At 30.8% G+C, this 70,520-nt stretch overlaps 9 protein-coding genes across 11 annotated transcripts; 6 read left to right on the plus strand and 3 right to left on the minus strand.

The window, feature by feature from the left end:
• Positions 1-1,067: 1,067 nt before the first annotated feature.
• Positions 1,068-5,653, plus strand: LOC103498130 (zinc finger protein CONSTANS-LIKE 6). The gene is made up of 3 exons (XM_008460628.3): positions 1,068-2,264; positions 4,251-4,523; positions 5,277-5,653. The coding sequence occupies exons 1-3, from the start codon at positions 1,581-1,583 to the stop codon at positions 5,298-5,300; spliced, it is 981 nt and encodes a 326-aa protein (XP_008458850.1). The 5' UTR covers positions 1,068-1,580; the 3' UTR covers positions 5,301-5,653.
• An 8,780-nt stretch (positions 5,654-14,433) lies between these two features.
• LOC103498131 (BAG family molecular chaperone regulator 2-like) lies at positions 14,434-16,025 on the minus strand. Its single transcript, XM_008460629.2, has 2 exons — positions 15,605-16,025; positions 14,434-14,954 (listed from the first exon to the last, which is right to left on the minus strand). The coding sequence occupies exons 1-2, from the start codon at positions 15,897-15,899 to the stop codon at positions 14,749-14,751; spliced, it is 501 nt and encodes a 166-aa protein (XP_008458851.1). The 5' UTR covers positions 15,900-16,025; the 3' UTR covers positions 14,434-14,748.
• A 13,024-nt stretch (positions 16,026-29,049) lies between these two features.
• LOC103498132 (uncharacterized membrane protein At3g27390-like) lies at positions 29,050-33,397 on the plus strand. Its single transcript, XM_008460630.3, has 10 exons — positions 29,050-29,583; positions 30,456-30,564; positions 30,646-30,841; positions 30,942-31,078; positions 31,375-31,663; positions 32,024-32,130; positions 32,212-32,335; positions 32,427-32,622; positions 32,701-32,944; positions 33,037-33,397. Exons 1-10 carry the CDS (start codon positions 29,427-29,429, stop codon positions 33,293-33,295), a joined length of 1,818 nt encoding a protein of 605 aa, XP_008458852.1. The 5' UTR covers positions 29,050-29,426; the 3' UTR covers positions 33,296-33,397.
• A 1,069-nt stretch (positions 33,398-34,466) lies between these two features.
• Positions 34,467-35,305, plus strand: LOC103498134 (early nodulin-like protein 1). The gene is made up of 2 exons (XM_008460631.3): positions 34,467-34,842; positions 34,925-35,305. Exons 1-2 carry the CDS (start codon positions 34,668-34,670, stop codon positions 35,230-35,232), a joined length of 483 nt encoding a protein of 160 aa, XP_008458853.1. The 5' UTR covers positions 34,467-34,667; the 3' UTR covers positions 35,233-35,305.
• A 1,755-nt stretch (positions 35,306-37,060) lies between these two features.
• LOC103498135 (cystinosin homolog) lies at positions 37,061-40,562 on the plus strand. The gene is made up of 8 exons (XM_008460632.3): positions 37,061-37,573; positions 37,684-37,816; positions 38,299-38,388; positions 38,492-38,616; positions 39,198-39,240; positions 39,565-39,682; positions 39,769-39,818; positions 40,036-40,562. The coding sequence occupies exons 1-8, from the start codon at positions 37,455-37,457 to the stop codon at positions 40,180-40,182; spliced, it is 825 nt and encodes a 274-aa protein (XP_008458854.1). The 5' UTR covers positions 37,061-37,454; the 3' UTR covers positions 40,183-40,562.
• A 2,049-nt stretch (positions 40,563-42,611) lies between these two features.
• On the plus strand, positions 42,612-45,261 carry LOC103498136 (uncharacterized). 2 transcript variants are annotated; one of them, XM_008460633.3, is made up of 5 exons: positions 42,612-43,203; positions 43,305-43,419; positions 43,501-43,582; positions 43,691-43,742; positions 45,068-45,261. In XM_008460633.3, the coding sequence occupies exons 1-5, from the start codon at positions 42,859-42,861 to the stop codon at positions 45,128-45,130; spliced, it is 657 nt and encodes a 218-aa protein (XP_008458855.1). In that variant the 5' UTR covers positions 42,612-42,858; the 3' UTR covers positions 45,131-45,261. The 2 variants fall into 2 exon arrangements, with proteins under 2 accessions (XP_008458855.1, XP_008458857.1); XM_008460635.3 differs by having other exon boundaries at positions 42,663-43,203; positions 45,072-45,261.
• Positions 45,262-46,533: 1,272 nt separating this feature from the next.
• On the plus strand, positions 46,534-47,333 carry LOC103498137 (uncharacterized). The gene has a single exon (XM_008460636.3). It carries the CDS (start codon positions 46,534-46,536, stop codon positions 47,098-47,100), a length of 567 nt encoding a protein of 188 aa, XP_008458858.1. The 3' UTR covers positions 47,101-47,333.
• A 26-nt stretch (positions 47,334-47,359) lies between these two features.
• On the minus strand, positions 47,360-50,390 carry LOC103498138 (protein WVD2-like 7). Of its 2 annotated transcripts, none has more exons than XM_008460638.3 (8): positions 50,049-50,390; positions 49,369-49,905; positions 48,656-49,222; positions 48,512-48,570; positions 48,300-48,375; positions 48,132-48,197; positions 47,945-48,046; positions 47,360-47,818 (listed from the first exon to the last, which is right to left on the minus strand). In XM_008460638.3, exons 1-8 carry the CDS (start codon positions 50,118-50,120, stop codon positions 47,609-47,611), a joined length of 1,689 nt encoding a protein of 562 aa, XP_008458860.1. In that variant the 5' UTR covers positions 50,121-50,390; the 3' UTR covers positions 47,360-47,608. The 2 variants fall into 2 exon arrangements, with proteins under 2 accessions (XP_008458860.1, XP_008458859.1); XM_008460637.3 differs by having other exon boundaries at positions 49,369-49,938; positions 50,049-50,387.
• Positions 50,391-63,610: 13,220 nt separating this feature from the next.
• LOC127150814 (small polypeptide DEVIL 11) lies at positions 63,611-64,210 on the minus strand. The gene has a single exon (XM_051089476.1). It carries the CDS (start codon positions 64,048-64,050, stop codon positions 63,748-63,750), a length of 303 nt encoding a protein of 100 aa, XP_050945433.1. The 5' UTR covers positions 64,051-64,210; the 3' UTR covers positions 63,611-63,747.
• Positions 64,211-70,520: the final 6,310 nt, after the last annotated feature.

The raw sequence follows: 70,520 nt of genomic DNA on the forward strand, positions 1-70,520 counted from the left end.
TGTATTTGACATAATCTTAGAAATTTACAAGTTAAAAATCTAAAATTAATGTATTTATGTATGTTTTTTCATAAATAATTTGAAAAATGAAAAATGTTAAAATTAAAGGATTATCCATTACATCTTACATAATTTTATGAATTCAAATTAAGAATCGGAGGATAAAAATTAGAAACCGTAACACTTAGACTGCAATGAATTCAAGTTCATTTACACAAATCAAATTTTCTTTGTCGAAATCTCTAGTAGTTTTTTGTATTTGTACTATTTTTAGAGAGTATATCATTTTAGAATAAATTTGTTGTTATTTTTATGTACAGATAATAAAAGTAAAAATAAGTAACCTAATAAGTTAAAAAGAACGTGTATTTTTGAATTGATTTTTTAAGTATTTAGAAAGGAAATGAAAAGTAGAAACAACGTAAATCCAATTGAAATTTATGGGTAAGTCATAAGTTTAAGATTGAATATATATATATATATATATATATATATATATATATATATATATGGTTGGAAAAGTAGATATATAATTGAAATTACAAAAGAGGGAGATTATGTACAAAAATGTTTTGGAAATAGATAGAATATATATAGAATTATTATTGAAATAGTGATGAACTATTTATGGTATTTATTGAAAATGAATGAGAAATTTGAAGAGAGAGGGAAAAGCCGTAATGTATGGAAGTGAGGTGAGAGCAACCATCTTGTGAACGATATTATTACTCCAAAAAGAGGCAGAAAATATTGATCGTCTTCAGAGGAAATGACAAAAACACCCCCACATTCTATCCACAGGGAAATCTGGATAACAACACAAAATCCACTCTCTAACCCAATCTTTTAGATCCACGTGTCAAATAGACCAAACACGTCACATCCATCTTTTAATATCAGATAGCTGACTCAATGGGGTTTCTCTTTCACTTTTTGCCCCAACTGGGTCCCCCACCCCCTCACTGCCCCCTTGGCTTCACTTTTTCTCTTTTTCCTTTCTACTATATCTTTATTTTTACTTTTCAATTTTCATAATTATATTAATTTATCCTCTTTTCTCTTCTCTTCTCTTCTCTTCTCTTCTCTTCTCTTCTCTTAACTTTCTTCTAACTCTTCAATTTTCTTAACCTAACTTAATTTGATCAAAATTATTGATACATTCATTCTTAAAATGTGTAGATTTCTTCAACCAAGTAAATGTAAAAAGATGGACTCTTTCATTTTTTGCTTTTTGGTTTCTATTTTTTAATTCTTGAAAAATAGGTGTATTTATTAGTAATCAATTGACCTTCTTTGTTTTTAAAACTTGAAATTTGTTTTTTTTTTTTTTTAAATTAGGGAGAAAAATGATTAAAAGAAAAATTTAAAAAAACAAAAACATATTAATTTTTTTTTATACAATATAAATTTCACAACAAGTTTTCATAAGAAAATATAGATACAATTAATTATAGCGGAAGATTTATATAAATATAAACCCTAAACTTTACACGTATAAATTGAAATATTTTCTCTTTTATTTTTTCCTCCATTTTCATAGAGTAAAATTTGTCAATGTGTTGTTTGAAGAAGGAAAAGAAATGTGCAACAACGATTCCTTAATCAAACACCCGATTCGTAAATCCCGAACCAAAACAAGACGACCCAAATTCCTCAGTCTCCGATTACAGTTAACTTCCCCCAAATTACCACCGATGATCCACCACCCACCACCGCCACCGCCACCCCCTCCGCCTCAGAAACAGCTAACTCTGTTTCCCCTGCATCCAGAGAATCTACAAGTAGAAGACAGAGAAGACGACGTCGCCTTCATCTTCGAAAACGACGATGTCGTAAGTAGCAGCTGCTGCAGCTTACAAAGTTTTCTCCCAAGTTACCAAAACGAGATGTCATCGGAGGAAGAGTCTCGGAATTTGGCGGAGGAGGCAGAGCTTGTACGGACGGCGATGAGGAACAGAGAAAGGCCGGAAACAGGGGTGGAGGAGAAATGGGTTTGCTATTCGGAAGTGGTGGAGAAGAAGGAGGAGGAAGTGACGAGTACGGCGGCGGATGAGTGGGTTAAGAAGATTAAGACGATGAAGAAGAAGAAGAAAAAGAAGATTAAGATGGAGATGATTGGGAAACAGTTATGGTTGAAGCTTGATTATGAAGGGATATTGAATGCTTGGCCTGATAAAGCTCCTTTGTTCATCAATGGAGAATCACCTCAGACCGTTCCTGATCTTCATGATGATCCATATCTCTGCTCTGATTCTCTTCTTAGTGTAAGATCTCTTCTCTTCTTTTCCCATTTATTAGGTTAATGTTTGATAATGTATGCAGAAAAAGATTTGGAGTCTTATAGATTTAGATTTAGTTTAGAACAGTGTTGAGTGTATTTCCTACTATCTATTCAATCTATTAATCATTCTAAATTAGTTTAATGTTTAGTTTTAGACTTTTAAAACCCACTTTCATTGAGTTCTTTTTTAATAATTTATTTCAAACTCACCTCTAAACATACTTTTAGCAAGATCTAGTGAAGAATTTTTAGGTGAAAACACCTTTCTGCCTTTGAAAGAATGATTTTGAAATTATTAAAATCTTTTTGAAATATGTTTTTCTTTTATTATTGAAAACCAATTTTAATAATATGAGTGATTAAAGCAATAAAAGTTAGTCTTAAAATTTTCAGAATCACTATTAATATATCAGTATTTCTCCTTCAATAAAAGCATTTTTTATCGTTTCACATTGTCATTAGATGCTAGAATTATATTCATAATCATCCCAAACAAGTTCATAATTAGTTTAATGTTAAGTTTTACAAAAACACAAATGAACTAATTTATTTTAATTATTTCAAACGAACTTCTAAGCATACCCTTAAATAACTAACACAAAGTTATGTGTTTACTTGATTAAATAAGCAATTTTAGGAGTGTGGCGTATAAGAATAAGTTCTTTTTTTCGAAAAGCTCAAGTATAAAACATTTTTTGAAAATTTGATAAGTATTTAAATCTCACTTTCTTATGATTTCATTTCGATAGTTTCAAGTTCATCCTAACTGTCGCACATTTGAATTTTGTAAATCAAATAAATGAACACCAAAAAGCACATGAGAAAGAGAAAGAGAAAGAGAAAGAGAAAGAAAAAGGTTAGAAATATTATATAGTATAAGCTATAAGCTTTTTGTGTTGTAATCATAGTTTTGGTATTTAGAGGGGGAAGTGAATTCAGTATTTTGGCCTAAGAGGTGCAGTCCAATTCTATAAATACCAAAACTTGTGGGGGACAAAAAGGATATACTACAAATGTAAAAGGGGTAGATCCAAAAGTAGAAAATAATTTTTCATTCATATACATATCTTTCTCAATTTCTTGATTTTAAAGCTTATTTGATACTTTTTTATTTTATTTCAATATCTTTCATAACATATCCTTCTCTCTCTCTCTCTCTCTCTCTCTCTCTCTCTATCTATATATATGTTTTGTTTTATGGCTACATTGTTTTTGTTACTATTTTTATTTATAATTATTTCTTAAAAATAATACGGAAACAAAGTGTAACGAAATTATTAAATCAATCTTTTTTAACACTTGAAAATTTAAACTTATAATACTATACAAATAGATTTTCGAATCTACATCCAATTTCTTCGAGTAATTCTTTTCTTCTTTCATTTCTTTCTAGAGAGTAGTATCGGTCTCAACTACTCATGCACTCTCTTACATTCTTATCTTTCTTTTCTTTCTTTTTCTTTTTTCAGTTCATCAGATATCCTCCTGATTTCAAGTTTGATTTTTCTCTCTTTACTTTCAATTGTTCTATTTTAGTTCATCTACTTTAAATAAAACCAAAATTTCATCTTTCATGTTAGTCTATTGTTGATTTTCTTCTTCTTCTTCTTCTTCTTCTTCTTTTTTTTTTAAAAATTGCTTTATAAATATATTCACATATTCTATATTCTTTTCACAAAAGTTATTATTACTATTATTTAAATAAATTTATGTAAGAATTAAGTTTAAGGACTAAATGCAAGATTTATAGAAAGTCAAGTCAGAGACTAAAGTTAGAGAATTGAAAATATGAGAATGGAAATTAAATGAGGACTTTTTTTTCTTTTGTTAATGGATCAAAAGATCAAATCAATCCTTTATATGGTATGTATAAGTACAAGTTATTATTATTGATGGACGTACAAGTATATATAGGAATGAATATACATGTGATATTGAATTGTAGATTATATTTGTGTTTTGTGTACAGAGAAATGTGATGGATGGAATAGGAAGTGAAGGGCATAACAGTAGTAACAATAATTATAATAATAATAGTAGTAGTAGTAATGTATGGAAAGTCCCAGAAATTGGAATATTGAAGAAAGAAGGATTAATGTTAGAAGGAAAAGAAGGATGGAAAATGGGACAAAGAGAGGCAAGTGTTTTGAGATATAAAGAAAAAAGGCAAAGCCGTCTTTTCTCCAAACGTATTCGCTATGAAGTCAGAAAACTCAATGCCGAAAAGCGTCCTAGAATGAAGGTATTACATAACTCCACCCCCTCTCATTTCATTACTATTTTTATTTTACTCTTTCTATTTTACTTATCCTTTTTCTTCATTTCATTGTTTCATCCAATATATGTTTGTGTTTACATGTTGAAGCCTTGGTAATGTTAGCTTATCCCCGTAGTATGTTATTCATTTTTTAGTTGAGAATGCTTTCTACTAAGTATATTTAAACTAATTCCATGGGAATTCATTTTTCTAATTTTGTTATATACACTCTCTTTTTCTCAGGTTTTTCCTCTTTTCTTTTTTTTTTTTTTTTTAATTGTATTTTGCATATTTTTCTTTTACCTACATGATAGTTTATGAGTTCATACTAGTATTAGTAGATATAATATAATGTAAAAGAATTTGTAAATGAAATACAACTTAGATTCAACTCTCAAAATCTGTCTATATTGTTTGTATAAGTCTACCATTCATTCCTACATTTTGTTATATATGCAATTCTTTGTAAAGTTGTTCAATTAGGAAGTGTTTGTATGAGCTCTATTGAGATGAGTTTGTATTGTAACGTAATCCAAAACTCATTTTTAAATCGAATTTTTTGGATTTGATTTGTCATTTTTTCAATCAATCTTATTATTATTCATTGTTTTCACGCTTTACGATCTCATTTCTGTTTCAATTTCTTACCTTTGAGTAATTTAGATTACATTTCTAACTTTCCAAGTATACTTCTCAGTTGTTAAATTTAACAAATGACTTTGTTGTCCCCTTTTGCAGGGTCGTTTTGTGAAAAGAAGTTGAGAATGTGAAGAAACACTCCATTTTGGACAGAAGGGCATTCCAGGAAATGCAGCAACGTAGTGTTCTCTTTTCTTCTTTTTAAATAATTTTATTGTTTCTTCTTTTTTCTCTACTTTTATAGATAATGTTGTACTAATAAAATATGATAAATGTTAAATAAAAAACATTGGTTTAGGGAGAAAAAAAAAGGAAAAAAAAAAAGTTCATGCTTGTCCATTAACAAGTAATGAAATGAGTGGTGTGTCAATCATCACATTATGTGGTTTCCAATTCCATTAACATTGATAATTAGACATCAACTGATATATTATTGATGTCATAAAAATATTAATTATAAAATCTTATGTTGTTTACACTTTTTTTTTTTGTTTAAGGAAGTCTGTTGAATTGAACTTGAGTGTACGTAGAAAGATTATTTGTTGGGTATAGACGTTATTTTTGGATGACCTTTAGGTCCAATAAATTGAATTTGGTGTCGATTGACTTTTGTGTCAAGTTATTCAATAATATTATTTTTAGACTCAATCAAACATGTGACCAAATACCAAATTAGTTTATTTGATGGAAAAATTGGATGAAATTATTAGGGTTTATCTTCTTTTGATTTGACATACCAATAGTAGAATGTACCTACTTCATATTTCATATGTGTAGATTGATATACCAAATTTAGAAAGGAAAATTTATGTCAAACAATAATCTTGTTGATATATAAAGTATACCATTCAAATTGATATATCCTTAGGGGTTGTTTGAGTAATTGAGTGGAGTTTGATAAATATATAAAATACGATAAACAATACTAAGTATTACATTTGTATATTAATTAGTAGTTTATCTGCACTCAGATTGTGGTGTATCGTTAGTATATTTGAATTCATTCAAAAAAACTAAAAAAAAAAAAAAAGAAATTCATTTCAAATATATGAGTGATGTATTAGTAGTATACTGACAGCATTTCTAGATCAATTTCAAGTATAATATAACATTGATAAATTAAATTCATTTTAAATTAAATTTCATGTATAAAATTTATGTATTAATAGTATATCCATGAAAATGAAAATTCATCTAAAGTATAATATAACATCGATGTATCATTAATAAATCAATCCTTCTTAAAACTACATTTATTTCATAAATAATTGTTGGTTCAAAATTCAATTTCAATCATGAAACCAGAGTATCATATTTTGACGTACATTTGGAATGATAAAAAATTTAGGCATATAAAACATGTTTAGGGCTTAAAATGGAATGGAATATTGGCGTATAATAGTCCACTTCCTAGTGTGGGGTAATGTTTAATTTTAGTTAGAGATTTGGATTAGGATTTAAAATAATTCACATGTCTTTAATACTTTTTAACCCTAGAGGGAGTATTTGTGTAACGCCCCAACAGATCGTTTTTTTCATTCTATCGTCTTAGGAGTAATTAGGTAAATTTCGAATTTGTTTATGGAATTTGATTATTTTGACCTTATAATTAATTAAGGTTTAGAGTTATTTATTTTGGTTGGATTTTAATTATTTTTATTTGGAAATAAATTGGTGAAGTTATTTGTTAAAGATTAAGGTTGGTTGGTTAAGGAGAGAGAGGTGAGGATTTAATTAGGGAAAAGAAAGAAAGAATTATTTTTAAAAGGAGAGAAAAGGGTGGGATTTGATGAGATTTGGAGGAGGAGAGAGAAGGTGGAGTTATTAGGGGTTTAAATGAACCTTGGGACCCGTGTACCAAAAGTAAATTTATTTGGAAAAGAAAAAGGAGAGAGAAACCTAAATAAATTTGTTTAGAAACCCTAGCCGCCGCCGATTTCAGCTTCGCCGCGCCGCCGCCCTTGCCGCCGAAGTCCAACCAGTTCATACGGGAGCCCAGCCGTAATCCCGAGCCGGTTCCTCGTCCGTCCCGCGCCGCCGCAACGAGTCGGGAGTTGTGAAGCCGCGCAGCCCAGCAGCCGAACTCCCCCGTCCGCAAGTCGTCGCCTTCGCGGATCGGAAGCCGCCGTGTCTCGCAAGCCGTACTCCTCGTCTGCAAGCCGTCGCCCTCACAGATCGGAAGCCGCCGCGTCTCGCCAGCCGAAACCCCATCTGCAAGCCGTCGCCGAGCACCGCTAAAGCCCAGCCGTCGAAGCCGCGGTGTTAGCCGGATCGCCCCGCAAACCCGTCGCGTCGCCCGAGTCAGGAAACCCGCGCCTCGTTCATGCGTAAACCCGACCCGGTCGAGCATCCGCCCCGCGACCCGAGCGACCCGCGTCCGCACGCGCACAACACTCGCGCCCAAGCCGAGCCGCGCCCGCGTCGTAGCCGACCGCTCCTCTCCGCGTCGCGCCTCTCTACGCCATGTCCGAGCCGATCCCAGTCTTCAAGCCGAACCGGTTCCTGCTTCTCTAGCCGAGCCGACCCGCCTGTCCTTGAGCCGTCAGTCTACTCCGGTCCCTTTACACCTATTTTGGTAAGCCAAATGGGTTTCCTTGCATACCTAGCCGAGACTGGAATTTCAACCTAAATAATTTAATTTGGACTAAATTAAATTATTTCTTTTAAGGAACACCTTGGACCAATTGACTTGAAGCGTTGGATTCCTCAGCAAGGCACAAGCGCTACAACCTCGACCTAGGGTAAGCCATCTCAACTGCACTTTGGGTCTTGGGTCGTTTGATGGCTTAATTATGAATTTTGGCGTTATTAAACATTTAGGACCTCGCTGCTTGGAAAGCACACTTGTCTTGCGGTTAGGATTCGTCGAGCAAACCTCTAGGTAAGAGATTTCTACTACTAGTTCTGTGATTAGAACCATGAGACCGCATACACCTCCAGTTATGCATGTTAAGAACTAGACTGTATAACACATGTAATTAATGAGAGCATGATGTGACTGACGATGTGGTTACATGATGGCATGATATTGTGATGACGTGGTTTGTTATGACTGTATGATGGTTATTGAGGTGAGATGTGAGATGATGATTAGACTGTTATGATTACATGACGATGTTATGTGTATGTATGCCATGATTAGGGTACCTGTTAGCTTAGCCTATTGGACTCGTACCTGCATGGGTGTCCTTCGGGATCACCACCTATTTAGGATTGCGCAGTCCGACGGGACGCCAGTCTAGCATGGATATAGATATGATTCGAGTGATTCGACGGGATCCTCGCAGCCCGATTGTCTTAGTGCTTCCCCCGGGTTCACTACAGACTAGAATGTCTTAGGTGCTCCCCGGGACACCGAAGACTAGATTTTCGTTCTTACGGGAGCGCATGTTGCACGTGTTCAGGAACGTGCCAGAGATTGGGTACCATTTTCAGGACTCTAATAGAAAGCTGACACCTAGTAGGACTAGTAGTGGGTCCCTTATTGAGTATTTTATACTCACTCTCTCAATGTCATGTTTTTTAGGTAGAGGCCGAGGTAGGGGCAAAGGCAAGCTGGCGAGCGACCAGAAGTGACCGTGGCGAGCCATAGGGATTTCTGCTTCCGCTTACACCCCGTTTTAGACATTTAGTACTTGAGTTTTATTTTCTTCCTTATTTACTATTTCATTTCTTTAAAAGTAGATAGGGCCCGAGTAGGATTTTAAATTTTTATTTATATTTTGCACATTACTCTGATTTGATTTTATAAATAAAATTCTGAGGTTTTATTTGTTTTCACTAAACTTTATGACTTAAATCATGCTATTTACATCTAGTAATGACTTCGGCTCAATATAAGGAGTTGGATCGTTACAATTTGTTTCAAGGGTTGGGAAATTAGAGTCGACTAATTTTAGGACACCACCTGTGGCGATATTCGCTAACCAATCACTAGTTATCACCTTTGTTGACTCCACCAACAAACTTCCCACAACCAACTTTGGCTAACCAACCTTTCATCCCCATCGATCAACCTTGAAAATTTTTAATTGAAACATTTTTAATATATATACAACAAATCAAAGAAACTTATATATACAAATACCTTTTCCTAAGTCAATTCAAATACACTTCTAATGTAATGTTAATTATATTTTTTAAAAAAATACAATTTTTAATTCTTCCTTTTCTTTAAAACATAGTTTGAACTATGCTTTCCAAAAGTTATGAACGATAAAAAACAATAGTGCAAGACAATAGACATCACTTATTTACTTTAAGGACCAATATAATTAGGATTATAATAATTAGGAATCCAAACACTAATTATCAAATACATACTATAATAACACATAGTTTATTAATATTCATAGACTATAATAGTGTATTCTGTGTTTCAAAGACCAAATATGTATATTTTGGAATATATTTGTATTTTTCAATAAAGTAATTGGTGAATTTGTAATTAATTCAATTTAGTTTTATGATTAATTTACTAATATGGGTTAAAGTAGGAGTTTTGGAGGTATAGATGAAAGGTTGATGGATGTGAATAAAGTTTTATAAGAAGCAGTTTAGAAATAGGAAAAAGGAGGGTGAGAGTATGAGGTTTATTTGATGGTATGGTGAGAAGTATTGAAGAGAGGCGTACACGCGTAGGTCTCTCCAAATTAATCTCACCATTAACTTTGCTTTTTAAATTTCCTTTCCCTTTGTTGCTTTAATTTTATACATCTTTCCTTTTTATAACATTTTATACTTCCAATCTCCTTTTCACTTTTATATATATTTTATATTTTTATATATGCTTTGTACTATGCTAAAATTGAATTTAGAAATCATCCATTCTTTAATTAATTCAAAGTCGTTTCAAGATTTTATGCGTCTGTTTGATTAGGTCTTGACTACCTAAAGGATAGAACCCGAATTTAATTACATCAATCAATAAAAGAGAAGGTCGAAAGTATCATTTTCGGTCGCTATACTACTACAAAATTCACTTTACTTAATACTAACTATTTTTACATACTTGATGTTTTTACTAAAAAAAACGTCAAATATTGACTATTTTAAAAGAAAAACGTCAAGTATAGTCTAAAAAACGCGGAGTTTTCATGAAAATTTTCAAACTATTTTGTGTTAGCTTTTACTTGACGTTTTTTTTCGCATCAAGTATAAGGGAGATTTTACTTGACGTTTTATTCGTGTCAAGTATAACGGGCATTTACTTTACGCAAAAAAAAAAAACATCAAGTATAGTTTGAAGAAATGTGCGCGGATTGTAGACAAACCCTAGAAAAATGAAGCGCTTCTTTACGCCTCTCTTTCAAAAATGAAATGCCGCTCGATATCCTTCAAGCCTCTCCTTCGAAAACGTAATGTCATTCACCATGCTCCGTTCGAAATCGTCGTTGGGGAAGAATTTCATTTGTACTTCGTTTAAAATCACCTCCTGGAAACGAAACGAGCTTTGTTTGAACTTTGTTTGAAACTGCTCCTGACTCGTTAAAAAACGATGCTTCTTGACCATTGTGCGCTGCGCTCCGTTCTTCGTGCTTCCTTGTTCACGACCACCGTGCTTCCTTGTACCACCATCGTGCTTTCTTGTTCAAGTTGTCCTTAATGATTCTGACCGCTGTCCTGCAGTGCTATATATGCTTTGGTTTGTTTCGCGTTAGCTCATCAATTGGAAAAAAAAAAGGAGTGCGCCGGCAAGAGACGTGGAACTCGTGGCATCGATTCAGCCACTCGACGGTATGGTCGTTGTGAAGTTGTTGCTTACTATTCAGTTGATCACCAGGTTCGTTTATTATTCATAAGGCTCCTTCAATTTTGCCATTGGTTTCTTATACGTTTTTTGACCGAGAAATTCTAGACTTTGTTGTTATCGGTTCATATGATTTTGCTTCTAAACAAGGATATACATTTGTTATCTGACCAAAAATGATTATATATAATTGTTACTTATATTGCCACGATATTGATTGTTATTAGAATGCAAAAATTAGCTCAGGTAAAAAAAAAAAAAGATTGAAAAAGTGAACCATGAAAGAAAATTCCATTAAGTAAATAGCATCTCCATAATTCATACTACAATAGTAGGGCAGAGGTCAATTAGCATCCCTGTATTTAATCTAGTATTATAGGTAGAAGTTGAGCACAAGGAGGAGGAAGAATCTAAGGAAGGATCTGAACAAGAATCTGAGGATGAATTTGATGATCATGGAGATAAACTTAGAGTTTGTATTCAGTGACATTTTTTATACATAAATCTAATTTTCTGCATGTCTTGTTGTTTTCCATTTGAGTTGAGCGAGACTAAGTCTAATTTATTTTGTTGTCAAATTCTACCAGAGGAAAAGGCACTGAAGGTATTATTGAGATTGAAAATTCTAACTTGGTCAAGTCAAAAACCTTGAAAGGTAGTGATATTGATGTAAGTTAATATTCATTCTTAAATACGGTTTTACAATTTGAACATTGATATACAATTGATATGTAATTTCACTTCACGTTGCAGTTGGGAAAACAACTGAACTTTAAAGGTGTGAAAGGTTGTTATAAGTTCTATTTTGTTTGTTTTAACGGATATTTAACATTTATTTAATTTTTGGATAATTGTTCTAGAAACAAATATGCCATTATATAGATTTAGGGATGATTTTCTCACCGTTTACGAACTTGTATTTATTCTTTTTGTCAGGGAAGAGATAGAGAAACAAAAGACTCATGAGCGATTCATGGGGCTTCAAGAACAAGGAAAATGCACTTCGATAGTAAGTTGCATGAGTTACCTAATTTTAAACGTTATAAATAGTATATAATATGACAATTTTGATTTTTAACAAAGTGTCTACTCGACTTTTTATGTTTTATAAATTGATACTCACAGCTTGAATTGGATGAAGTACGAGTGGTGTGGGCTGAATTTTTAGCTCGGTACATATGGTAAGACACACCTACATATGATCTTGTTAATCTTGTAAATGGCTAACATATGAAAATGTCCATAACCTTTTTTGTGTAAATTATGTTTTGTTCATAGCTATTATGCTTATATGAGAATAGATGTAAGGGGATAGACTTTAGTTTTGATTTTGGAATAGGCCATAGGTAGGAAATTTTAGTTGGCTATATTTGGATTGAAATTGTGTAATTGTTGATGACATTATTGAGAAGAATGGAATTATTGTTGATGACATTGTTGAGAAGAATGAAATTATTGTTGATGACATTGTTGAGAAGAATGAAATTATTGTTGGTTTACTTGTTATACTAAATTATTTGTCATTTTTTTTTGTTGTATAACTACTTGTTGGAAAGTTTATTTTGTTAATGGATATGTTTTATTGAAACTAATGTGTCTAATGTAGGAAATAGAAAAGGAAAAATTTGTATATTTAATATATTAATAAACAGTATGCATGACGTTAAATACATGTCAAATATACTATCTTACTTAAATCAAATATACAATTTTACTTGACAGATAAATAGTGTCAACTATATAATTTTACTTGACGTGTAAGTAGTGTCAACTATACAAGTACGATAGATTACTTGACGTTAATATAGTGTTAAGTAAACGTATACTTGACGGTTTTTTAGTGTCAAGTAATCAAATTTATGTAGTAGTGCTAGTATAGTGTCGTGGTGCCCCATGATGTCATGCTCGACGTTGTAAGACATAATGCTTCAAATTCCTGAAAAGCACGCAATGTTGTGGTGTTGCCTTGAAGCACTACAAAGCTATGAAGTCTCTAATACACGAAAATTTTCTATTAGTGCCAATATGTGTCGATATTATTAATACTTCCTTAGTTGAATATATAGGTTAATGGATCTCCGATTTATGTTGATCCTAACACGATTTCTCTCTAGTTCTCTTGTCTTTTTGGTCGGTAGATATATTCAATCTCTACTTTATTGATTAACGTGTTGATCGATTATGGGCTAATGTAACATTTTTCTAACTTTGGTTTTAGGATTTTTCCTCGTCTCATGTATTTGTTAGTTTTGGAATTGGATTATATTATGATTGTTGATTCAATTACGTTTTTAAGGTAATACCATCATATTATCGTATGATTATATTGAGGACTATATGATTATTTTTCTTTATGGATGTAATTTGATTTGTGACACTTGTATGTTGATTCATAGGAAGCAATAAGTTAGGTTTGCACGCAAATGTAAAACCATGAATATTATTATAACCCAACTTAGGATTGAGTCAAACAAGTATTTAGTAAGACACTTTGGAAATTAAATATTCAACCAAATGTCATAGATCTTAATGCAATTAGGACACGTTTGAATTTGTTTGTTTTTCATCGATTCGAATTAAAGTTTATTAGGATGATTAACCAGTTTTTCTAATTAGTTAAGTTGGGTATATGGAATTACTTGATTTTGGTAATGAGAATTTGATGATTAAATAGGTTAAATAGGGGGTTGTGTTATAACCCATCCTATGGAATCTTGGGTAAGTTCTCTAAAGTGTTTACTAAATTGGGATGCACGTGCTAGGCTTTAAAGCATGCACATGCTTTCAAACTAAACCTTTAGAAATGTTGTGTGTAATGTTGTTAGAGATACAGTTAAAAACATAAGGACAGAGTCGCAAAACGATTTCTATTTTGAACGGTCTAGTTGTTGTAGCAATAGATCACCTAATTGAAATACTTAACTTATTTAATTAGATTTTGACACCATATGTAATTGACTGAAACGTAAGGTCAAGAGTCACTTGATGTACTATTGTTATATAGCATATTTGTTTCTTCTCCAACTAGTTAGTTAATTAGGTTGAATTTGTGTGCACTTGATTAGGTATTCTTAATAAAATGTCTAAATTCATTTGCTTTTGATAATTTATCTCTTTAATTTATAATTAAGTCTCACACGATAGTTTTAGTAAATCCAACGGCGGAGTAAAGTTATTTATCAAAGTTTAAAGTTTAAACTGATAAATGTTATTATAATTAATTAACCAAATGCATCTGGAATATTTATCTGCCTGTTCATCAAACTTTCTATACAATTTCAACTTTAGAGAGTCAAATCATAACTTTTTATACAATTTCAACTTTAGAGAGCCAATCATAACTTTTTTTTTTTCTTTTCTTTGAATAAAGAAACTAATGTAAAAAGAACATATCATTACAAGCCTAAGATTAAAGAAAAAGAAAACCCTGAAAGTTGAACTTGTGAGATTTGAAGGTGCATTTCTATAGAATCAATCTTTGTTTGGATACAAAATCAACAAACATAATGACTCAGACAAGCATCATCATCATATTACACATAAGAATCCATATATATAATGGATGCCCTCAAAATTTGCTCAAACGGTCTTACAAATACATTATACATTATATATATTATATATTTAAACCACCAAAATTCTAACAAAACAACAAATTAAGGCCTTCAATTAAAGGACAGGCAATAATTTTGGCACATAATTGTTTTTCCTCTTAGGGTTAGTGGGTATCTAAAAATATAAACCATGTGTTTGTCTTTTTTTGGGATTAATTAGTAGTAATATTAATTAATTATGATGAGATTTTAATAATAATAATTAATATTATACACTAATTGGTTGGGTTGTTGCTAAAGCATGAAGCTTCCTTTCTTTGATAGCTGGATCTTGAAGTAGAAGAACTTTGTGTTTGTGTCCAACCCCCACCATGTGTAAATATTCACAATCATCTCTCTCTTTCCCTTTGAATAATAATCTTTGTTCTTTTGCTTCTAAACCAGTCACCATTGATAGAATCATCTTCAATTCCCCTACACACATAATTAACCAAATTCAATTCATTTCTTTTTAATCAAACCCCTTAACATGAACAAAATAAATCCCACTGCGCCTTGATTATAAGCCACAGTTGTTCAATAAAATTTTATACATAAAAAAGGAAAGTTGAATAAAATTTGTTTTATTTTTTGCTTTTTTACAATCTCTAAGATAAAACATAAAAAAAAATTAGATACAACTTAGATTGCTTTCAATTATTATACTTCCATAAATAAAATGATCTCGTTAAAAAGTTTTCAAATTTACTAAGAATACAATATAAATACAGGTATTTTATTTTCATATACACACACACACACACAAAGGAAAGTTGATGTACAACAAAAAGTGATGTATATAAAGATTTATACTTTTAGCTTTAGAAAAAGGAGTTTTTGAACCATGTCAAATTTTCTTTTTAAGTTTTCTTAAAAGAAAATACTTTAAATGCACCTATTTGGTAAGTTGCATCCAAATATTTTTATTACCTTCAACCTCATAATCTAATCACAGTTTGAACATGATTAACTTTTTCAATAACACTCTTAAAACGATTGAAGGGAAGAAAAAAAAATCTTCACCAAATTTGGAAAATTGAAAAAAGGAAAACCCAATTGTAAGGTTAAAAGGAAAAAAAACATACCAAAAGTAGAGGTGGGTTGAACAGAAATGTCATGAAATTGAGAGACAGTTGAAACTCTAATAGTGATTGTTTCATCTTCTCCGGCCAAAGTAGATTGGCCGGCGATTTCTCTCCTCTGCACAAGCATACCACCTGGGCGGAGCTCCCACTTAATTTCCGTCAAGGTGGCGGCGGCAGCGGCGGAGTCCTTGTGGTGGTCATCGGCGACTTTGATCTTGTTATTACAGCTGGTGACAAAGCCAAATTTGAAAGTGGAGCTTCGGCAGAATTTCTTTGACCTAAGCTTCATCATCATCTTTTAATTTTGGAGATTAAATTTTCAGTTTCTCTCTATGATCAATTTCTTTCAAAACAATGGTGATGGGTTTGGGGATTTATATAAAGGGAGATTAAACATATGTAGGGACAAATTTGGGAAGCTGCAAATACAATTAAAAAAACAATAATAAGAGAGAGAGAGAGTTTTATAAATTATATCATTATTTAATTATGGTCTCCATCCTTTGTGTTTTCTTTCATCTTTTATTTTGTCTTCCATATTTTTGTGTTTAATTCTTCTTTTATATTTTCTAAATATAACACAAGGAAAAAAAAAAAACAGATAGTAACAAAATGTTGATAGATTATTATCATCTATTCTATCACATATATGATTGCTATACTTATAAATATTTTAATTTACTTTTTAAATTTCAAAAACAACTTTCAAAATAACATCTTTTTAATTATTCTTACTACTCTCTAGTCTTTCTCGTAAGTATTGGAAATATTCACATTTGTTTAGGAAGAAGGAAACAAATTCCCTGATTTTGCTTGTCTTAGGTTAGTAAAAAGTAGAGTCAATAATAGCTTTTTTTTCTTTTCCTTTTCTGAAAAAGAAAAAGACTTTATAACCTAGCAGTCTTGAAAAACATGTGCTTTTGGTAATTTGATTTTAATTAAAGTGATTTTTTATTTTAGTTTTTTGAGTTTTCTTATTTATAAAAGAATAAATACATTTGAGTTTGAGTTTTCAAAATATACATTTTACTCTTTGTGCTTTTAAGAACACATTTAAATGACCTACAATTCTATGAATTTTAAATTAGAAAAATAATTTTAGATAAAAAAAGATATTAAAAAGTTCTAAAGATGGTATATTTTAAAATTTTAGGATTTGATCCGTCGACTTTACAAGATCAAGTCACTGCTTAATAACACAACTTTACCAATTTTAATAGGGTTCACCATTAAACTTTTGAGAAACTCAATTTTTTTTATTTAAAGTTTTCTTATTTTTAGACTATACAATTATGCATCTCAAATACAAACTTTCTAACTCCAACGCATTAACTTTAGACTTAAAAACTCAATAACTATCTTAAACACTTTCTAGAACCAAACAAATCTATTCTTAAATCCTTTTGTATATATGTCTCTTATGATCCTCAACGACGATGCGACTCGTATTTCTGTTTCTTAAAAAAGAAAACATTTATGTTTAAAAACTTAAACCCCTTTTGTTATATGTTTTATTAGTTTTTGAAAACTAAGCCTATAAAGAATTTTTCCATCCCATTTAGCTCATGTTTAAAAGCCCAGAGTAAATAGATTTATATATGTTAGAATGTGAACTTTCTATTATTTTTTTTCGAGTGGAAGAACTTAATTTAACTAACATTTGTATATATCGATAATTAAGGTTCTAGATTCAAATTTCTCCACTCCAACATGTACTAAAAAAAATATCCATAAATTCTCATGAAAATTTTGAATTCCACTACTGGTAAAGCAAGGTAAATGAAAACGTTGAGAGAAAAATGTCGAGATAAGTTTAGTTAATTACACTTTCAACACAAACATTATACTAAAATATCATCTGTTTAAATTATGTTAAAAAAGACAATATTGGTAGTACAGGACAAAAGGATTTACATCAGATTAAAGGTTTGTTAAATAACATCAAATTGCTGAGAAGAATGAGATAGAAAAGAAAAGAAAAAATAAAAGGTTGGTTAAATAAGTGAGAATGAGAAACTAAAGACTGTTAATCATAGAGATGGAAGAGGCCGGATATATATGATTAGAATGGAGGGGGAAGGTGGAGGAGAATAGGTCGGCGAGGGAGGTGATGATGATAGGGGTAAATGAGGAATGAGAAAGCGACACGGTGGAGGAGGTGATAGATAGAGAGGGCGAAAGGGCAGCACATGGGGGTGGATGCTTGGGAACACGCTTGCTTGATTGGCGGGCCAATGTATAATCACTTTTTTTTTTTTTTTTACAGTTTTTCTTTTTCTTTCTTTTTCTTTTCTTTTTCTTTTTCTTTTTGTTTTTCTTTTTATTTTACCAATAATAAGTATATATATATATATATTATTTTTGCCAACACTCATGGATTGGATTTCATTGGATTATTGGAGTGGAGGTATAATTATATATATTTTAGGTCAAGGTTTGGAGAACTGTCGTTTTTTCAGGGCTTCTTCATGGCCATGGGGACCCTCCAACTTTCTTCCTTATATACTTTTTCATTTTATTTTGCTTGTTCTACTTCGAGTTTTAATTAATATGTAATTTAAAATATTTATCTTTTCTGTCCCTTCAAAATAAAGAAAGATAAAAATGTATAAAGAATAAAAATGAACATTTCAAAAAGTACTTAAATCAAAATAGACATCTTTTAAGTTAGGAGAACAAAAATTTAATTAAAATGAATTATTTTGATCATTACATATATATATATATATATATATATATATATATATATATATATATATAAAAGACCTCATCATTTTGTTTCTTTATTTTCAATATAATAAGGAGAATGATGATATCTTGGAAAGTATAAAAATAAAAGATTAACTAGACTTAGAAGTAAGAAAAAAGAAAGTAGTATTTAGGTAGGTTTATATGTGTACACAGAAGCTGAATTTGGGGGATTTTGTCTAAGTAATACACGCAATATAATTAGTTAGGTTTTTAGGGTTTACCATATAGTGCTCTAAACACAAGACGACCCTTTATAATTCACATCGATTAATGTAGAAAACATAGTTATACAAATAATAATAAAGATACAATATATATAGCTCTCAAAAGCCTAAATATTATTGGAGAAAGGAAGAAGTTATACAAAGGTTTTACCTTAGCTAGAGAGTGTACGTTCCTGTTCATTTGCACTCTTTTTTTAAGATTACCTTTTCCACCTAATTTTCTTTTTAAATAGGGTCCTAGTAATTAAATTATAATCGGTTTTTGTTTGTGATTAATTGTTACACAATCAAGATTCACATTGAAAATATGAATCCATTATCATCTTTTATAAAATCTAAAATAACTGGTTTTGATGGAGATGAAGTTAATTACTCTTGGAAAAATTGAAATTAACTTTGAAAACCTCCAAATTGGAGAAAAAACTACTGGCCATATAAAAATTCACTGTGTAAAATCTCTCCCAACCTCGATTACAAACTTACAAGAGTGCTCTTTCAAAGTTTTTATGTACTACTTGTTGATAAAATAAAAACACTACTAGACTGATTAAACTTTAACTAGAAGTAGTACACTTATAGTATAATATTAAGACTCAAACATAAAACAAGACTTAGATATGAAAAAAATAAATAAACTTATTGTATAATAGTTGAGACATACTTCTAATTAATGTTACTCTAAAAACAATTATTCACTCCACTTGTTACAAGTAGGCTATGGTGGAACTGTAACATCGAACTACCTGACAAACTTATTCTTAATTCAATATTCATGAATAAAGGAAAGAAAAGAATAACATTTTCGTTCTAGTTGTAAAAGATATTTATTTTGATTTAATGAAATTCAGTACAACCATAGATCGATAAACTATTCAATAATCAAGTTTATGTACAAACTATAAAGACCTAATTCGTTAGGCAATAAAAATTGACACTTAGTTTGGATAAATTTTTTTGACAGTAGAAACTAATAGTTAAAAAGAAAATGCTCAATTAAATCGTTAGAAGTTTAGAAACAGGATATAAAATTTAACCTAATTTTGTGAATGAATCATATGTATGTAAGTTGGTTTTTTACAGTGATGGAATAAAGGTTTTGGCGTTTTTCACATTAATGCTCTCTGTATGGAACCTTAAGGATTTACACAAATTTGAATTAAATTTCATTGTTTGTTATCACTTGAAAGATTTTAAATCCAAAATCTTTTCAAATTCTGTTCTCACTTAAAATATTCGATTTCATAAGATTTTAAACTCCATTACTCATCATTTTCTAATTTTCAACTCACATATATATTCTTACATAAAAACCTTTATTTAGTAAATTCTTATCTTACTTTTCTTTTTTTTTTCTACCCTGAAATTTTAAATACATTCATTTTAAATTTTTTCGATTTAAAATCGTTTCTTTTTTCAATTTTCTAGAATCCAAACGAGAGTAATTAATGCAATTAAATACTTTATTTATTGTTATATTTATAAAAATAAAATAATAGATATAATAATTTTAGATATAATAATAAAGTGTATAACAATATTTAAAAAATTATAAATATAATAAATCAACGATAGAAGCATCGTCGATACACTTCTATTGACTATAGACTCTAATGGTCTATATTTTTATTATTGATAGACTTTGAGAGTTTTTGCTATATTTGTAGTTTTTTTAAAAAAATTTAAATATATGCTAATACTTTAAATTTAATTATTATATTTGCAATTGTCCCAATTTATAATGTCTCATTAAGGTTAGCTTCCTTTTTTAACTTTTTTTTTTTTATGAGGTTAAACATATGATTTGGCCACCAATACAAGTCATACTTTAATTTCCAATGCATGTACTTTCAAATTAATTCTTAAATATGTTAAAGTTATTAGTTTTCTAAATTTCCTTTTCACTATGAGTCAAATGTTAAGAAGAATGATGGTGTGAAAAAAAAATGGTAAACATTATTAACATAATTAATTTCCTCCAAACATATCAAGTAAAATTTAAGCATATTCCTTATTTATCATAATATTGACATTTTCCTCTCATATTCCTCAATATATAGAAAGAGAAAAAGTTGCAAATCAAACTAAAACTAAAAAAACATTAAGAACCAACTTATATCTTTTTACTTTTCTCTTTTTAATGTCACTATTAGAATCGAAGAAATGAGAGTACAAAAAGACCAAATATTAAACAAAAAAAAAAGTACTATTATAGTTTAATAAAATAAGAAAAAAAAAAAAAAGAGTTGAGTTTTAGGTATAGTTAGGTGGGTTTTTTCTTTTTCTCTCTAATTAATTTACTTAACATTTTTTTTATTTTTAATTAATTAGTTTATAAAGGGTGGTTGGCTAATGCAAAGGGTATCAACCCATGTGAGGCAACCTTTAATTAAGGGAAGAAAGAAAAAGAAAAAGAAAGAAAGAAAATAAAAACACTTTCTTTTATTTTTAAAATATACAAACACCAAAGTCCACTTTTATGTCTTTTCACTTCAAAAATAATCTTTAATATTTATTAATTTTATATTATTTTAATCATTTCCTCTAGTCTTAATTAATTAATGTATTTTTATGTTGGTAGTTGTATTAATTATTGTTTCTATTTATTTAGCTTTTACTATCAATATAATAATGTCTTATTCTTCATAATTAGAACCAAATTAAATCTCTTTCTTACATCAAGTAATTGTCAAGCCAACTTAACAAATTGATACTCTAACTAACAAACCTCTAGATGTGATATTATATTAATTTTATAAAAAAAATAGACATTTTTTTTTTAAATTTCAAAATTAAGGGAAAGCTAATAATATGAAAAATGACATATTTCTGTTTTAATTATCTCCACTACATTGATATTGAAGAGTCATTTTTAAATGCTTTTCTTTTTTCCTTTTTAATTGTATAGTATATTTGTGTCCATCATTTTTAAATATAGTAAAATTAGTAAAAAAATTACTTTTTATTAGTGACAGATTTGTAATATATATAGTATATTACATAGGTCGTGATAAATTTACATTGCACTTTATTGTAGATAGACTGTGATATTTTATTATATTTATAAATATTTATGTAATTTTGTCATTTTAAACGAATTTTCTTCTTCTTTATTTGCATTATTTTCTTTAATATTTTATTTCAGTGTAAGTATTGGACTACCATTAATTTAATTGACTTTGTTGTTTTCACAAATCTTAGGCTAGCAAGGCTATTGTGTTGGGTTTTTTTTTTTTTTTTATATCAAATATCTCGACAAAATATCAAACCAATTTTAGATGGTAAGCTAATTTATATCATGTCAACAAGAGTTTAGCTCAACTGACATCTATATACATACGCGAATAAGAGGTCTTGCATTCAAATTCCCTACCCAAATTTTATACTTAAATATACTAATTTATACCATATTCATTAAATTACCGTTATTAATGTTGTTAGAAAGTTTTGGACATTTTTATTTGTTAAAATTGTCTAATTTTAATGCATAGTTAAGAATGTGAAAATTGGGCCCTTTTTTTTTTTTTTTTTTTTTTTGTCTTTTTTGTGAATTTGAATGCTTTAGCTTTTTTTCAGTTAGATTTAATTTACTCCTAGGTTTGACCATAACAACTTTTATAGCTTAAGAATGGTGTGTGTAATATTTACAATATATGTTAATGATTTTCTTAGAAAAAGTAATGTAATTTTTGAGACGAATGGATCAAATAAAAAGTTAGAAGGTGTGTAGTATTTTTCTTTTTACAAAATTTTGAGTTATATTAAGTAGAAAAATGAGTTAAGATGTGGAAATCAATTAAATTAATTAGAAAAGTGAACAAATAGTACGGTTGAGTCATACAACAAACCCTTCACAAGTTCTATGTTTAAAATCTCTATTATTTGGGTTGATCACCCTACCATCTATTCTTTGTTATCCAACCCAATTAATCAACTATCTAGTTTACAATAACTTCTTAATAATCAATCAATTTCGATACTTCCAACTACAATTGCAGTAAAGTAGGCTAAGTACATACATGAATAATAAAAATTGAGGCTTGATCGATTGGGTGCATCCTAATGACGTACTTAAAGCTACGCTCTTTTACATTTCTCGTACTTTGTATTTGTGCATTTTATATACTTTCCTTCGCTCTTCCCATATTCTCTCAATTCACCACAAAACCACGAGAGAATGCCTTTAATTTTTTTTATCTTGTACCGCGAACAACCAAATACGATATTTTTCTTCAGCATATTTAATTATTTAAGGTTATTTATAATTATCATGATCAAAGGGTTTATAGAAGGCATTATATAAATAAACTCTCTCACCTTTGTGGTGCTGTTTTTTTTTTCAAAAACATTCTCTCTGATAAAATTGTTGATCTCCATCTGTTTCATAGACATGACTAACACTTTTTTTTTTTTTGTGAATGGTTATTATTAGTGAACAATGTATATATATTTGTGTATCAACATTTTTTCCCGTATCATTTACTCTTCGAATTCATAACAACTATGTTAAATAACTAATTAGCCCAAAATCTTAAACTCAAGTACGAAGATAAATTGTGTAATATTATATTATCTAACCATTAAAAAATGATTGAAGAAAAACTTGACAAAATTTAGACAAAAAAAAGGTTTTGTTAAAGATTTGAGGACAAAAAAGTAGAGGGTTGTGGAAGATACCCCACAAGAGCATGGGATGTTTTTTTTTTCTTTGTTGGTGTTTTAATAAGGAAAAGACTATATAGTATATATATGGGGGATTTTTTTTTTTTTTTTGGGAAAAGCAAAAGAAGAGCATGAGATATGAAGGTCACATATGTTGGGATATTGTGGGGGAAATAGCTTTTCCAACTCTTACCTCTATAATTATTAACACTCAAAATTATGCCTTAATAATCATCACTAGTTATATAATTGCTCTTCGTATTGCTTCTTCCTCAATTTTTAAGCTTAAAACAATCAAACAAAATTTGGTGGAAAAAGGTAGGAATCTTGTCCCAATTACTGCCTAACTCTCAACACCCTTTTACATGTCAACAACACCCAACACACCAATTTAAACAAAACTTATAGAACAAAGAATGTACATTTGTAACTAATTATAACTCTAATTAATTTATATAGATAGTGTTCATCATGTCATATTATTCTATATCCATATCGTGTCAACTCGGTGTAACTTTATTAGATCACAAAAGTGACAAAATTAATTATGTATATGTATATATATATTAACGATAAAAAAATTATAGATAGACGTAAAATAAGTTAACAAAATAGAAGAAGAAATAAAAAAGAGTATCGTTAAGGAGAGAGGTAACGTTTAGAAATGCAAATATATTTTTCGAAACTTTGAAAACTAAAAATGGAAATGATCGTTAAACACCAGATTTGACAAATAAAAAAACGAAAAAAAATCCAAATGGGTTTTGTTGGTAAGAGAGGGGCAAACAAAGTGGGAAGGAGAAGTAAATAATTAAAACAATAATTGATGGACAAAAATCTTGAGATACCTAAGAATATATGGAAGAACAAAATATTTGACAACATTATTCAATTGTCTCTCAAGAAAACAATAATAATATGAAAGATTCTAAAACATGAACATAATTGAAATTTGGAAAGAGAGAGAGAGCACGTGGATATAATATAAATCCAAAGTAAATGAATAAAACAGAGAAAAAAAAAAAGAAAAGAAATAATGAGAAGAAGGATCCATCCATTTTACGTATCCCATAAGATTTGGTTACTACAAGATTTTATGCTTTCATGAACCAATGCTTATGTCCTTTTGTTGTTGTTATTATTGTTGTTATTATTATTATTATTATTATTATTATTATTATTATTATTATTATTATTATTATTATTATTATTATTATGATGCCTCTCAATCAATTCTAGTTATTGATTTTATTCTTTTTAAGTGAAAGAGTTAAATTTCTACCTAATTTCGAAAACTAAAACACATATTTTAACATGAATTTTTATTAAGTACATATGTTTGGCAATTATTTAAATTTTAGTTTTTAACTTGGGGTTTTTTAAAAATAATAATAGAAAAACAAATAGAAAAAAAATACAAAAATCTATTACACATGGATAATACTTTGTCTTTTTTGCTATTTTTTTTGATCATTTTATGTGAATTTATTATAGTTATTTATTTACTTTCAAAGGTTTTAAAAAAATTAAATCAAAATTTGAAAGAAAAAAAAGAGTAGTTTTTAAAATGGAAAAAGTTTATTATTTTATTTTGAAAATTAAGGTAGAAATCATATATGTTAAAAGATCATAGAGAGAAAATAAGCTAGATTTACCACAAGTTGAGATTAACTTTTCTAAACTTGACTTCATTTTTTTTTCAAATAGATGTTTCACATGCAAATTGTTATTATTTAAAAAGTAAATAAAATGGTCATCAAATGAAATTTAATTAATGAATATTATTAATTATTAATTGAATATTTGATTGAGGGTGTATCTTTCTTGGAATCTATGGTTGGATGCATCGTTAGTTTTGATGATCACGGATCTTTAATTCTTTTTGCAAATCTATTTTGAATTTATGCTTTGGAATCTATATTGTGACCATGATGATATATTATGTTGATTTCCCTATAAAAGATTATGAAATCTTCATATTTTAATATATATATATATATATATATATGTTGGGGCTATAAAAAAATGACAGTTTTTGCATTTCCATAACATTGTGTTAGTGTAATTATAAACTTTTAAAAATATTTAATTAGTTTCTATGATGTACATTTTTTTTATTTTCAAAACTTGTTTTGGATTTTGAAAATCTTTGTATCGGAGATTTCACATCCGCTAAATAAAGGAAAAAGTCTATTGTAAATGAGTGTGCACACTATCACCAATGGTGCTAGACTAGCTTGCCTATCTATAAATTTCATCTTGATTTCCTTCTTGAAATATTGTTGTCTTTCAAATCACCTTTGTGTTTTCATTTTATGTATGAGTCTTTATAAGAATAAATAGGGAATATTAGGTTTAGTTGAAAATATTTTTATAATAATACTTCTCGATGATTTTCATAAACAAACATCCTATTTAAGAAATTTGACATGATTTTGGAATATATTTTCTCATGACGAATCTATAGTGGTTTTCTTGGAAGAATTATCGTAAGACCTATCTCGATAATTTATATCTAAAATAAATATTATTGCCTTTTAAGCTACATGTTTGGCATTTTTTTTTTTTTAATGTTTAGGGTACTAATTGTGATGATTTGGAACTCATTCTATTGGATTGTTTATTTCCAATAATGTGCATTTGAGATTGTAAAGCGACGTTTTAGAATTATCAAAAATTGAGATCGTGTATGAACAAATTACCATAAATGTAAGAACAAATTGTTTTTTGTGATATGTTTCCTAACCAAACCTTAAATTGGCCCATTTTCCATTTGAATTGGATGAAGAAAAGTAAAGTCCAATCTACAAAGTACTCTACACATAAACAAAAGCCCCCATAAAGCTAAGAAAAATCCCAAAAATGTTAGACCTCCTTGGCCCATCATCAAGAATTTGCACATACATAATCACACTGTAACTTCATCACCCCGCAACCTCAAGGGGGAGAAAAGTCATCGTTAATAACATCCAAAACCCCAACTAGAGAAACATGGATTCTCTCAACACCTCCTAAACCTTTCTAATTATATTGGAAGAACAAAAAAACATGGGACTAAAAAAGAAACTACAGCTGCATTAGTAAGAGAAAGAGGCATTTCTAAACTGCCATGCTAAAACAAAAATCTCATCAACTAATTCTTTTACCTTAGTAAAGTCTGTTAGGTAGTTGTTAATCAAATTAACAAAACCCTCCTTGAGAATTTGATTCAACCAGTAGTAAAGTAATGGGAGGAGGGAGTAATTGAAAAGAGGATAAATGTGTCAAACCCTAAATAACTGGTTGAGCTTAAAGTAATTTGACTGGCCAATCCTAACCAATAATCTTCCATTATCCTACGCAAATCGGAATTAGCATTCACAGTCATCTTCCAATCATATTGCCTTACGTTTGGGGACCATGAGCCTTGACTTACCAAGCTCATCACCTAAGTAGCCTACCTGAAAACAAAGAGTCTCATTCAGATTCCTCAAAGAGATACATATATAACAGTATGTTTGAATTCATTTTCTAAATGTCTATAAACTCTTTTCTTTTTTTCCTTATAAATACTATTTCAAACACTTATAAAGACAATCTAAGCATGCACTAACTTATTTTTAAGTTTGACACTTTGTTGCACCATAGAATAGTGATGGAAAAGCTATAAATGACCACCTGTTATTGAACCACATTTCCACTTAGGAATCTTATAAGTTTGAGATACATTGATTCTTTTCTATAAAAAAAAAAATTACCAAAAAAGAACTTAAGTTATGGGTAATATCATGAAGTAGTCTACTCGATATTCACTTTGGTCCGAGGAGTTCGTGTTCCACAACTAAAAAATATTGTACTCTTTTTAACTCTTTACACTATGTATTTAGTTTGTTATGTGCTTGAGACGACATGGAGCGATCGATGTCCTAAAAAGTATTAATTTTAAAATAAAGCAAAAAATGAAGTTGTCGCCAATATTTTTTACAATATATGTGATTGGAGACCAAAATAAAGTATACAAATTATAAAATAAAAACAATAAAAAATGGTCTACAAAAATTAAAGTTGAGTTCGAGAGTCATTTGTGTATGAGGAAGTTGTTAGCACCCCATACACCTATTCAAAAAATTGGGGCCAAAATTTATATCTTGAATTAAAATCATTATTTAAAAAATTCATTTGAAAAAAAATCTTAAAGATTGTTTTATTTTAGTGCTCATCACGGCCCTATTATTTGAAGCAATGACCGTGTAAAATAAGTAGAGAGTATTCCACTGATTAAACTATGTTGAGAAAATTTCCTTCACTTTAAGAGGATTAGAAATTACTACAATTTCTCAAAATCAATCATAGGATAGTCTTCGAATAAATTATTTTTTTAACCATTGATTAAATTCATTTCTTTCTTGGGATCAAATCTCGGACTCTAAAAATATTGATTTTTCATTTCAAGAATTTAGAAATAACGAACTTTCAAGTATTTCTAAATTTCATCGTATGATTTTGTCTAAGAAGAAGATATAAGTCATTGGAAAAACATTCTTTAAGAATCTTTTGAAATAATAAATTAATTTTTAATGCTTGATAACACAACGACCTAATTTCAAAAAATTTGCAAGTGACCTAAAAGAGTTTTAGGAAATTAAAGATTTAAAAACTTAAAGAAATTTAAATTGGAAATTGAATATAAATTAAACAACAAATATAATTTAGAAAGTCTAATAACGAATTAAATAAATAAACAAAGATGATAATGTTATAAAATAAAGAACAAAGAAACAACCTTAGAGAAGAATAGAAAAAAGAAGAAGAAGAAGAAGAGAAGACAATTGAACTCAATTGTGATGTGTATACAAATGATCTCTACAACCTCTATTTATAAGGTTATGAGAATAATTGTTACAAAACTAAACATAAATAGGGAACAAGAAAGTTATGGAAGAAATTAATAGGGGATGTTATTGGATGAATTTGTAACCTAATGAGGCTATGGACATCTAATAATATTTTGATGTAGAATATTCATAAAAGATATTATAATTTTAATAAAAAAATAAATAATGTTATGAAGGGAAGAAGAAAATAATTAAATAAATAAATATTACTCAGATAAATATATAAAGAATAAATTAACAAAGAAAAGATATAATAAACAATAAAAGATAAATAACAAAACGTGAAGCAATATTTGTACATAAATAAATAAAAGAGAGGCTCACAAGAAAATTAAAAGAAAAAAATGTAAGCTAGAGAAATGAGAATAGAGAAATAAGAAAAACAATAACAAGATGTTGAAATCTCTAACACATTAAACCACTTGTTGTATTAAGGGTAGACCATTGAGACTAAAAAACCCTATCAATACACCTCCAACTGTCCAACTATTTGATTTAGTTAGTCTACTAAACTTTACAATTTTTCTATTTGCTTAAACACTTATGAGACTCTAATTAACTACACTTATCCGCAATGAACATCCAAACTTATAAGATCTTAAAAGATCTTAGTGTGATAACACCTTGCTTTGTTAAGTATAATTGTAAACATTCACCATAAAAGAAAATAGAGATTTTACAGTTTAATTCATATTAGTTTCTCTTTGGTATGTTTAATAAGCAAAGAAAGAGAAAGAAGCATTCAATGGCTTCCAATATCGTTGTAGTTTCTCTTTGGTATGTTTAATAAGCAAAGAAAGAGAAAGAAGCATTCAATGGCTTCCAATATCGTTGTAGTACTTGTTGCCTTAGTTGTTTCAACTATTCAAGAAGATGGGTATGCTTCTTCTTCTTATTTATGCTTGTTTATTTGAATTCAAATCCTTACTTGTTCAATAAACAAACAGCTACCTAATTTGGGTGAGCAACAAGCATTGAATTGATTGATCAAATCTACTGTAGCTACGTGCTTATACTAACCGTGATCTTGAATAGTTTCTTTCATGGGGTTTGTCCAATTCGATCCTTCCCATCCTTCTGGGTATTTCTGAAGCTCTGTTCTTAAAACCCATGTCTAATCCCCATCGCTAATGAATGAATCTACTTTTTCTTCTAATGCGGTTTCACGTGATTTGGTTTCTTAACCAAACCATGCAACTTCTGTTCATTTGTGTGCTGGAGATTTTTTTTTTTTTTTTTTTTTTTATTTAAATGCTTGCAATGGCTGAAGGTTTTTAGTTCGAGTTTGTGGGAAGGTTTTTGGGTAATTCTTCAATGGAGGGCAGAGACTTGGAGACACCTGGAGGGATTATTAAGGATTTAGCGAAAAGGGTCGACATGGAAGCTCCAAATGAAGCTTTTCCTTCTATGTGGAGCTTCATTCGTAATCTACCTTCCTTCACTCTGCTTTTTCTACTCGGCATTACCAAAGGTGAAGCTTTGCCTTTCTTTTGAACTCTTCCGGATTTTATATGTATTTTGATTTTGCAGTCAGTTCTGTTCTTTTGATTTTGGATCAAACAAAAACAAGAAAAAGAACCAAACCAATCCAATCAATTTTATAAGGAAAGGATCCAAACCTAAAGGAAAAAAGAAACCAATTGATTGATTTTATTTGGATCGGCTTAGGTTTGGTTCTCCTTTTTTGAAATTCTTCTTCAAAATTTTTCCTAATTTTAAGTTAAATTTGGGTTTATTTCTTTTTTTTTTTTCTATAGATTGGAATTTGACAGTTTGACGCCACTTTTCTAAATAAATAGCATATACACTCCATGAAAAATTGGTCTTTTTTCTAAACAAATTACATAGACCACAGTAATTAAAATACTAAAACATACCTAATAATGACTTAATTTTCAAGGGTAGATATACATACCATTGGTTTGATTCGGTTTTGATCGGTTTCTTTCATAAAAACCTAACCCGAACCAATACCTTTTTTTGGTTTTCTTTAAACGAACCAAGACGTCCAATTTTGGTTTGGTTTTTTGTTGCACACCTTATTGTAACAATAATAATATCTAAAATGGTAATGGTATTGTCCGGTGAGAGTGTCACCTGATTTTCAAACACAATCAGATTGATCATCATTTGCTCATCAATCAAATTACATTCTTTGATTACAGATTTGGAAAGTGAACCCCACAGTTCATTACGATTACAAAACATGAGTAAACAACAATAAACTTAATTAAATAGGATCCACTTTTTATATTACCGTTGATTTATTACGTTTCTCCTAGAATAACATGTTCAAAGAGTTTAATCTTGTCACTCTCATTGGTAATGCCTCAACAATTTCAGGAATGGTTTTCAGTCCATTGACAAGCCTAATCATGACAATGGCAAATTCTACTTTGATAGCCATTCTTTGGCCAATCCAAACTTTTTGGACATATTACTGCATCCTGAGGTGTTATCTATAAACCTTTGCTTTCCATTTCCGTTGTCTAAATGGATTGTGTGAAGTAGTCATCTTTCTTATTATTTGCAGATCAGAACAACTTGGTTGGGGTCTTAAACTCGTTTTATGTCTTTGTGTACTGCCTGTTCTACTGCTTTTATGGCCTGAATTTGCCGCTCTTGGAAGCACTGTAGGTGGAGCTATTTATGGCTTTCTTTCTCCAATAATGGCTACATTTGATGCTGCTCGAGAAGACAAGCCAGATAAAGTATTCCACTGTATGTATGTACGTATTTCCAACGACCTCGATTATATTTATGTTATTCCTTTGTGTTTTCTCTGTTACCTTTGGCTATAATTGATTTCTTATGTATGATGAATTTCAGGATGGAACTTGGGATACCATAAAAGGATCCTTCTTGGTTATTGGGGATTTTCGTGATGTTTGTTTACATTCTTACTTCTCTACTATGGAGGAACTACTACAAAAGGGAAACTCGGATGGAGGATATTATGATATCAGGTTTATTATTGTTATTTTGTAACTGATTAATTAAGCTTCTTGATTCATAAGTAACAAGCAATATATATTTGATTTAAATATCAAATGAACCGTTTTGGTTACAAAACACTTGGCATAAAGCTAGAATATACTTTTGATTATCTCAGCTAGTTACAAAAGATTAACGACAAACAGTACTGCTTATACAGTGTTAAGGCTTTCCAAAAGACAGTTCTTTACTTCTTGGATTAAATGCCATATTCTTCTCAAAAAGTGACAAGCATCCATCACTTATCTTTTTTGTTAGCTTCTTGCAGATTACTTGACTTCCTTGGTGGTTCTATAATTGGAATCCTTGGATCTGTTGTTGATACACCAGTCATCTTACTTATTGCTCTGTATAAATGTCCTTTCATGCTGTTCAAGGGTTGGTGTCGTTTGTTCCATGATCTTATCAGTCGAAAAGGCCCGTTCTTAGAGACGATATGTGTTCCATTTGCTGGGCTTGCTATTTTACTCTGGCCATTAGCTGTTGTGGGTGCACTGGTTGGCTCTATTATCTCCGGCATTTTTCTTGGTGCGTATGCAGGAGTCATTGTTTATCAGGTAGATCTCAAATATACATCTTTAAATGTTACGAAATCGACAAATAAAGACAAGTGTAAACAGGAAAGAACCAAGATTTTTGTAGTTTACTAATAGTATGTTAACAACCTCCGGGTTGAGGGAGAACTATTTTATTAGAGAAAATATTCATAATGCAACTCACTTCTCTAAACCCTAGGTAAAATCGTAAACAATATAAATATATTAAATACGTGACTTCATTTTCGAGAGCCAGCAAGACCCCAGATTTCTCTTATTTTTAATGACTCTTAATCTTAATCATCCAAAGCGCTTGATAACAAATTTAAGACATCTCAACACTAGCTATTCCAATTATAAACCTTTGAATGTGGATTGCAGGAATCCTCTTTTTGGTTGGGGCTTTGCTATATTTTGGCATCCATTTCCATTTATGATGACTACAGCAATGATGTCCTAGACATGGCCAATGGCTCCTGTTTTCCTAGGTATTTTCCCTACCCTTAGAAAACCTCTCTTTTAACTGCATAAAGTGAGCCTTGACATAACATTTTTCCCTGATATTTCAGACCCATTTATCGGAAGAAGGATATGCAGTCGCAAGCTAAACCAGAAGAATCTCAATCTGTTAGAAGTTGTCCTTCTCTTACAGATTTGGTCAAGACTCTCATTCTTGAGCTACAACCTTTAGAGGTACTCTGTGTTCATAATGAATAATGTATTCCTTTACTTCAAGTTCAAAGTTGAATAAAAAATTATGGAATCTGCTCTCTTTTTGGTATAGCTTCTCGATCGTCTTTTTAATGAGTGTAAACGGCAAGGGGAAATTGTTGTGTCCAATGGATTAATAACACTAGAAGATATTGAGCATGCCAAATCCAATAATGACATCACAGTCATTAGCATTGGCTTGCCTGCTTACTGCATTCTTCAGACGATCCTTCGTTCGGCAAAAGCCGATTCAGCTGGATTACTTCTGAGTAAGTTTCATTTCCTTCAGCTTGGTGACTGCGCGCATATAAGAACTCTCAAATTCATCCAGATTTCAATTGATATAGATGACAACGTTACGGAGATTACTACCGCAAACCGACCACAAGATGTATTCTTTGATTGGTTTCTAAGTCCTCTTCTGATCATCAAGGAGCAAATCAAAGCAATAAATCTCTCAGAGGAAGAAGAGGACTATCTCTCTAGGTTAGTCTTGTTGGGTGATGATCCCATTAGAATGAAAAATTCAAACATCAAATTGCCACCAGAATCTAAATGCAAGTGTGCCGAACTCGAGGCATTGGCTCGAAGGTACGTACTTAGATAAACTCGGTTCATCATTTAACGAATTCTGGTAATTTTCCATCACATCCATAAATGGGTTTCTTCTGTCTACCATGAAGGCTTCGAGGGATCACCAGATCAATATCAAAGTTCCCAACGTTCAAACGACGGTTTGGCAGTCTTGTGGAGGCAGTGTTTGAAGATATCATGAAGAAGAATGATGGAAGTAGACCAAGTAGACATAAAATGTCCAAATCAGAGAGTGCTATTGGGAGGTTTCTAAAGCAGATATCTTTAAAAAATAAAACAGGAAATGATGAAACTGATGAAGAACCAAAAGTAGTAATTGAAAGAGATGTGGAAAGCAAATTAACATAGTTGTAATCTTTTCAGTTTCTCTTTATTATTTAAGTGTTGTCTTTTGAAAATTCAAACTCCATTCTACAAAGATTAATAAGAATCCAGGTAGCCTTGCAAAAACTTTAAATTTCATTCTATTGGAATAATTTGCACTCTCATATTATTTTTCGATGTCTATCTCTACAATTCATCGATATATTATTATTTGAAAAAAAAATAGACGAAGAAGAGAAGAGAAGAGAAGAGAATAGAAAAATGAAAAAAGTGGATGTCGGACAGAGAACAACCCACTGTGCAATATTATATTAGGTCACCGAGAAACGGCCCGTTATCCTTCCACCGTTGAGAGTGGGTGGTGACGCTGCTCTGTGAACCAGCCTCGCGCGGTACCCACCACTTTAGTAGCAATGGACTCTTCAGCCTTCGTCGAGAGGCCAAGGCCCATCTCCCAACTTGAAACGGGCAGGCCAAATATCATCTCTCAGTAAAGCCCTGCACGGTGGAACGAACCAACCTTCAACCACTTCAATGCCCCCACTTGGGTTACAAGCTCCCATTACAAAGCTCGGCGATGATTACAGAAATGCTTACTTCATTATAAAGAAGGCGCTCAAGTTGAATTTTCGATGTGGGATAATACTCCAATCAAATACTAAAGAAAAGAAAAGGGACGAAGAAGGAGAGAATATAAAAATGAAAAAAGAAAAAGAGACGAAAAAAGGAGAATATAAAAATGAAAAAAGTGGTTGTCGGGCTGAGAACAACCCACTGTGTAATGTTTAGACTCACCAAGAATCGGCCCGTTATCCTTCCACCGTTGAGAGTGGGTGGTAACGCTGCTCTGTGAATCCAGCCTCACGCGGTGCCCACCATCTTTACGAGCAATGGACTCCCAACCTACGTCGAGAGCCCAAGGCCCAGCTCACAACTTGGATTGGGCAGGCCAGAAATCATCTCAGTAAAGCCCTACACGGCGGAACGAACCAACCTTCAACCACCTCGGTGCCCCCGCTTGGGTTACAAGCTCCCATTACAGAGCTCGGCAGTTGAGAAACATTTGCCTAGTCATTATAAAGAAGACGCTCAAGAGAATTTTATCGATGTGGGATAATACTCCAATCAAATACTAAAGCATGAAAAATGAGAAGAAATACCCTTTTTTCTTCTAGTTTCCCACGATCCAAACAGAAGAAAAAAAACCACAATGATTCATTCTCCATTACCCTAAATTGTAGGTCTGAACGTGCAAGCAAAGCCATGGATGTACAAAAAATCAACTGCCCTTTATTCAAACTCCTCTCAACTTCCATTTACACCACTATAAATTTCTCCCCAAATTAATTAAACCTTCACTTACATTCTTTAATGCACTTCACTACAACCAGAATCAATGGCTTCCAATTCCTTCTTCACTCTACTCCTTCTCACCACCTCCCTCTCCGCTGTCGCTTCTTTTGAATTCCAAGTCGGTGGCCTCAAAGGCTGGGTAGTTCCTCCGGCTAACGACAGTAAAATCTACAACGATTGGGCCTCAGAAAACAGATTCAAAGCCGGTGACACCGTCCGTAAGTAGCGTCGACCTTAAAAATAAATTGATTTCCGTTTCTACTCATTAGCATTGTGTCTGTGTGTTGTTTTTGAAACTAGGTTTCCGGTACAAGAAGGATTCGGTGATGGAAGTGACGAACGAAGAGTACAAAAGATGTAACTCCACACAGCCGAGCTTCTTCTCCAACACTGGAAACACCGTCTTCCAATTCAACCGATCAGGAACTTTTTACTTCATCAGCGGCGCTAGTGGACACTGTGAGAAAGGGCAGAGGATGATCGTGAAGGTGATGGCGGATGATGAATCTTCCGATTCTGAGAAATCGTCTGCTGTGAGGACTCCAATTTCTTGGCTGGGGATTATGAAATTCGTCTCTGCTTCGTTGGCTCTGTACATTGTGTTTTAGGATTTCCTTGTTCATCGTTTTCATGATTTCGTTGTGCTTATTTTGTTTTATAGACCGTTGTTGAAAATTTAAACTCAATTTCCATTTTATTTATTTTTGCTTTTTTTTCTTCTCCCTCTTTTTTTATTTTGTTTAATATTAGTATTTGGAATTCATATGTTTTTTCCCAAATCTTTTTCATTTAAATTACTTAAAAGGAAGAATTAGTGATTCTTAGTTTGGTCAAAAATCAATAACCATATACCATGGTATAATGATGAATTATTGAATATAAATAGAAGAATTCTATCCATAATTAAGTTATGTTTAAATAAAAATCAAAATATGTATACTTATCATCTTTTAATTAAAACTATATGACTTCACTAAGACTACATCTACATGTCACTTAATTAAAGATACCTAAAAAGTATTGTAGTAAATATCAATAGCATTACGAATTGCATCGATTTGTAATAAATTAAACATAATCAAATGTATCTAATTTCTTTTGATTTAAAGCAATGTTCACTTTCCTCCATTTCACTTCATAATTCTAACTAAAAAGTAATTTATCAATTTCTACGGAACTCAATAATCTAATCTATGTTTTGTACCAAATTTAAACACAATCAAAGCACATAATAACAAGTTTGAGGATGTTTTCTCAAAATATAAAATGTGTGCACTGGAAAACGTTGGACTTTGGGTACGTGGAGGTAGGGTAAAGAGATGTAATGGTTAGAAATAAGTTTCTAATAGTCCAAATAAAATAAACATAAGTGACTTTTTCAATTTCCAGATTTTGATTAGTATGAGTTTTGTCTTTAGGTTTTAAAAATTTATTCTACCTTTATAAGAATACATTCACTTGATATCTTATTTTTCTAAATGTACTTAAAAGTTTATGAGTTTTTAAAAATAAGATTAAAAGATTTTGATTTTAAAAAAATAATTAATGGTTTTAGGGTAAATATAATTGTTGGAAACAAATTCAAAATCCTCGTAAACCTTTTAAACATATTTTTAAAACTCAAGAACTAGAAAGGAACATTTTGAAAATTGAAATACTAAATAAGTCTAATCTTATGAAGTTAAAAAAAGCCTTTAAAAAATAGATTTTTAGAACTTAAAACCAAACATACGCCTTTTTCAAAACATGATATCCGAAAACGATATTTTCCCTAAAATAAGATGGGGAATCTAAAAAAAAAATTCATATTATCGTAATAAATAATGGCAAAAATAGTGGAGAAAAAAAATATTTGGTAAAAATAAGACTAAGTCCATAATTTTTATTTACATAGCGTCACGTCTCATCCGTTTACTTTAAACTGCCACATTAGAAGAAGAAACCTGTGAACTATTCCAAGTAATTTGATATATAATAAAAAAAAGTATTAATAAAATTATATTTTCAAAAAAATGCATCTCAAGTCGAAACTACATAGTAAAATAGGAAAAGAAAAAAAAAAGAAAAATTCGAACTCAGACATAGGAGGTGGCATTCACTGCATTGAAAACAAAAATCTACTAGACTAATAGCTTCCGTTAATACTTATTTGATAACGATACTTATAATAAATCTTAGATGAAAACCGCGAATTCTCTTGTATGTGACAGCCTAAAGTAAATTCGATGGAATGTGGAGTCATGTGAGTGGAAATCGTTGTTCTAGTCCATTGTTTTTACACCTACATTTATCGATATTTTCTTCGATTAATTATACTGTCACATTATTTTTCATAATAAATTTGGTGATGATGCTATTTTTTTCGTTTCTGCTTCTTTAAAAAAGTAAAGTATATTTATAATCAAGGCTAAAATATGGATAGGGTGCACAAACCTATGGAAAAAAGTGAATAAAATAATAGACGATTTTGAGCTCTTTCCGTATGAATATGCCTCTCTTTACGTCTCTATTCCAAATGACATACCATACCCTTACTTATAACATTTTATTACCACAAATTATTCTTAAAATACACCAAAACGAAGAAATGGACACCAAAATTCTAATCTCCTTTTTTCTTTTCTTTTAAATGTTTAAATCTTAGTTGGAGAGTGGGGGCCTAATTCCGCCGGTCAAACTTCCCTCCTTCCGCCGGCAATTCTCGGCGTTCGTCGTCTTTCTCTGCTTCTCAGTCTTGATTTCAAGAATCAAATTTTAGGTTCCGACGGCAATTTTCTCTTTCTTGTTTTTCATCTGCCTTCGCCGGAAATAAATAAGTTAACGAAGAGAAATGGCGTCTTGGAATTCGATTCCGCTCGAGATCATCTACCAAGTTCTCGGATGGTTCGCCTTTGTTTCCTGGTCCATCAGTTTCTATCCTCAAGTCATCTTAAATTTCCGTAGGAAAAGGTACTTTTCTTGATCTCCTTTTGTTTTTTTGTTTTTTTTTATCTGATTTCTTGTTCTGTTTGATGTTATCGTTGTTTTTTTTTTATTTTATTTTCTTTTTGTTGATGTAGTGTCGTGGGACTGAACTTCGATTTTGTGCTGTTGAATTTGACGAAGCACTCGACGTATTTGATATATAACGCCTCGCTTTACTTCAGCTCGGCTGTTCAGAAACAGTACTTTGAGAAATATGGTTACGATCAGGTTTTTGCCTTCTTGCTTTTTTGTTCAAATTTTAGGCATGAACTTCTAGTTGTGTGTTCTTGTGCTTTCATGTTTTGATGTTGGAATTAGTTGTTGCATTCCGTGAATGTATCTCGTGTTTAGCCGCTTTAGAATTCCTTATTGTGTTGGATTTCCAAACTACAAGCATATTGTCGTCAGTAAAATCTGGGTGTGGAAGTTTGAACTCAATGTCCCTACTATTTAATTTGTATTGGTGTGCATTACTTGTTAGATGATGTATATAATTAAATTTATCTTTGCCGATTACTTCATTAGTTGATAAATGTGCATGTATTGAGTTTTTTATCCTTTCACCTTTTGCTTTCTGAACACGACAACCACTCTTTTGTTTTCTGAATACAACAACCACGAGATGAGGGATTTAACCTCCAACCTCACGAGAAAAGATATACCGTTTGACATATTTCTATTGATGTTGTCGATTTTCTTGGATCTCTCAGATGATACCTGTTGCTGCAAATGACGTTGCTTTCTCAATACATGCTGTTCTGTTGACGGCAATCACCTTATTCCAAATTGTGATCTATGATGTGAGCAGTTTAGGATTCTTCTCTAATTTTATGTTTGTTCTGTCTCCTGGTCTAGTTAAATATTGGTTTTAGTAACACAAGTTGATTTCTTTTACTTTTACAGCGCGGAACTCAGATCGTTTCCAAAATATCTCTGACAATTGTGATTGCTGTATGGATATTTGCCGCAATTTGTTTCTTCATTGGTCTGTCTAGCCATTCTTGGCTCTGGCTAATTTCCATATTCAAGTAAGTGGATTCTCAAGAAGTTTTCTGAATGTGATATTTAGGTAAAACACTGCAATTATAGGCTGTTTTGTACATGTTCAACAAGTACCTTATAATTTATCTTTGAAGATTTGCTTGTTCCCTTGATCTGAAAAGCTAACTATAGAGCTTCTAAGCAATTTTTGAAAAAACTCTAGCCTAATCTTCTTGGAGTTAACTAGATTCAGAAAGAACTTCGGGAAGCAAAAACTAATATCCTTAAGGCAACAAATCAAATTTATTAAAAAGAAATTCAGCCAAGGGAACAGTGAATGGAATAATATGATAGTGTTTCCTCACCTACTCTAGCTCTACTACATGATCATACTTGATGCTAGATGGTCTTTTGGGGATATCTTTTTGAGTTCTATCTTTTTTAGGGGGTTTCTAGTTATTAGTGGTAGTACTGGCTGTTCTTGTTTTACAACCTCATATCAAACAAAACTCTTCCTCCTTTTTACTTTTTCTTTTTTTATTATTATTTTGTCACTCAATTTATGGCTTCATTGTAGAGTATCCTAAGTCTAGTTGCCTGTTAACATTGAGATCTTTAATGTTGGCAGCTCAATTCAAGTATTTATGACGGCTATTAAATACATACCTCAGGTGAGAATTTCTTGCTTGTTTACATTTTGCTATCAAAAGAGACATTGACCCAGCAGTAACTACCAGAATCCATATGACAATATTAGGATGATTAGTTCAGAATTTATTACGCTTTGCACCTTGGTGACAGTCCATAAAAATCAAAATCAGTGTAACAGGATAGAAAATCAGCTTTTACTTGTTTTAAAATTTACATGAATAGGATCAACAAATCATCACGGCTGAGCCTGATATCTTTTGTCTAAGTTATTGCATTATTCCAGTTAAACTTGTAAGGTAAATGTGTACGTTTTGATACATACTCATAACACATTATTTATAAAGGCAATCATGAACTTTTTGCGGAAGAGCACTGATGGATTCAGCATTGGCAACATACTGCTCGACTTTCTGGGAGGCTTGGCAAATTATGCACAGATGGTAGTGCAGTCCATTGATCAAAGTATGTTATCTTTGTCCTTGCCTTTCGACTGTAGCGTATGAATTTTGTTACCTGGGTTACATAATTCAACTTTCTTTTCCTTTCAGATTCTTGGGTTAACTTTTATGGCAATATTGGGAAGACATTGCTCTCTTTGGTATGGACTCTTCTTTAGTTCTATGATAAATGTTCTCTTTCTTTTATTTGTTTGTGAGACTTCAAACTTCAATCTTGTTTACGGCTTTGTTGAGTCCTAAAACTTCTTGTTTAACAATGCATTTGAGACCATTTCTATGCATTGGAACAATAGAAGGGAAAGATTTGTTACTTCTCAACTGCTAACAATGCATTTGCTGTTTTATACAATTTTGCAGATAAGTATATTCTTTGATCTTCTTTTCATGCTTCAACATTATGTACTATATCCCGGCAAGAGGCCAACCGTGTCTCAGAAAGCCGATGACGAGAGCAGAGAGGCACTTATCACACCTCCGGATCGCCCACAATCAGAGGACGTGTAAGGTTAGGTTTGTCAAATCATGGCATAAAAAGAAACACATAGCTTTGTCAACTTTGACAGATGAAACAAATTTCATTGAAGCTTTAGATGTAAATATAAAACATATTTAGGAGCGGTATTCTATTGCTTGATACGAGGAAATTGGGTTGTATCTATATCTTCGCTAGCTCTTGATTGTTTATTTTGGGATGGTTTTGAAAATGAAAATATCTGCAGTGAACAACATAGGGGTAGCTAAGCTACCATTCACTAGGTTGAGATTTTTCTCTCGAATCTCTAAAACCTTTTAAAGTCCTTATCTTATTTTATAATATGGGAATAGACATTGATGTTGATATTACATATTTTATTAGTTGAACTATATCTATTTTGACTCGTAAATCAGGTCTATGGGAGGAAAGTTGGTTTTTCCCTTGCCCCACCATTTTCTCTTTTTTTAAGTATAGTTAATATTTTCTTAATCTTGATTACCAATTTGTAGTCATAATCATAGTATTAAACTTCCGTTGGTATGTCTATATTTTTACATTTCTACAAGTTCAATGTCTACATGTGTATATTTCCAATAGATTGTAAAAAAAATCCATGAAACCCAATAATAAGCATCAAAACACAAAAAAAAAAAAAAAAAAAAAACATCAAAGCACAACAAGAGCTTAGACATTCAAATGGATTAATAACTACAAAGTAAGTGGTTCGATTTTTCCTAGTCCCAATTGTTGTACTAAAAACACCTCACTAGAATTAAATATAACTAGATAATAGATGTGTTTTATTTATTTGATAATAATCAAATGTTTATTTATTATTTCAAATTTATTTCAAAAAAAAATTTGTTTATATAATTTTTCAAGCGATTTCTATTAAATTGATGTTTTATCTATATTTTCATCGAAATGTTCTTAAAATTAAGAACTCAATATTTTTACCGGCGTCGATATAATCTTTCATAATTTGATGTAGCTTTTTATTTTATTTTTAAATTTAAAATTTCGTAGATAATTTTAAAAAAATTATGTTTAATTTTGACTATAATAACAAATTCAATACGTATCCTTAGCGTGGGTAAGAGTAGTATTTTCAAAAGTTTAATTTTGATTTTCCTTTTCATTTCTTTTACCCTAAAACTTGGTAGTTCGAGGAAATTCTTTCAGAATGATTAATGTTAAAACATTGGTTAATTCTCTAAAGTTTAAGTATTCCTAAGTTAAAAGTTGGTTGTTGATGTCTGAAATTGATGTTTTTTAATGAGAAAATATGAGTTATATTATACCTTGACATACAAAATAACCTGACGTCTTTTCTTTCTTTAAAGAAAGGTACAATCGACTTCAAGTTGAGGATTCTTCTCCTCAACATAGTGTCAAACACAAATTGATCTACTTTATATAATAATAAAATTGTTAATGGTGAAAATCATATTGTAATCAATAAATTATCCATCTACATCCAATCACAATAATAATATTTTCTTTTTTCCAACAAGTCAACGTATCATCATTTGAGTGAATCAACTTCATGGCATAGCGGTTGTTATATGAGCTTTGAGATTAGAAATCTATTTAATATTGTGAAAAAGGAGATCAAATATCTCAACTCTTAAATGAAAGGTTATTGAAATTTCAAAAAGCGGTTCTATCACACAAGTTGTAGATGTCACACAAGATGTCTTAGCAACCATAGAAACAATACTAAATCAATAATAAAAAAAAAGTAACAATAACACATAAAAGTTGGTTGTCCAGTTTAGAGGCGCAACACCTATGTACGATGATAGTGTACCTAAGAAAGATATAGTACACTGATATAATTGAGTAAAGAGATTCCAATATTGCACTTTTATGTGTACACTCAAGATTACATTGATAACTATAAAGTTAACTCAGTCAACAGTTAGGTTCTCTCTAGATGTGATACTCTCTCTCTCTTTAGAACTTAGGCTTCTCCTAATGGTAAAGAACTTAAGGCTCTCCTTAAGTATCTGATACTCCCTCTCACTTGAAGTTATCTTTCTTTCTTCTCTTTGTTCACTCGAGTGAATTAGCCTCCCTCTAAGTGTATGAGAACTCCCTTCTCAAGAACAAACCTTATGTTCCCTCTAAGGATGAGAAATTCTTCTTGATTGAATCGGCTTTGGACTCCCCTAAAACAGTGTAGTATGTTTGGAGTCGATGTAATTCTAATGTTGTTTGTTGCAAACACAAAGTTATGTGGAATTGATGATGAAGAATAAACAATACACATATGTGTCAACTCTAACAACGAATGCTTCTTGAGCTTAGTATAGAAAGGCAAGAAAAATATCCACAAAATATATGAGTTGAACTTTGAAAAAGACAAACGTCCCAAAGAATCAAATTTGTATTATATTGTAAGTAGGGAAAAAAAATATTAATGAGATAACCACAAAAAGGGTTATGAAACTTAAACAAATATATTTAATCAATTAACAAATCAATGAACTAAAATCATTTTTCAATTTTATCAATTTTGATCTCATCAATATGTTCTCTTCTTTACATTTTAAAGGTTAGTGTAGATTTTTTCTTTTAAAAAGGATTATAATAATAATAATAATTATCGTGCGGACGGAAGCATCACCCAATTTCACCATTTTTGTGGAGCGAACTAGAAGTCGACGAGTGGCTACATTTCAGGTGAAGAGACGGCGGCGCTGATGAACTCGATTCTATCATCTTCATCCCCATCCCTTCCCATTTTCAACCACAAAAAATCTCCTCCTCCATTTCCAATTTCCCATTCTTTCACTTCTCCTTCGATTCCCAGACCCACACACTATTCCCCTCTTCGCGTCTCATCTTCTTCTTCCGACAACCCGGCCGTCACCGTTCCATCTCCACCCACCGACGCCCCTCTCGACACCCTCCGATCCGCTTCTCATGTCGTAAGGGAATTTTACGACGGAGTCAACCGCCATGACCTCGCCTCCGTTGAACCCCTCATTGCTGAGAATTGCGTTTACGAGGACCTCGTCTTTTCCCGCCCTTTCGTCGGTCGGAAGGTACGGTATGCACCCGTTTATCAATTCCTCAGCTCGTAATAACATAACCCCTTTTGGATTTATGCGATATTTATAACGATTGTGTGACCCAATTGATGCAGGACATTCTTCTTTTCTTCAAAAAGTTTAACGATTCCATCAGTAAGGATCTTCAGTTTGTTATTGATGATATATCCACCGAAGACTCATCAGCTCTGGGTGTACTTTGGCATTTAGGTAACTTTGATTTCATATGTTACATTGAGTTTTAGTGCATTTGTTTCTTGCAGTGATTATTGTTTGAAATTTTCATTGTAGAATGGAAAGGGAAAGAGTTTCCTTTTAGTAAGGGATGCAGCTTTTATCGTTTGGCTGATGTTGATGGCAAGAAACAAATTATGTAAGTAATATTTCTATTCTTTTCCCTCACCTTGTTGAAATATGCAGAGTTAATAGCTTGACTTTGGTTGCTAATTAAGTTGTTTACTTGCTTTGTTTCAATTTACAGCTATGCAAGAGACAGCGTTGAGCCTGCATTCAAGCCTGGGGAGATGGCTTTGGTAAGTTAATTTTGATTTTTCTTTCTGTTTGTCTTTCCTTGCTCAAAGATGTGGGTGCTCCTCCTAGTTCTCTAATCATAGTTATACATTGTTTCTATCTCTTAGGAAGGTAAATAATCAAGTAACTTAAGCTTTTGAGGCTGATTTCTTTCATATGTTTGGGACAAATTAGGACCAATTAATGTTGTTGGAGTTTAGTTCTTATGAACTATTTTTGTCATTGACAGAAATCATCAATTATATCCCCAAAAGTGATGACCTTGAAATGTCATGTCGTATTCATTGACTCGTTTTCATGTCTAGTTGCCTCAAAGTGCAGTCTTTTGAGGTTTATAAGATCCACGATATTTGAGATGATGGAGCTGTCTTTGCCTATAGAAGCAGTTGGATTTGATATGAAGGAGTGTTTAGCGTTGTGAGTGGTTAAGAGAGGAGTTTATTTGTGGTTTTAGATTACTAGCATCATTACTGCCACAAACTCGTGGGAAATATCCAAAGATACCGAGCTATTACAACGATTATCACGTTGTTTTCAATTGATTTTGTTTCTTAGCGGTTTTGTTCAAAGTTAGACTTAAAATTATAGCACATTGCTAAATCATACAGGACATCGAGAGGCCTAGAGATTTCTAAATGCTGGATAGATGTTCATTTAAATTGAAATATGAGACTCCTCTAATTAAAATGAGGATCCTTGGTGATGCAAAAAACGAGTTAGTGCTCTCTCTATCTAGTTCCTTAGGTTTAGGGATATTATTGATATCAGCCACTCTTCTTAGAGATATTGATAGTTACCGTGCTTTCTATTTCTATTTAGCTGGAGTCTTCTTCTAGAGGGATGTCTTTTTTATTTTTTCTTAACGAAAGTTGCTTAAAGTCTTTTGCCACAACAATATGGAATAAAGTTCTCGGGAGTTGATGTGTATGTAGTAGCAGCACATATGATGTCTAATAACAGATCACTTTCTCGCAATTTCCAAATGCACTAAAGAAATTCCTTTGAACATGCCATAGTCCTTTCCTTTGCATAATTTCTCAACTCATACGACTTTGTGGCTTCTAGATTTTCAAATACAGACAAATCGGAGTTTTGACTTTGACTTGATCAACTCTCTTCTGCTTACTCTGCTATGAGTAGATAAATCTCAAATGTACAATGGATTTTATTTACTTAAAGCAATCTGTGCCTGAGCTTCACCTACTATAATGTAACAGTCGTATTTATTTACATTCATGGATGAAAATAGATTTTCTTTTTCCTGTTGAGAAGATGGTTGCTGAGTTTTTGTTTTTGTCATAATTTGATCCATTTTCTTCCATTACAGACAGCCATAAGAGGTGTAACTTGGCTTCTGGAACAATTCCCTCAGCTAGCAGATCGGATATAATCCCCACTTTCTCACACTAGGAAGAATTTACTAATGTATAAGATCCAATATTCTTTTAGTATAAATGTATATTTAACTATAGATCAAATTGTATAAATTCTTATAAGTTACAAGATCCAAAAAGTTTTTCACCTCTGGGTTCCTTTCTGTTTGTAATTTTGCGATTATCAGTGAAATTCTTTCTTTTTCAATAATTAGTTGACGTATATTTGGTTATGATCCTTTTAAAGGGTAAAGATGTGAGCATGAATTATGAGAATGGAAGCTAAAAATTTTGGCATTGTCAAAAAATTTATACGACCGTATTAGCCCCTCAATTTTGAAATTTTGGGTTTATATGGTTCAATATTCTAATTTGTTTCCTTTATTCGATATTTTTATTATTATTTAAATACTACAATACGTTTTATATATATATATATCTGTGTGTGTGTGTGTTTGTATTTTCATTTCTTCTCTACACCATCCTTCCTTTTCATCTTCAAGTGCACAAGTTTGATGTTTTCAACATTGGCGAATGTTTTTATTATTTACCATCATCCTAATTTGACCGTGGAAATCGATTCATCAAAGAAGTATTGAATCAAAATATTTACAAAATATAGCAAAATTTTAGATTCATCATTGATCAATATCTATTAAAAATATTAATATATATTAATAAATATTAATTATTCATTAATAAAATTTAAAATTTTACTACGTTTTATAAATATTTTTACCATCTTCTATGCTTTTTCAATTATATAATCATAGAAGTTAATAGAAATCAAAAGAAAAAACTGAAAAGTTATTTAAACCATTATGAACATGCACTGAATTTAATATTGTTTTTCATTTTTTTTTTCTTTTAACTTTTAACTGTTAAGGTTTTTCTCATGTAATGTAAATCTTCAATTTATTCACTTAATTTTTTTTATCAAAATTATTTGAATAATTGTAATAATTTTATGTAAGAAAAAAGAGTATATATCCAAACCTAAATAATTATATATATTCACAATTTACAAAGAAAATATTAATAGAGGCCAAAATTTTTTTAGAAAAAAAAAACCAATGGTGAGTAAATGTTTATTGAAAATATAAGACTAAAATTAGCCAATTAAAAGTAATAAAAAAACTAACATAAAACAAAACTCGAAATGAATGGAGTATAAAATAGTATTTTAAGGAAAGTTTAAAGGATAAAATAAAACAAATAAAAACAAATCCCAAGTCAACTATCAACTGCTTGGTGAACGCGCAATTGAATTGTCAGGGTGGCACAGAATCAAACTCCTTGTCCTTGCCTCCCAAGCTTCTTTCCTTCTTCATTTTCTATTTAACTCCAAACCTTCCTTCTTCTTCCCTTCAATCCTCTCTTTCCTTTTCTTCTCTCCTCACCTCAATTTCACCACTCCAAAATGAAGAGGGAAGGTCGCCAACATGGCATGGTAAGAACCTACCGGATCATCCCTTCCCCATGGAACCCCAGACCCGAAACTCGATTCGTTAACGAGCTTGATTTCCCTCCTACTGCTGGCCTTTTCACTAAGGTCTCATCCAAGCCTACCAACCACTCCAAGTTCACCGGAAAATGCAGCAAGCCTCGATGCTCTGGTTGCAGGCTACACCCAGTTCAAAAGGCCAAGGATAAAACCAAGGGATCTCGTAAGTTCAAGTTTCACCAACTCCTCATTGACTTCTCAATGGATGACTTCAATGAATGCCCGAGCATCATCGATGATGACAGTGACGATCAGTCACTGGAGGAAATAGATGTTAAGTTGAGGGTTGGAGATATTCATCGCCACGACGACGATGACTATCAGCTGCAGAAAGTAACAGATTTTGAATCAAGGGTTGAAGGTATTCATCATCATGTGGATGATGAAGATGAAAGGAGTTACCACAAAGTGGAATTCGTCGTGGACGAAGCAGTGGAGGGAGATGACAGTTGGTGTTTGGTAGAAGAAAGACAAGCAATCTAATGGACAATGAGGCAGTTGGAAAGTAACAGGCAGCTTGCATCCATAGCTGTGTGACTTTTCTGCCTCAAAACTTTAATCAATGTGGATATGAATAATGGTTTCAATCTCTATTCAAACTTTACGAAGTGGGTTCTCTCTGTAAATCCAGGATTAGAGGGAAACACTTGGAATATCTAACTCTGTTCTTTGTATATCCTTTTCATTCAATCTTTCACTGTTTTCTATTTCCCCAATTTCAGATTCTACTTACTTTGTTGAATTCTGATGAATAATGATAACTTCATAGCCCATCAAATCAATGTTCTCTACATATACCGATATTTTTATACAGTAGTACATATCAAACAAGGCTTTGTTACATAAAAATTGACAGATTTTATCAGTAGAACAAAATGGGTCCACTGTAATTTAGAGGACGTCGAGATCTGGTTACCTCATGAATAAATGAAAATGGCTTCAAGGCTTCAGCGTAAGTGAAAATTTTGAGAAGGAATCTTCTGCTTGACCTTTAGTGCTGAATGTTAGGAGATGTGTTCTCATGAGCAGACATTAAAGTTTGTAAAGACAGAGAACGAGTCTTCCCCTGCGCATTCTTATTCGTGCCTCTGGTGCTTTTAACTGGAGCCATATGGCCAGAATGAGGCATTGTGGCTTCTCCTATTTTGGGGCTTCCCTTTCTTCCTAGTTTTGGCGATGGGGGATGACACTTGAGAACCTCCTAGAAAAGAAAGGGACAGTATTTATACAAATTCCTTGTTTGTTGTATTTAGGCTATCAGCATGTGGGATCTTACTCTAGATTTTACTCTAAATTGTGCCGAATAAGTGGAAAATCACTTGTTTACCTCGTTTTTCTGTGCTTTTCGCTCCTTGTAAAAGTTTGGCAGTGGCCTGGCTTTGAAGCAGAAACTTTGGCGCAGCTTAGTTATTTCTGTTTCGGCTTTCTCCTACAGGAATGTTAGTCCGTTACATCATGACTCATTGTCAATAAGTCGGTTTACAGATTACCAAGTAATATGTTTTATTTGTTACCTTTAGTTTTGTTTGAAGTTGCACCTTTTTTTGTGACTCGTTTGTGTTGAACTTCTCTTCGAGTTTCTGTAAGTGTTGAGAAGAAACAAGCAATCAATCAGCAATTGAACAAACAGAGATTATAGTATTTGAAAAAAAACACGTGAGGAGAATGCAACAAAAGCTTGCCTCCTTTCTTCTTGCTGCTCTTTCATCAGTTCGCAAGCTGAAAGGGGTAAATGAAAACGGCGAGTACAATTTGTTTCTGCAATTAACACACAAGAATTTTGGTCACCATCAGCTGGCGAATTGAAAACTTAAATACAAAATGTCAAGGCCACTTTGCAGTTGCTAAACATAGAAGATCAAACTCAAATAGCAGACAGGAGAGAAACTACTACCTTTTCTTTTCCGACCAGGGTGTAGCAGAAGGATGCTTTTGGGACTCATTCTTCATTGCCTGAGATAACCAAAGATAACAGACTGAAAAGAAATCCCCATGTTCAAAAGATACAATCGTAGACAAAAATGAAAAGCATGGCAACCGTATTCGGTGTCCTAAGAGGAGTTGAGCAATCTTTAGCAGGTTTCGAAGTACTGGCCCCAACTCTTGAACGTTCAATCTTTCTCATCACTGTTGAAGTCAACTTGTTGAGTTCTCGAATGGGTGTAAAATTGACAGCCATCCTAAGAGATTTAGGAGTAGATTTCCTTTTATCTGCCGACTCCGTCACACACTTGTTAACAACTTGTTTTGGAGTGGCAATATTAGATTTCCTTTTATCTGCAGATTCCATAACATATTTGTTAGCAGCTTGTTTTGGAGTGGCAATGTTAGATTTCCTTTTATCTGCAGACTCCATTACATATTTGTTAGCCACTCGTTTTGGAGTGGCAATGTTAGATTTTCGTTTATCTGCAGACTCCATTGAGTATTTGTTGGCAACTTGTTTTGGAGTGGCATTGTTGAGACAAGAAGCTGGAGAAATTGGTTTGACGGGTGTAGATGGGAGGATCTTAGATGATCTGTCAAACAATAGAAGCTTTGATGATGAAGTAGCTGCTTTCTTTTTGCTAATGGTGCTCGGTTGCTCCCAATTCTGACGGGAACTCTGCAACAACACTAATAGTATCAATATCCATTTCCCAGATTCGCAAATTCAAAAGGAAAACTTAAAGCATAATCCTTCTATCCCTATTTGCCACTCTCATCTACACACTTCCTAGTTTGACATGAATGAGAAACAGCTAGCATTACCTTAGGAAGAGATATTTCCATCTGGGGTGTCCGATTGAACTCATTTCCAGTCAGCCCATCATTCAAATCAACACCCACAACCTTCTGGGTAATTTCCTCGATCACTTGGTGGGCAAGGCCAGAATCACCTCCCTCAACCTCCCTGCTATCAAGTTTCTCCTCCTTCAGCAAAGAACCGTCGGAACTGCCATTACCATTAGCAATGGTGACAAAATCTTGCCCAGTTACAACCTCAACCCCATATTGCTGGACGCCATTAGAGGTCGACATTGAGGTCTGCGGAGAAGCAGAGCCATTCTGTTTAGTTTCAGTTTGTTCGAGAGATTTGGAAGAAGCAGCAGCATTTTCTTGCTCAAGCAAGGCCGCAGCTCGCTGAGCAGCAATCTTCTTGTAATGAGCTTCAAAGAAAGCTTTCTTCTGAGCAACAGAACCGGGGCGAGAAAACTTCTCAGCTTCTTCAACATATCGATTGTGGGAAAACGTAGACCATTTCTCCCAAGACAAAGACTCCGACATGAATCTCCCGAAGGAGACCGACTGAGAAAGAGCATGAATTGGAAGATTATTACCCTAAAGGAAACAGAGAAAGACAGAGAAGAAATGATTGATATAAGGAACGAAATAGAAACAAATTATTTAAAAATAATAAGAAGAAAAGGGTATGGTGGGGACTGACTGACCTCCATGGATTCATTAGGAAAACCGGAAGTGTAAGAGAAAGGGTGGTGCATGAGGCATGTTGAATCTGCCATGGAAGCTCCAAGTGAAAGGAAACAAAAACAAAAGGAAGAAGAAGGGAAGAGAGAGAAATGGGTGTTGTTGGGATTGTATTATTGAAAATGGGGTTTCTGGGTATTATTTTGTCATGTCGGAAAATCGAAGCTTTCAAAATTTGAATTTCAAACCACAGAAAAAAGAAACTCCGGTACGACTTACAACACACAAAAAGCAAAAGGAGGAAGATGATTCTCCCATTTTTAATATTTTTTTAAATTTTCCTCAGTGGGTCCTCCCATAATTTTCTTTTATTAAAATATACTTTATACTCCAAACATGGTTAAATCATATTACTTCTAATTCTTTAATTTTAACGTCTGAACTTTCAATCCCTACAGATAAAAGAATATGTGAATGTCAATATTAATGAGTCGAGCTCAGTCTGATTATTTAAACTTTTTATAGTTAGCTTCGTGTATTAAATGAAAGGAGAGAAACCAATTAAATTAAAATGAAACAAAATATTTAATTATAAATAATTGAAAATGGTAAAACTAATCTTTTAAGATAAGTTTAGTATTAGAAGAGTATTTAACACATAAAAGTATGGAATTGGGTTGAAATGGACTAAGACGTTTTATAAATATTATTTTAATCGGAAAAGGGACCCATTTTGAAGAGACCAATTTCAATACCGGACTTCAACGGCCAAATTTTAAATTTAAAATGGCCTCAACGGCTCAACTCAACCTAATAAATAAATAAATAAATAAATATAAAAAGGGTAAATGAGAACTTTATTTATGAATTATTATTTATTTGGATTGATTTTGGGGGTTTGGTGGTAGAAAGTAGAAAGTGGAATTGGGATGAGATGGTGTAAAAGCGGTCTTTTTGGAGTGTTTAAAAGAAAGCCAAACCAACAACGGCTCAAATGTGCAACAAAAAGAATGTCATGTCATTGGAGCATGTATGAACTAAGTCTTTCTTTCTTTCTTTTTAACTATAAAAATTTCAATATTTGTAAATAACAAATCAAAATGGTCTACTTTTGATATAAGAATTGGCTGTGAGTGTATTCATTGAACTAAAAACTCATAATTGATAAAATATAGATATGCTTTGTCCCATGGCCTTTAGTTTTTTTCGGAATCCTAGTAAATTTGGTTGTTTCTTTGTCCATTGACCTAAAACACAGCTTGTGGGCTTTGTGGGTCGCATGGTGTGTGTGTATATATACGTAGAAGACAGAAGTCTAAGGTGGAACTTCTAATAGATTCTGCATTCACAGTGAGTTCGTACGAAATACTTTGTCCGTGTGGTGTGTGGTGTTGAACACCTTGTTTTTGGCTTTGCGATTCACTTCACTAAGGAGGATTTGTGCAAGTTAGGGGAGCCTAACATTGAAGGTTATTTTGAGGAGTCTCTCTCAAAGGGGAGACATTGAAACGCAATGGTGGAGTGTGAAGCATATGATCTAAGGGGAGCTTAGATCGAATACATTGTTCACACATCAAGTGGTTTAAGGGGAACCTAAATGTTTATCTTGTAAAAGTTGTGTAATTCAAGATAGTTATGTATTTGTAAACCTCTTGAATCACTACTAGAATAGAGACTTTCTTGACGTTTGTGATTTTAAATACTTAACGTTTTCTGGAAGAAAAAAAAAGTCAAGAAATGGGTGATTCCATAGATGAAACGTTAAGAATTTTATGAAAAGGTGGAGGTTGGTCAATTATTAGCTTTCTTGACGTTTTTTAAACGTCAAGTGTATGTAATTTTCCTTGATATTTTAAAAACGTCAAATAATATCTATTAAATTCTTGACGTTTTTAAAACATCAATAATTTTTATGAAAATATGGAATAGGCCAATTTTCAACTTTCTTGACTTCTTTAAACATCAAGTGATATAGATTTTTCCTTAACATTTTACAAACGTCAAGTAATATCTATTAAATTCTTGAAGTTTTTTAAACGTCAAGTGATATAAATTTTTTCTTAACGTTTTACAAACGTCAAGTAATATCTATTAAATTTTTTACGCTTTTAAAATGTCGAGAAATTTTATAAAAAGAAGAAGGGTAGGTCAATTTTCAATTTTTCTTTTACATTTTTTAAATATCAAGTGATATATACTTTTTCTTGACATCTCTTGAATTTCCCCCATTTTATTCTCTATGTTTTCTTTTTATTTTCTCTACATTTTTCTTTTTCCCACGTTTCTCCCCGATTTTAATTACCTTCTTTCTCCTTTCCCACAATTTATCCATTCCTTTCAAAGTTAATCACTCCCTCCCCTGCTGCGGCACCTCACGTTCGCCGCCAACACTGACTTCAATCGCAAGCTCAACAAATCTGGCTCGTTTGCTACAATGACGCTAATTCCAGTAGTGCTACAATTTTTGACGCTACCCAGATCTTACTTTAGCTGCCTCCCTTCTCCGTTTACACCTTCGTATTTTATTCTATTCCTCTTCCACATCTGCATCAATCTAGTCATATTTGATTTTTCACCTTCACCATTGTGTACCAGCGATGGCAGATGATGCGGCTCCATATTAATCTTAGTAAATGGTCTTTTTAATCGGGCTTTAAGGTCCCAAAATGTAGGTTTGATTACACCGAACCGAGTTACCAACTTAGTTGTGTTATATTTTTCTTAATATTGCTTAAGCTATTGACATTGAAACATAATTCTCCACGTTAACAATTTATTTTCAAACAACACTAAAAATTTTCTAATAAAAGATATTTTGAGTTTAATAAACACACATGCTTATAATGCATGTGATGTTTGTCCAGAACACATTTTGTTAGGATGTTTGAATTTCTCACAGGCTCAAAACGAACGGAGGACGACTACACGATACACCTGCATGTGCACCTACATGATGCACCTACGTGATTCTACAAACCCTAATTTGATGACGTGTTTTAGTTTATAAGTAGAAGAGAACACACACAGATTGAAGATGAAGGAGAAGGAAGAGATGAACATAAGATATATGTTTTTCGGCAAAAAATTGCCTACATCCACAGAAAGGATCACTTTTTGGAAGAATTCTTGAGATGAGTACAAGACTCTTCTTTTTCTCCTATTTTCTCTTTTTTTTTTTTTTTTTGTATGATGTAAAAAAAATTGTTTGGTTATTTTGTTATACACCTTTATATGTACAGGTGTTTACATGAAAAGAAAAAAATAACCGAAAACATTAGCTACTTAAGTTGGTGTTTACACATTTTGTAGAGTTTTACGTACATGCATATTATATAATATACTTTTCTCTCTGTTTCAGCCTCTTTGATTTTCCGTCCATTCAAAGATTCTCAACCTGATTGAAGATGAGTTTCATATGATAAATAATTAAACAAACATCTCTAAGCAAAATATATACGAGGCACGAGACATAATAACTTTAATTTCTTTGTACCAACTTGTGAGATTAAAAAATCAATAGAAATTTGGAAGCCTCTCAATTGGATTTGATTATTTATTACACAACATTACTTAAAAATATAATATAAACATAAGAAATTGAAAACATGCAAATATCAAATAATTAACGTCAATCAAATGTTATCCTACAAAAAAAAAAAAAAAAAAAAGTCCATCAAATTGATAAAAAGGTGAAAATAGGGTTTTAAGATATTTTTGGGAATTTTGAAAGTTTTTTGTATTGCTACTTCAATAATAATAGTGACCATCCGTCAAATATCTTTTAAATTGGGAATAGAAATAATAATAAAAAATATAGAACATATGACTTCTTTTAATACGCATTTCGATAACCATTTCAGAGCTTCTAGAAGATAATTTGAAATGCTTGATGGCTTGATTTATTTCTTCTAGCTTGGTATCCTTAGTGTCCATGTCATGTTGATGAATCACTCTAACAGGTGATGTGGAAAAATAATTATTGCTTTTACGAACACTTAGCTTCTATACTCCTCTACATATTAAGTGTTATCACATAATGCTTCGAATGAGAAGCGATGGGTGGTAGATTGTAAATCACTACCTAACCATTAGGATTTGATTCTATTGCAATTAACTTTCATCCCCATAGATATCAAGGGAATTACTAGTGAATTTAGCATTATAATAAAAATAAAGAATACTAAGTTAAGAGAGACTATAAATGTGTTTTTTTTTTTTTTTTTTATCAAGCCAAAGTAACATGGTTGGCACTGTTCCATAATATTTGACAATCTAAGATAATGTACAACATTAGTTTAGAAGTCTCTAAGGAACTAGTAAAAGGAATCTCCCCAATCGGAAGAGTATTGGTGTGAGTATCTCATTGAATATATATACGATAGTGCTTTGTAACATTTGTACATTAGGCTAAAAAAAAAAGGTAGTTTATTTGTTTTTTTTTTAATGATTGTAAGTTGGATTTTTTTCTATAAAAGTAAAATAAATATACATGATAAATCTTTTCTATTTTAGAAATTAATATCAAGTAGGAGTAACAAGTAATAAATTATTAACTTTCAAATTAAACTCTTTTTTATAAGCATACAAATCAACCTATATTTACGACATCATATCATCCATCATTCATAGATGACTTTTACCTAATTTTTCAAAAAAAAAAAAGAAAACTACCATACAAAACGTTAAACAAGATACAAAATTATTTTTCAATCATATTTTTGTAGAAATGAAACTAAAATTGGTTACCTATAATCCATTAAGTTAGGAGAAATAACTTTTCAAATGATGTCCTAACTTTTTGGTCTCATTCAATATTTTCTACTCGATTAGGACCGGAACCCGACGGTAGCTAGAGTAAATAAAGATATTTCCTATTCCAAAGAAAGAAAAGTGTATGGTTGTTGAAGGTAGAGGAGGGAGAGGGTTGGAATGGATGTATTTGGCTGAACAACTAGTGGTTTGAAATTAAAACTTAGGACATTGGAGATTACATTATTTTTCATAGGGACTGTATTTATTTTTTTTGTTTGGTAATGGTTAATGTTAGGTACCAAACAAATTCAAAAACTTCATCAATTCATTATTCTTAAAAACTTCCCATACAATTATTTGTATATGCCCCACATTTACTCATTCTCAAATCAAGTTTTACTCGATCAATTCATTCTTTATTCGCTTTTTATATCATTTCTACATGAATTAAATTCCTATGTATGTTTAAACACTTCATGTTGTACCAACTTCATTTAAGTCATCATAATAATTAAAACCTATAAATAATAATTGCTACGCACGTATTTACTATTTCCATCTTAAACACATATTAATCTAATTCAAATTAAAACAATCTTACAAATGCAAATGATAGAAACTAAAAATTCCTTAGAAGGTTTTTTCAGCATAATAACTCCCTTCAATCATTTGCATAATTAGTAGTTTAAAAGGTTTTATTTTTTAATAAACCACACATATAATTGTAATATGATAATGAATTACAAAATTATAAACTTGGACTGACTTATAGCAAATGTGTTTTATTATTGGGCCGTTGAAATCTGACTTGAAGACCCGGTCCAGCCCAAACATATAATTCTTTGTCTTTTTTTCGTCTTTTTCGAAAGAATTTTATTGGAAATTGCAAAATTCAATAACTATTTTCAAATATAACAAATCACTCGTCATTTTGCTATATACGAACAAAAAAACCCGTATTTGAATTAAGATTTTTGTGACGAAATATATACATATGATTGACAAGCATTTTAATAAATACTAAAGATTTTAAGACAAAAATAAAGAATTGGACCATATGATAATATTTATGTACGTAGTTATTCATTTGAAAGATCAACTTCCCTTTTTCCTACTCTCTCTTTCTCTCACAAATTTCAGTTCATATATTCTTTTAGATTTATCACTTGAAAAATATTAAATTAAAAGAAAAGGCATCTAACTTTTTTTTTTCTTTTTCTGAAAAACAAAAAGATGATAATAATAACGATGAATTTTGTAGTGTGGTAAATTTGTAATCCAATTTCCAATTCCATAGGCAATTGACTTGAAGAAGGCTTGTAATCAATGATGATAGAAGGTATTGAACTAAAAAGAATGGTGTAATATAGTGGGTTTGATAATGATGGCTTAACACAATATGAACACAAAAATGATTTTATTCATGCTCCTTACACTTTTTTTAACAAATAAAATTTATTACTATTCTTTCCATGATCTACATTGCAATTTACCTCCCTGTCTTTTTTCATCTAAATTTAATATAGTCTGATTTGTTTATGATATTTCCTTGCAAATTTAGATATGTATGTTTCCTTTCCTAAGTATCATTTTCATTCAACTATGCTTTAGTCGGGTTTGGAATATAATTAGTGACTAATCCATAATCTTCGTTTAAGTGACTTAGTTTAAAATATTGGAAGAATGTTAAAAAGAGTCAAAAAGAAAATTAATTACAAAATTTATTTTATGAACTTTCAATTTGTATGTCAAATATGTTCACGTAAATGACATAATAGACATAAAATTTAAATTTATGTTTAATGAGATTTAAGTTAAAAATTTGAAGTTTGCATTGTTAAAATTAAAATTGGTAAACTAAATAAATATGTATTTTAAAATTTAAAGACTAAATTTTGTAAGTAATAAAAACTGCATGGAAAACATATGGAGGAATTGAAGGAGGTTGGATAGTAATTCAAAAACGAATTTGTTTGTATACCAATAGACATATATGTGATTGTGTTGTTGGGATTGATCCACGTAAAACAGATCCAAGTCAGCTGTGACTATGTGTTTAGATTGAAGTCAAACATCTAATTAATTAAATATGATATTGGTGTGGGCTTGAATGAGAAGCTTTATATTAGGGGTTTATTTTAAAAAGATTTGTTGGGTTGGATCCCACACCATCAATGTTCTTTGATGTTTGTTAATTATTAGAGCAACTAAAATAGAAGTTTTTGTTGTTATTTGATTTTGAGTGCACATCGGACAATGCCATGGCTTAAATGTCATGGGTTAAAGCGTTTGTTATGTGTTTTAAGTATTTGCTGGAGGAGGAGCGTGGGTATTGAGAATGAGGGAGAGAGAGCATTAGATAGATATAGATTTGGAGCAATTAATAAGAGGAATGGAGGGGTGGGGGATGAAAATGAGAGAAAACATAATGTAAATTGTAAAGGGAAAGCATTGATCATATCGTATTGTTGTTGGTGGCGTGCCATTTGATTGTGACCCTTTACCAAATCCCCTCCCCAATGGCCCCATCCGCCGTTCCCTCTTAATACCAAAAACCTTAATTACATCATCAATCAAACAAACAAACTCATTCACTCCTTAATCCTTTATTAATTAACTTAATCAATCCATTTCCATGCTCTTTTTCTACCTTTTTTTTGTAATCTTCTACTTGGAATTAATATTTTATTTCCCACTGAAAGTCCCCTTCATTTGTTGCTATGCCCTTCCCCTTTCTATCATCATATTAATTGGTATAGTTATTTTTTTTTAAAAAAAAAAAATATATATATATATATATAATATATATATATATAAAGAAAAGAAAAGAAAAGAAAAGAAAAGAAAATAAAAGAAAAGAAAAGAAAAGAAAAGAAAAGAAGGTGGATATTGCAAAATCTTGTAGGAGGGTGTAGTTGTAATGAAATAATTAAGATTAGAAAAGAGAAGTAATTTGGTGAAGAAAAGAAATGATTTAGGGGAAGGAGAAGGAGAAGGAGAAGGAGAAGGAGAAGGAGAAGGAGAAGGAGAAGGGGATGGGGGATGTGATTAATTTAGGAAAGGAAAGGAAAGGAAAGGAAAGGAAAGGAAAGGGCAGGAAAGATAAGAATAGAGAATGGGGACCACAGAGTTTGGATGAAAATAATATTTTGGATTTTTAGAACCAAATAAAGTGGGACCCCTCCCTTCAAGAATCTCCTACCTCTTCCCCTTTCACCTTTTCATTTCATCCTCTTTCCTTTTTACTTCTATTTACCCCCTTCTTTTTTACCAATCCTTTTTCTGTTTCCATATTTTTAATAATCAATTTATTTCATTTTCATATTTTCAACTTACTTGTAAAAACAGAAATTAAAACACATGATAAAAATATTTTTTATAAAAAAAAATCTCTCATAACACATCTTTTTTATATTATAGCAAATATAACAAATAATTAATAATATTGTGTCACTATCGGTTATCAAATTACCATTCTATTTCTATAAATGTCGGTAAAAAAAAAGATAGTTTACTTCTATTATATGTGTTTATTATTGGTATTATTTTCTTTCTAATTATACCTTTTCCATCATGATTTAAACGTTTATTCCATCTAATCATCTTGGCTATTTTTTTTTTTATTAATTACCTAACACCCCAATCTTTCTATTAATGAACTTCCCTATCAACGTGAAGAGTTGTGTTTTAAATTTTTTTTTTTTTTTTTTGTTAAATTATAAACTTTTACAAGTTTTCATGTATTTGTCTATTACTTCAAAAAAAAATTCAAAAGACACTTAATTTTAAAAATTTTATTCAAATGATATAATATAACAGGGTTTTTTCAAAAAATATAATATGCTTTATAGAACAATTCAAAAAACGAAAAAAATCTAGAGGCCCACCATGTAAAATACAAAAAATACTCCATCAACCACACCGTCAAAAACGCACGAAGTATATTTGCAATCAATTTATACACGATCGTTTAGATATGACTCCAATTTATCTTTCCAATTTCATCGCTTAATTTTGCTACACTATCGTTTAATTTGATTACATTTAAATTTGGTTACACGATCATGACCCAAATCTAAATGATTTTTTTTTTCAAAATTTGGTACACGAATTTTTTAATTCTTTTGGTACACGATCGTTTATTTTTTTTACACGATCGTTTACTTTTGGCTACCCCGATCTAAATGATTACACAATCTTTTATTTTTTTATACCATCGTTTACTTTTTTTACATCATCATTTACATTTGGCTATTCCAATCTAAATGATTTTTTTTTTCAAGATTCTTTATACATGATCTTTTAGATTTTGCTATTTTTTGTACATTACGTAAAAAAAGAAAAAAAAATCGATGGAAAGAAATCGTAGCGAAAAAAAAAAGAAGAGGAAAAGTAGAAAGATGATGGAAAAGCAAAAAAAAGAAGAAAAAAAGAAGAAAAACGATGGAAAGATTAAACAACGTAAATAAAGAATTGAAAAATAAGAAAGATGATGAAAATAAATTGTAGTAAAAAAAGGAAAGAAAAAAGACGAAATCGCAAGAAAAAGAAGATGAAAGAAATAACATTAAGAAGATGAAAGAAATAACATTAAGAAGATGAAAGAAATAACATTAAGAAGATGAATGGCACAAAGAAAGATAGAAGGAGAACCTGGAATATTAAAAAAATGGCTAACTTTAATGAGTTTTGTTATAGGGTCGTAAATAGTTTGGTGTTTTATGATTTATGTAAGTTCCCCTAATATAATTGTAATTTTGATATTTTATTATTAAAAAATTGCATAAACTAAACAATTTAGGAAAAAGCAATCCGTAGCACATTTTTTTTTATATTGTAAATATGACAATTGTAATTATATATATCAGTTATCAGGGTTATGAAAGGGTTATTCGCTTTAAATTTGCTACTTTTATAATTTAAAAAATATGGTGACATGGATCTTAATATCATAAATTATTTTGTTATTTTTATAAACATCCCTTTAATATATATATATATATATAACTAATTATTTTGGTCAAACGGGAGCATTGATATTTTCCCATTATATAATTTTGTAAAACTAATTATATGAACCAAACTGTAGCCTTATTTAAGACTAATTTTTTTATTACGTATATTATATAGTTTAGTTAGATGTACACCTTAACCACCCTTTTCTTAATTTAAGAAAAAGCTTAATCACTACTTCAATCATAAGTTAGGATATGACTTATTAAAAACAAGATGTTATAATTTGTCTATCTATCCTATAGTTTGAATGCATTTTCACAAGTTAGGCTTGAGATATAATGTGGTAGAGTGGGCATATAAATGAATTATGACAACAAGCCATTGAATGCATGTTCCCTATACTAGTTATGGTTTTATATTTGTCTGATTGATAAAACAAAGTGATTATTTGACCTTTAATGTTGTGACATGTTGACCATGGTTTCAAGTGTGTTTGGCCTCAATAGGGTTTAGGTCAAGGTAGCATTCTAATAACAACTCTAGCCTTAGGTACTCTAACTCATCTTATAAGAATTGGGTTCATGCTAATTAATCACTTAAATTTATCCAAACCTGAACAACTACTTCCTAACCTAAACCTTATCTTATATTGGGTTCACTGTGCCATACAATTAACTCTATGCCTCACTTATCAATTTAACTATAGACCCCTCAATTTAGATAGATGTCATTATTTTCTTCTAATCCATATCCAACCGACTAATAGATTCATAAAAATTTTAGAAGAGAGGAAGTCAAAATTTGATGAGAAGGAAGAGTTGTGATGGGAAATAAATCTAAAGAGAGGTACGCAATTGGAGAGCACGTAAAAAAGAGAAACCACAGCTTAGTTTTAAAAATAAAAGCAAGAAAACAATTTCCCTTTTGTGTAAAAAAGATTTAAAATAAAGTTGAGAAGATTTCCAAGTCTATGGTGGGAAAAGACAATTAGAGGTGTCCAATCATGAATAAAAAAGAAAAAAGGAGTTCATATTTGATTTGTGGATTATTATTGAATTTTAAAATTTGAGAATTGTGAGTAAAAGACAAAGAAATTGTTAGGAAGGAAATAATAATGAGAAAAGAAAAGAATCTTCTGTTTTGGGTTGCCTTTTGGACTTCCTATCGTCACTAACACTCCAAGTCAAAATCCGGTAATCATTTGCCAAATCTTAATTCCATTCATTTCAAATATATATTGCTGTGTGTTTGTTTTATTTGGATGCTAATCTTTTATTACCACTACACTACCATCTCTCCTAACTATACTATTCTTCACCTCAAATCATCTTTCAGTTTCATCATTAACTTTATACTTTCCACAATTATAATATACCATATCCTTTGTTCGTCCACATAAATTTAGTTTGACATAGAAAATAGGTCTACTCTTTTTCTTTAGAGATCATTGGATTTGTTTTTCCACTTTAGGTTCTTAATTTTATGTTGACGATTGAATTTTGTTTGCGTTGAGCTTCATTGGAAGTACTTGATATGGCCTTGACCTTTGGCATGCATACTTATTCATGGAGTTTTAATATATCCACATATGAAATATTATATTTGTTTTCTGAGTACACATTAAAAGTAAAAAAGAAAAGAAAAGAAAGAAAAAAAAAAGGATATAATGCTGAAATAGATAGAAGATTAATGGAGTGAAGAAGTAGTGTTGTTAGACAAAGAAAGCATTAAATAGAGTTTGAGAAAGAATGGAATTTTAGAAAAGAAAAGGCCAAAAATTTGACCGCCAAAAAGCGTAGGTCCAAGTGGTCCACAAAATAGGTCAAAAAGATTTACCCTTTTTCTCCACCCTAAAACTGTAATTTTCAGTAACATTACCTCTAAATTACTTTTACCACCTACCTCTCCCTCTCCCTCTCCCTCTCCTCCACTATCAAAACACACACTTCTCTCTCCCCTCCATTTTTACTTCACATTTTCCTTTTCTATTTTTCAACAATTACCATAAAATCAGAAAAGAAAAAAAAAAGAAAAAAGAATATTTAATGCTAATATAATATGATTAACTAATAATGTAAATAAATGAATGGAAATTTATTTCGTTTTTAATACAACACTATTAAAAATATTTATAAATACAATTTAAAAAATTACTTTTCATTTATAATTATTTGAAAGGAGGATGATCGAAACGAAAAATGACTTTTAAACACTCTTATAAAATGAATTTACTATATTGTTTTTTCTTTTCAAAATTGAATTCTCCGAGAAACTAAAAGAATTGTTTATGAAAGTTTAGATGTTAAATTACAAGAAAAGTTTATGAATTAAAATAATATTTTGATTTTTTTTTTTTGTAATAACTAACTTATAGTAACTAATAATTATTAAATTACGTTTTTAGATGTTTATTAAATTCTTTCTAAGCGATTTATGTACTCTTAACATATAAAATATCACATCAAATATCTAATTTTGTTGACAAGATATGCAAATTATTGTTTCAATAAACTATTATATCTTTTACATTGAATTTACACAAACAATCAAATGATATAATATTATGATAATGTTTCCTAATAATCAATTTTAGACCTTAGTCTTATAAAATGTTCTTAATCTAATAAAAGTTTTCAATCAAATTGTTCCACAGAAATTTATAAAATTTGATATATGTGTCATCATGTAATTTGAATAAACATATATTGTTGATGGATAATTTTGATCACACAAACATTTGTATGTAACAAATAGTCAATAGTGAAAGTCTAAATTTTTTAACAATTTTTATTATAGTCTACTAATATCATCTTTTAAGACTATAATAATCTTTATACCACGGATTAATAATCTCATTTTGACAAGTGATAAATTTGAACAAAAAAATAAAATTTACAAATATTATATTTTTTTAAAGAAAAACTAAAAACTTTTTGTTAAAACATAAAGTAAGTTAGCATAACAAATTGATTAAAAAGAAAACGAAGAATTTATAGAAGAAAACCATAAATAAGGCAAGAATTGACATATGGATTAATGATTAAAGTGATGGCAACAATTTCATGAAATATTGAAGTGACATAACCTAATGGCATATTTTTTCCAAAGTTTGAAGGATCAAATCTGTAAGGGCTTTGATAGATACAAAAATAAGAAAAGTGGGTGGAAGTAGTTTGGCCTTTGGCCTTTGGCCCTTGGAGAATTGAATCGAAGGAGCCTCCTCTCATCTCATCACTGTTTCCCACACCCCACGTTGATCCATGTTGTTCAAACACTCTGTTTTTCATATATAATTATAATTATATATTGTTGTATGTGTAAGTAATTAAACAATTGGAACAAAGTTTATTAATTATTAATTGTTTTTTTGTCAGAAGAAGCACACTAGATCCATAAAATACTCACCTCCCCAAATTCTACCATTTTTATTTCATCTCTTTCCTCTCTAAAATCTCAAAATTTGTAAATCCAGAGAGATCTGAGAAAGACTCCTCATCATCAATTTCGATCCCCATTTACACCACCATAAATCAAATTCCTTTCACTTTCTGATTCTCTTTCACATCACAAATAACCCCTCTTTAATCCTTTTCAACTCTCTCTTTTCTCTTTCTCCATATTCTCATACAACTCTGAACAAAGTTACACCAAACACCGACTCTAATGGAGATTCAGTGACCAAGAACGAACAAACAAACAAAGAGAAAACAGAACAAAACATACATATTCTTCTCAATCGAGGGGGTTTTCTTCTTCATCGATCTCGCTTAACATTAACAACTTTTTTTTTATGAGAAGAGATCATCTTGTTTTCTCTCACCTGGCTGTATGTATGTATGTGTATCTATGTATGCATCCATCTTCTTCTTCTTCTTCAATACGCCAATCTGGGAGTTTTCTCTGTTTTGAAGCGTGTTTCTCGACCTGACCCATGTGATGGAAAGAGAGAGAAAATTTTAAAAATCTCTCTCTTATGTGTATTTTAGATTTATGAGTTTCAGGAGATGGGTAGGCTCAAGAATCGGTGTAATCGTGCCAACAGATGAGCATGGTGACACAACGTCTCATGATGTAGAATCGAGCTCTCTGCTCTTTGACTAATCTAGCGCACTTTCTTGTGAAAGAACAACGTCTGTGAGAGGAATTTTTGATGATGGGGAAAGAGGAAGAACGAGTTGATCTGCTTAAACCTTCCTTCTTGGAGAACTTCCATTTCTCATCAAAGTAAAAAGGGGGATCAGTGGGAGTAATAGTTGAAGTAGTAGTAGTAGTAGTAGTAGTTGTTGTTGTTGCAGTAGCAGCGACTATGGAAGCCATGGATGAAGCAGAAGAAGATTACAGCTTTTTTTGGTCACACTCTTTCAAGTTTCAGTGAGGAAGAGATTGGAGGGATTGAAGGAAAGGAGAAGGGAGAGAGAAGAGAAAAAGGAAGATATTGAAATTTATTTAATTTAATTTTGGTTTGAAGAGTGAAGAGGAAATAAGGGAAAGGGTTTGGGGTTTGTATTTATAAAGTAATGTAAAAGAGAAGAGAAAGAGAGCAAAAAATGGGAGTAGCAGTGCCTCTATCACCTGGGCCTTCTATAGGCCCACAAACCACTTTCAAATATAAAGTTAAAACCTACCTTCAAACTTTTTTGTTCCTATGTAAATCCACATTATTTCAATTTTCTCATCTTCACACTATTACTTCTTTTTAACTATATATCCCAACGCATATCTCTATTTTATGACACTGTCATTATGGTTCTATGCATATAATCAATTTACTCCAAGCTACCAAAACTAAACTCATCTTTCATCACTCCATTTTACTTCTTTTTTTTAAATTTTAAAATATAGATAATTAATTATAAATAAAATTTTTGTAAAAATATAACCAATTTATATTTTGATTTATCTTGCTATATTTAAAAACAATCCGAATATATCCATATTTGCTTAATTTAAGTTAAAAGGATGAAAAAGTTAAAACTTCATTAATATCTGTATGACCTATTAAAAAATGAAAAGAAAAAAAAGGAAAACTGTTCCTCGTAATTCAATTACTTTCCTTTCAAGAAGAAACTATCAGTAAGTCTTTACTATATAAAACATGGACAAACTAATCCAATCAAAATTTCCATTCAAACTAATAGAAAATATAATAAATACATGAAATAAAATTTTTAAAAAAAAAACTTAAAAAAAATAATAATAAGTTCCATCCCTCAACCTTCCAACTCATAATTATTTAATTATTAATTTTAAAAATTAAGCTTATCAACATCGTTCTTCTCTGTTAAATACAATAATTGAAATTGAAATTGAAATTGAAATTTCAAATTTAAGACATAAAATGAAAAGGAAAACGAAAAATAAAATAATTATGAAACAAAATATATAAAAATGGGTTAGAAAAAGAAAAGAAAAGTGTGTTAAAGATGGGTAGGTTAGGAAAGGAAACGTGATAGTTGGAATTAAATGTATGAATATCTGAGTGAGATTGGGATTTGAGTAGCCATAGGCTGCACTCCTCAATCTCTCCTCTTTCCTCCTTCTTCACTCTTTCTTTCTTTCTCTCTTTCTTTCTTTCTTTCTCTCTTTCTTTCTTTCTTTCTTTTAACAAACCAAAATCAACTTTTACCCTCATACTAACCCTTTCTATTTTCTACCCTTTTTCTAATTTCTCTTCTTTTAACTCTAATTACAATTAACACTCAACTTTTTCTAACCAAAGTTAACCCATTTTTTACTTTTTTTTATTTATTTGACGAATTGTTTATTGGACACTCCCATTTCGTGAACTATCTACTCTCTTTATTTGCACTTTACACTACCAATCTTTTTTTCCATCATTAATCATTACAATATTATTTAAGATTATAGATGACTAATAGAAGGTACCTTTCTTTTTCCTACAACATATTCATAACAATAGTGTCAACTTGATCGTATTACCTATTATTTTTTCATTTCATAAATCACACGTTCACGTGTTTTTTTAAATATAAATATTTCAGATTAATTACTTAATTGAGATGTATTAATACATTAATTTAGGGGAGCATTATTAATATTGAAAAGAAAATGGGAAAAGTGAAAACAATAGTTGGAGTTAGAAAAATTACCTCATTACTATAAATATGTATTTACCTAAACTTGGGATTTAATAATTGAAGAGTTTATTTGTCTTTTTATTTATTTATTTATTATTATTATTATTATTATTTTTTTTTTTTTGGAGTTGATCACTGTGACGTCTGACAATACTACAATTTGTTTTTATTCGGAATGTAGATTTTTGTGACAAGTTCGAGAAGCTTTTCATTTTAATTTTTAAACATAATTATAGTAATGAAATAATAATAATTTACAGTTTAGTAAAAGTAATAAATATATATATATGTTCATCTTTTCTTTTTTTTTCGTTTTCAGTACTGTTGAGCAATAGAGAAAATTAGGGGGTGGGTTCTGAACAATTTGTGGTTTGGAGGAGTAATAAATGGAGTGAGTGGATCCTCATCCACACCTTTTTTGTTCTCTTCATCCTTTTTAGGGAATTAGATTAAAATAATTTTCATTCTTTACAATGTTTAGTTTTTAATTTGCCTTGGGTAAATTTTTTTTTTTTTTTTTTTTAAATTGGATCAAAACAAATACAGAAAAGCTTTTATTCTGTTTAATTGGATTCAAACAAATTGAGAAAAGCTTTTATTGTGTTATGAGTATTCCTCAGTTTGGTAACTTTTTCTTTCTTTTTGTTTTTTTTAAAAATGTAAGCCCATTATTTTCTTTTTCTCGATAACTATGTCTAACTAGTTTTTCTATTTAGTTATTTTTTTAGTTTCTAAAATTTAGTTTGATTTTAAAAATATTTGTAAATTATTTATTAAAAATTGATAATTATAGATAATAAAAGTATAAATAATAAAAAAAATTGGAGTAGTTTACTAAGTTTACCGTAGAAATATGACAATTTATTATTAGAGAGAAAATATCATATTATAAAGTTCAGAGATGCTAGTGGAGTTAGAGTTTATATTGTACACTTTTTAAAACTCTAAGGTCAAAATCCTAGATAACATAAATACAAATATAATTTAGGTTTTGAGGATATTATCCTTGTTACGGATGATTTTGGACTATCTAAAAATTAGGGGAAAAAAAAAAGATAGAAGAAGATAAGTATAAGATAAATGGTACTTGGTTTCAAATAGAGATTTCTCGAGATGGGGTAGAGTCGGGGATGTCATTCCCTATCCCATCCTCGCTTTCCACTTCATTCCTAAAAAATTTCAGGAGATCGGTGTGAAGATTTTCTGTGATGAATTCACCAGAATCGGGTACCATGAGAAGAATTTTTCATTGGTAGTTTTTTTTTTTTTCGAAAAAAGCCAATTAATTTAAATTGCTAATGTAGAAAAATTCTAATTAAACAATTAAATCTATCACTAAATCGTTTGTTAGTTTTATATGGCAACTTGGATTTAAAGATCATCAAATAGTCAAATTAATTTTGGCCTAAAGAACTAACCAACTTTAGAAAGAAATAAAAAGAAATCAAATATTGAATTTAAATATATTTATTATCTTTCGCTAATAAATAATCAAACTTCAAATTAAAATATAATATTTATACAATAATAATAACATAACCTTTCATAACTATACTAAATAAATAAATAAAGTCTAATCGAGATGGCGTCGGGAATGCATTCTTTATCCTCGTCCCTGTTTATCTCATAGGGAATTTTTTTTTCTCCCACTCCCTTGCTTAATCGGACAATCTTCATCCCGTTCGGAGTCGGGAACTCGTAGGGCCTATCTTCTTGAAAAAATTGGACATCTCCCTAGTTTCAAATAAGTTCATGTGACCACTAATCATTTAGTCAATCAGGTCAATCCAACTTATTTGAGATTATCAAACACGTACTATATATCCTAATCCTAGAGAGATTAAAAAGAACCTACTGCTAATTCCTAATATGACTCAAAATGTTTGAGATCATCACAGACTATATATCCTAATTATGGGAAGATTAAAATGAACCTACGACTAATTCCCAATATGACTAGAAAATGAGGTGATCTAAACTTTTGAAAATTCTTCTGAGTTTACGGTTCTTCATCATTAACTTTTTCATCATACTCTATTTATTTGTTTTGCATGTCATTTTTTTTAGAAAATTATAAATCTACCATTGTTATCGCATGAAGTTAGGTCATACACATTTTTCTTTGTCCAAATTTTGCAATCAACCACCCCAAAACCACCATCAAAACGTGTTGCTCCTAGAGACCATGATTCGTTGCAAAAAAATTCACCAAAGGTATATAAACATGCACCTACTAAATTTTAAGGCAAGAAATTCATAGGTGGAAGAAATAATATTTAATCTTAATTTTTTTTAAAAAAAAAAACCCAAAAATTAAATAATTATTCAACCCACCAGAATTTTTTTTAAAAAATCCCTTTAATACAACAAATATAATAAAGAATTTGTAAAAAAATAAAAAAGACAGAGTAGGACTGGTTTGATGAAGAGAAGTTAAAAGAAGTTGGGAAGACACAGAATAGGATTATAGAATGTGGCATTCAACTAAAAGTTCCCCTTCAATGAAAACATATTTGCTTATTTTGAAATGACATATCTTTTCAATTTTGTTTTTATGTTTTCTTTTTATATTTTAATTTGTCCATACTTGTGCAACTATCCAAGGATTGAGGGGCATGTGCCCCTTAACTTCATAATATAGTCTTGCCCCCCCCCCCCCCCCCCCTAATTATTTTTATTTTATTCTTCTTTTCACATTTAACTATTCCAAGGGAATCATCATCTATATAACTCAGACATTTCATTTATTTTATTATCCATTTGGTTCAATTTTTGGAGAATAAAATTTGAATTAACCTACTGTTTGAGATTGGAAGTGCTCTTTTTTTTTTCTTTTCTTTTTTCTTATATAATTGAGATGGGTAGTCGTCAAAAATTGAAAGCTGGAGGCATGTGTTTGTCTTTTTGTTGATGTTCTCATCTCCCTACAGAAGAAAATGTGTCTTTTCACACACATACACGTATCTAATTTCTAAACACTCTATAGAGAGGGTCTCTCTTTTGAATAATTGTGTTTTTAAGACACACACACATCTCCATCTCTCTTCCCATGTTATTCATACTTTTCTTAACCAAGAAAATATGTGGTGCTTCTTCCAATATTACATTCTTATTCTTATGCTTTAAGTTAATTAGGGTGTATTTACTAAAAATATAAACATTATTGATTGTTAATTATCACTTTTTAATAGAGTTTTTTTTTCCTCAAGTGTGTGTATTTACGTTGAAGACTCCAATCATGGTTATCCTATCTTGTCCCAATCAAATTTCTTGAATAAATTCGTGATTGGATCTTCCTGACATACTCTACTTGCTCACTTTAAAGTTTAGATGGGACATGAGGTCACAAAAAACTATTATCAACCTCTCAACTCGCGTACATTAAGTTAGACTTTCATGAGCTTAGACTTATCCAATTTCTTAAAGTTCCACAACATTATTGGTTGTCGGGTGAAATATTCACTCATGTCTCTTAGCTTCTATAGGAAGTGGCCAACCTCGAACTTATAATATGGTTAATTGCCACATGGCTAAGGTTAGTGTGACAATACCTACAAGGTTTAATGACATTTAATTTTCAATTTCTCCCACAGTCTTTCTAATCTTATATAGGCTTTATCTAAACCTACAAATTTAATGATATAAATCAATATTTATAAGCTTAAAAAGACATATGAGTATTCCCAACAGTTGGGTTTGGAGAAGCTGATATGGGTATGAATAAAATATAAGTGAAAGCATATGAGGTTTGGAAAACATACGAGGCTTTGGATTAACGTATTATAGGGTAAGAAAATCATATGAGATTTTATGATAATCGTTTTGGGGCAAAGTCCAAGAAAAAGAGAGATTTTATTGAGTGGGGGTTTTTGCATTGGAGAATGGTCAAAGGCCTAAGTGAAGATGAAGATAGGTCTGTGTAATGCAGGAACCCACCGACCAATTCAAAATCAATGTTTCAAACAACCAACATAATAATAATAATAATAATAATAATAATAATAATAATAATAATAATAATAATAATATTAATATTATTATTATTACTACTTTACCATAATATAGCTTTTTAAATTTTAATTAATTCCATCCATATAATTTCAATCGCTTCAATTTAGTCATTCAAATTAGGAGCTTTATGATCACATTGTCAATTTTCCTGCCCTCCTTGTATTGATATCCTATATTAAATCTATTGTTTAAATGTTAGGAGATTCGAATTTCCATGCATCATAAATACTACTAACAAGTTAAGTATTGCATGTTTGTTAAAGCTGCAAAAGCACGAATCACTTTGTTCTTTTTCTGAAAAACATGACAATTGCGATAAATATTAACTATCTTAATTACTAATTTTATATTTAAAATATTGGATTTGAGTAAAAAAAAAAAGAGAATAAATTAATAAATTTTTAAGTGGATTTAGTTTTGGAGAATAATTCAATCAAATTAAAGTACAAGTTTAAATTTTTAAATGAATATTTTAAAATAACGTAAAAAAATGAATCCAAATATCAAATAAACATAGTAAATTCCAAATTAAATTAGAGACTAACCAAATAGAGAGTTTTAAATAAAAATTATTAACTTGCAAATTAAAGTCAAGGACATAGTAAGAACAACTTTAAAGCCATCTTTTTTTAAATAATTTATCAATTTTATCAATTTTTTACTAGATTTAGAATTTGA

Source organism: Cucumis melo, chromosome 9 (genome assembly GCF_025177605.1).
Source record: "Cucumis melo cultivar AY chromosome 9, USDA_Cmelo_AY_1.0, whole genome shotgun sequence".
NCBI lineage: Eukaryota > Viridiplantae > Streptophyta > Magnoliopsida > Cucurbitales > Cucurbitaceae > Cucumis > Cucumis melo.

What these genes read in the sequence shown, in the direction of transcription:
- LOC103498132 (XM_008460630.3), top strand. Translation starts at nt 29,427, where the DNA reads ATGGAGGGCAGAGACTTGGAGACACCTGGAGGGATTATTAAGGATTTA. An exon ending in TCTACTCGGCATTACCAAAG is followed by an intron (nt 29,584 to 30,455) that starts GTGAAGCTTTGC and finishes CAACAATTTCAG; the next exon opens with GAATGGTTTTCAGTCCATTG. An exon ending in TTGAGCTACAACCTTTAGAG is followed by an intron (nt 32,336 to 32,426) that starts GTACTCTGTGTT and finishes TTTTTGGTATAG; the next exon opens with CTTCTCGATCGTCTTTTTAA.
- LOC103498131 (XM_008460629.2), bottom strand. Translation starts at nt 15,899, where the DNA reads ATGATGATGAAGCTTAGGTCAAAGAAATTCTGCCGAAGCTCCACTTTC. An exon ending in TCAACCCACCTCTACTTTTG is followed by an intron (nt 14,955 to 15,604) that starts GTATGTTTTTTT and finishes TTATGTGTGTAG; the next exon opens with GGGAATTGAAGATGATTCTA.
- LOC103498134 (XM_008460631.3), top strand. Translation starts at nt 34,668, where the DNA reads ATGGCTTCCAATTCCTTCTTCACTCTACTCCTTCTCACCACCTCCCTC. An exon ending in CAAAGCCGGTGACACCGTCC is followed by an intron (nt 34,843 to 34,924) that starts GTAAGTAGCGTC and finishes TTTTGAAACTAG; the next exon opens with GTTTCCGGTACAAGAAGGAT.
- LOC103498130 (XM_008460628.3), top strand. Translation starts at nt 1,581, where the DNA reads ATGTGCAACAACGATTCCTTAATCAAACACCCGATTCGTAAATCCCGA. An exon ending in GCTCTGATTCTCTTCTTAGT is followed by an intron (nt 2,265 to 4,250) that starts GTAAGATCTCTT and finishes TTTTGTGTACAG; the next exon opens with AGAAATGTGATGGATGGAAT. An exon ending in AAAAGCGTCCTAGAATGAAG is followed by an intron (nt 4,524 to 5,276) that starts GTATTACATAAC and finishes CCCCTTTTGCAG; the next exon opens with GGTCGTTTTGTGAAAAGAAG.
- LOC103498137 (XM_008460636.3), top strand. Translation starts at nt 46,534, where the DNA reads ATGAAGAGGGAAGGTCGCCAACATGGCATGGTAAGAACCTACCGGATC.
- LOC127150814 (XM_051089476.1), bottom strand. Translation starts at nt 64,050, where the DNA reads ATGGCTTCCATAGTCGCTGCTACTGCAACAACAACAACTACTACTACT.
- LOC103498138 (XM_008460637.3), bottom strand. Translation starts at nt 50,120, where the DNA reads ATGGCAGATTCAACATGCCTCATGCACCACCCTTTCTCTTACACTTCC. An exon ending in TTCCTAATGAATCCATGGAG is followed by an intron (nt 49,939 to 50,048) that starts GTCAGTCAGTCC and finishes TGTTTCCTTTAG; the next exon opens with GGTAATAATCTTCCAATTCA. An exon ending in CTCTTAGGACACCGAATACG is followed by an intron (nt 48,571 to 48,655) that starts GTTGCCATGCTT and finishes TGGTTATCTCAG; the next exon opens with GCAATGAAGAATGAGTCCCA.
- LOC103498135 (XM_008460632.3), top strand. Translation starts at nt 37,455, where the DNA reads ATGGCGTCTTGGAATTCGATTCCGCTCGAGATCATCTACCAAGTTCTC. An exon ending in TGGCTAATTTCCATATTCAA is followed by an intron (nt 38,617 to 39,197) that starts GTAAGTGGATTC and finishes TAATGTTGGCAG; the next exon opens with CTCAATTCAAGTATTTATGA. An exon ending in CTATTAAATACATACCTCAG is followed by an intron (nt 39,241 to 39,564) that starts GTGAGAATTTCT and finishes TTATTTATAAAG; the next exon opens with GCAATCATGAACTTTTTGCG.
- LOC103498136 (XM_008460633.3), top strand. Translation starts at nt 42,859, where the DNA reads ATGAACTCGATTCTATCATCTTCATCCCCATCCCTTCCCATTTTCAAC. An exon ending in GCCCTTTCGTCGGTCGGAAG is followed by an intron (nt 43,204 to 43,304) that starts GTACGGTATGCA and finishes CAATTGATGCAG; the next exon opens with GACATTCTTCTTTTCTTCAA. An exon ending in GGGTGTACTTTGGCATTTAG is followed by an intron (nt 43,420 to 43,500) that starts GTAACTTTGATT and finishes TTTTCATTGTAG; the next exon opens with AATGGAAAGGGAAAGAGTTT.